Source organism: Gossypium hirsutum, chromosome A06 (assembly GCF_007990345.1).
Source record: "Gossypium hirsutum isolate 1008001.06 chromosome A06, Gossypium_hirsutum_v2.1, whole genome shotgun sequence".
Classification (NCBI taxonomy): Eukaryota; Viridiplantae; Streptophyta; class Magnoliopsida; order Malvales; family Malvaceae; genus Gossypium; species Gossypium hirsutum.
The window spans coordinates 124,678,626-124,749,541 of record NC_053429.1 but is presented as its reverse complement, the minus strand read 5'-3'; the positions used below and the strand labels follow the sequence as shown (position 1 = coordinate 124,749,541).

General features: G+C 32.4%; 6 protein-coding genes and 3 long non-coding RNA genes across 14 annotated transcripts; 4 read left to right on the top strand and 5 right to left on the bottom strand.

Moving 5' to 3' along the window:
- Positions 1-1,016: 1,016 nt before the first annotated feature.
- Positions 1,017-1,631, top strand: LOC121230794 (uncharacterized). Its single transcript, XR_005928931.1, has 2 exons — positions 1,017-1,246; positions 1,562-1,631. It is a non-coding gene; the product is annotated as an uncharacterized lncRNA (long non-coding RNA).
- A 712-nt stretch (positions 1,632-2,343) lies between these two features.
- On the top strand, positions 2,344-5,193 carry LOC121230793 (uncharacterized). Its single transcript, XM_041116218.1, has 3 exons — positions 2,344-2,731; positions 3,100-3,286; positions 4,247-5,193. The coding sequence occupies exons 1-3, from the start codon at positions 2,631-2,633 to the stop codon at positions 4,460-4,462; spliced, it is 504 nt and encodes a 167-aa protein (XP_040972152.1). The 5' UTR covers positions 2,344-2,630; the 3' UTR covers positions 4,463-5,193.
- Positions 5,194-9,224: 4,031 nt separating this feature from the next.
- LOC107962384 (chaperone protein dnaJ 10) lies at positions 9,225-17,745 on the bottom strand. Of its 2 annotated transcripts, none has more exons than XM_041116215.1 (10): positions 17,361-17,745; positions 17,064-17,123; positions 15,428-15,510; positions 15,143-15,302; positions 12,277-12,406; positions 11,927-12,085; positions 11,172-11,350; positions 10,687-10,767; positions 10,417-10,578; positions 9,225-9,593 (listed from the first exon to the last, which is right to left on the bottom strand). In XM_041116215.1, exons 1-10 carry the CDS (start codon positions 17,445-17,447, stop codon positions 9,510-9,512), a joined length of 1,185 nt encoding a protein of 394 aa, XP_040972149.1. In that variant the 5' UTR covers positions 17,448-17,745; the 3' UTR covers positions 9,225-9,509. The 2 variants fall into 2 exon arrangements, with proteins under 2 accessions (XP_040972149.1, XP_040972150.1); XM_041116216.1 differs by having other exon boundaries at positions 15,428-15,520; positions 17,361-17,605.
- A 7,625-nt stretch (positions 17,746-25,370) lies between these two features.
- Positions 25,371-28,319, top strand: LOC107937694 (probable inactive receptor kinase At5g58300). The gene is made up of 3 exons (XM_016870637.2): positions 25,371-25,692; positions 26,145-27,400; positions 27,497-28,319. Exons 2-3 carry the CDS (start codon positions 26,188-26,190, stop codon positions 28,111-28,113), a joined length of 1,830 nt encoding a protein of 609 aa, XP_016726126.2. The 5' UTR covers positions 25,371-25,692; positions 26,145-26,187; the 3' UTR covers positions 28,114-28,319.
- Positions 28,320-29,380: 1,061 nt separating this feature from the next.
- On the top strand, positions 29,381-33,331 carry LOC107937687 (thioredoxin H4-1). The gene is made up of 5 exons (XM_016870625.2): positions 29,381-29,510; positions 29,950-30,010; positions 30,768-30,914; positions 31,434-31,556; positions 32,910-33,331. The coding sequence occupies exons 2-5, from the start codon at positions 29,990-29,992 to the stop codon at positions 33,051-33,053; spliced, it is 435 nt and encodes a 144-aa protein (XP_016726114.1). The 5' UTR covers positions 29,381-29,510; positions 29,950-29,989; the 3' UTR covers positions 33,054-33,331.
- A 14,711-nt stretch (positions 33,332-48,042) lies between these two features.
- Positions 48,043-49,082, bottom strand: LOC107937686 (uncharacterized). The gene is made up of 3 exons (XR_001694740.2): positions 48,886-49,082; positions 48,243-48,350; positions 48,043-48,137 (listed from the first exon to the last, which is right to left on the bottom strand). It is a non-coding gene; the product is annotated as an uncharacterized lncRNA (long non-coding RNA).
- Positions 49,083-50,292: 1,210 nt separating this feature from the next.
- Positions 50,293-53,638, bottom strand: LOC107937673 (probable U3 small nucleolar RNA-associated protein 11). Of its 2 annotated transcripts, none has more exons than XM_016870615.2 (9): positions 53,281-53,638; positions 52,705-52,808; positions 52,508-52,598; positions 52,308-52,399; positions 52,109-52,202; positions 51,918-52,015; positions 51,217-51,300; positions 50,977-51,076; positions 50,293-50,562 (listed from the first exon to the last, which is right to left on the bottom strand). In XM_016870615.2, the coding sequence occupies exons 2-9, from the start codon at positions 52,758-52,760 to the stop codon at positions 50,470-50,472; spliced, it is 708 nt and encodes a 235-aa protein (XP_016726104.2). In that variant the 5' UTR covers positions 52,761-52,808; positions 53,281-53,638; the 3' UTR covers positions 50,293-50,469. The 2 variants fall into 2 exon arrangements, with proteins under 2 accessions (XP_016726104.2, XP_016726105.2); XM_016870616.2 differs by having other exon boundaries at positions 51,918-51,997.
- A 540-nt stretch (positions 53,639-54,178) lies between these two features.
- On the bottom strand, positions 54,179-58,575 carry LOC107937691 (serine/threonine-protein kinase AtPK2/AtPK19). Of its 4 annotated transcripts, none has more exons than XM_041116213.1 (8): positions 58,425-58,481; positions 56,804-56,969; positions 56,035-56,707; positions 55,780-55,862; positions 55,556-55,676; positions 55,121-55,294; positions 54,922-55,029; positions 54,179-54,724 (listed from the first exon to the last, which is right to left on the bottom strand). In XM_041116213.1, the coding sequence occupies exons 3-8, from the start codon at positions 56,704-56,706 to the stop codon at positions 54,431-54,433; spliced, it is 1,452 nt and encodes a 483-aa protein (XP_040972147.1). In that variant the 5' UTR covers position 56,707; positions 56,804-56,969; positions 58,425-58,481; the 3' UTR covers positions 54,179-54,430. The 4 variants fall into 4 exon arrangements, with proteins under 4 accessions (XP_040972147.1, XP_016726121.1, XP_016726122.1 ...); XM_016870632.2 differs by having other exon boundaries at positions 54,895-55,029; positions 58,425-58,456; XM_016870633.2 differs by having other exon boundaries at positions 56,035-56,969; positions 58,425-58,575.
- A 6,159-nt stretch (positions 58,576-64,734) lies between these two features.
- On the bottom strand, positions 64,735-66,555 carry LOC107937668 (uncharacterized). Its single transcript, XR_001694735.2, has 2 exons — positions 66,190-66,555; positions 64,735-64,961 (listed from the first exon to the last, which is right to left on the bottom strand). It is a non-coding gene; the product is annotated as an uncharacterized lncRNA (long non-coding RNA).
- Positions 66,556-70,916: the final 4,361 nt, after the last annotated feature.

The window sequence follows — 70,916 nt, the reverse complement described above, 5'->3', positions numbered from 1 at the left end:
TAATAAAATGAAATAAATAGTGAACACAAATAAAACGTAAAGGAATATATATATGTATAGAAATGTAAATTAAAATATGTGTGTATACGTAAGTTACAAAATATATGAAATATATATAAAGTATGTTTTAAAATATAAAGAAAAAATAAATATGTATGAAGTGTATGTAAGTATATAAATATGTATATATAATAAAGGTGTATGAAAATATATTTTATATACATGTATTTATAAAAAATGCATATAGATATACATAGATGGTTTTAAGCTATGAAGTATGAAAAATATGTACATGTATGAATTATAAAATATATAAAATATGTACATATATATATGTAAAAATATGTATTTATATTTATAAAGGTTAGAAATATGTATGTGTATTATAAATATATATGCATGTATAAATAAATTATAAAATAGGTATGTTTATATGTATATATATATTACAAAAAAAATGTGTATAAGTATATGTAAAAATATATAATAATATATGTATATATCTATAAAAGCAATTATAATAATAATAATAATGCAATAACAATAATAATATAAAATTTGTAAAGAAAATAAACAAAATCACTAAAGGATCAGATTAAACATTAAACAAGATTCGGGGAGTTCAAAGCGCAAATAAACGACAGGGGAGGGATTGATCTGAACACGCATGTAACATGGAGGGTCCATCAAAGAAAATTACCCTTCCTTTAAAACGGCATAGTTCGAGTAAGGACGAAGTTGAAAATACGAAAAAATTTTGGGTAAATTTAAAAGATTAAAAGAACCTAATTTTAAAGCATTAAAAAAGCGGAAGGGCTAAACGCGCAATTAGCCCTTCCGTTAAAACACGCGGATCCCCTAAGGCAGACGGGTCGGGTCTCGGGTCAGGAGCCCAAAACGACGTCGTTTTGGGGCTGTCCTGACCCTATCCAAACGGTGCCGTTTTAGCATTTAGTATAAATACAAAAAAAACCTAAAAAACAGATTCAGATCCTTCTTTAAAAAAAATAAAAAAATCAGAGAGCTTTGGAGCTCTCTCTCAAATCTGACTGCCTCCGGTCATCGGGCCGACGTCCGTCGGCCACCGCACGCGGTGGTTGGAGGTACAAAATGGGCCATTTTTGGTCCCCTTTAGAGCCGATCGTCTCTCGGACATGGATTCGAGGCCGAATCCCATGAGATGAGCACCGTACCCGAGAAAAACGAAGGGAGGCCGTTCGTCTCCTCTCCGTCCGGCACGGCGCAGGTAAGGCCTCTTCTCCTCGTCTCTTTTTTATTTTCGTTACAAATGAGTAAAAATAATAAATAAAAATAAAATAAAATAAGAAGAATGCAAGAACAGGAAAAAGGAAACGCAAGAATCAACCTTTTATTTTAAATCTTTGATTTGCATTCTGTTTTTATTAAACTGTTGTCCCCTCTACAATGGTTTGCAATCGGTTTCTTTATACCGAAACAATAAAATGAAAAATCCCCCCCATCTGTTACATTCTTTGAATGGCTTTTATAGCCTATTTTTGCTACTGTTTTTGCTTGCTTCCTGTTTGCTTCCTTGTTGCAGGCAATTGATGGTGAGAACAGGGTGATGGGACGGTGCGGCGGTGGCAGTTGTGGCAGGGCAAGTGGGTGTGCGGCAGAAGCAAGTGGATACCCTAGGTGCGGCGCACCTAGGGTTAGGATTGTTGTTTTCTGCTGAAGATGGGTTCTGGTTTGGGTATTGGGCTCATTGGGATGGTTTTTGGGCTTAGGTTTTTAGTCTGGGCTATTGGGTTGTTTGGTGGGTAGTTGGGCCTTAAGCCCGGGCTAAAATTGGTCTGTACAATTAATATTACATCTTAATTCATGAAGTTGAATCAATAAGTTTTTCATGTTTTTGTCATAAATTTAACTGACATGACGAATCTACCAGACAATCTTAATATAAAATCTTCTATTCTAGTTGCCAAAAATGCCTTCATCTTAGCTTTAGCAACAATTAAAGATTTAAGGTACCCACCAAAGTACGAGAAATTTACTATGGGTAAGTGTTAATTTGATGATTTTAAATTTTTACATTTTTGGATTTTAAAATTTCTGTCTTAATCAAATGGTAAAATTAAATTCACTAAGTTTTATTATTTTCTAAAAACAGCAAATATATTATCATGTATAATGTTACGTGAACTTGTTATTTTCATATATTACTCCTAAAAAAGCTAGTTAATAGGTTTAACTAGTTATATGCGTCAAGATAAATTTCAAAATTCGAAAAATATTAAAGATTAAAAATGATTTGATTGAATATGATTCCTTCAAATTCTACTGGGTTTCAAGAGGAGCATTTATTTCATTTTATCCCCACCTTTGAGGAAGCAATTGTAATTGATGTGGCGGTAAAAGGTGTACTGGATGCAACAAATCACACAGCAGTTGTATTAAAAAGAACACCCAACCGAAACCTTTAGGCGAAGAGGTTGGAGGCAATCCAAATATTTTCGAAAATTGTATAAATATGAAGAGCAATGGGGGGAGTGTAGTTAAAGCGCCCGGCCAGAAAGGAGGGTGGAAAATAAATAAAACCTTTAAAGGGTCCAGGTAATAAATTCAGGACTTCCGGAAACTCGCGAGTTTCTTTCGTTGAATCTGTGAAGATGGCAGTGGATCTTCTTTCGTCAGAATTGGATGGATATGTTGATAATGATTTGTCGATGGCAGAAGGAGAGCGACTGGATAATTCTATCCATGATCGATAGTAAGATGAGTTTCTCCTTTCCTTCTTTTTTAATTTTTATTATGAATTTTTCTATTCTATCTTGGAATATGCATGGTGCGCAAATGTTAATCTTCCAAGAGTATTTCAAGAGTATAGCAACCAATATAAGTCGGATATAGTCAGTCTTCTTGAGCCTGGAGTTAGTGGGTCTAAAGTCGATATTATTATTGCTAAGTTGGGTCTGGAGAAATCACATCGAGTGGAAGCGATTGGCTTCTCTGGTGGTATTTAGTTAGGCTAGAAAAAATCTATTGATGATAAGGTGTTGGGTAATCATCCTCAATTCATTCTGGTTGGCATTTGCTTCTCCACTCTCAATTGATTTTTATTGCCTTTGTGTATGGTAGTCTTGATAAGCAGAAAAGGAAAGTTTTGTGGAGGGATCGGAGCCTTTCTATTCCGGTGGGGCAATGTCCATGGTTGGCCATTGGTGATTTTAATGCCATTTTTTCTTCAGAAGATAAAAAAGGTCGAAGATGCCCTTTTTTGGTGAATTTATGGATAAGGCTCAACTACATGATCTGGGATTTCAAGGTCTTCCCTTTACTTGATGTAATCTTTTTGAGATACTTGATTAAGCTTTGGATGGAGTCCTTTTCAAATTGCTTGGTAACTAACCTCTAAAGGTGTTCATGGGCCGGGCTACCCGGACCGGCCCGAAGGCTCGCTTGAAATGTGAGAGGGTTTGGGCAAAAATATAGGTCTGAAAAATGGGCTTGGACAAAAAAAAAAGACCCGTTTAAAAAATGGGCCGGCTCTCGGGTAAGGTATTTTTAGCTCAGGCCTGGCCTGACCTGAATTCACTAAAGGACAAAAAAATCTGCATTTTTATTATTATTTTTTAATGTTATTTTCTTGTTGTTTTCTCCCTATTTTGCTACCATTTTACTATTATGTTGCTACTATTTTGTTGTTATTGTTTAGATATTGTATAAAACTTATTTTATTACTAATTTTGTTATTATTTAAAAGGCATTTGTTAATTATTATTATTTTAGAGACATTTGCTTGTTAAGTTGCATTTATCTTAGTGTTATTTAAGTCTACATATTTTTTAAAATTTATTTTTAATTTGTTGAGAAATATTTATTTTGATGTTTATAGTAGTATTTGATGTATTATATATATTTAAAAATAATATAAAAATAATATAAGAAATTAATGCAAGCCGGGCTGGGCCCGAGTTTAAGTATTTTTATTCGGTTCGGGTTTAGGCAAAATTTTAGGCCCGGTTAGGCTTGGATCCAATAAATGGACATGATTTTTTAGTTGAGCCCGGCCCAGCCCATGAACACCTCTACTCACCTCTCAAAATTTTAGGCCCAACTAGGCTCGGGTCTAATAAATGGGCATGATTTTTTAGTTGAGCCCGGCCTGTCCCATGAATACCTCTACTCACCTCCCAAGAATTAAATTGGATCATACGCCGCTTTTACTTAATTTACAGTCAGCCTCTAATTTTTCTAAAGGTCACCCCTTTCGATTTTTTGCTAGATGGTTGAAGCACCGGATTTTTTAGAATGTGTAAGGGACAATTGGAGATTTGATGGAGACATGACTAGAACGTTAGCTGATTTCACCGATAAGCTCAGGAATTGGAATAAGTGCGTTTATGGTCACATTAATCATCGTAAAAGGCAGCTAATTCACAAACTCTCCAACATACAACGGGTCATGGACTCTACTAGGTATACTTTTCTAGCTCAATAGGAATTGGAGGTTTGGGAGAAGATTGATAATAACTTGCATTATTAAGAGATGCTTTGGAAACAAAAATCGAGATGTGAGTGGTTAAAGTTAGGGGATCACAACACCAAGTATTTCCACAGATGTACAATACAAAGAAGAAATTTTAATAAAATAGTTACTTTGTATAACTCAAATGGGGAGTGGGTTCGAGGCCCTCAAAACTGAAGCAGTTAGTTTCTTTCAAAGCCTCTATAGAGAGGTTCCAGGACCATTGGAAAATATGCCTCCAAGTACTTTTCCAGGACTTGATCACAAAGACATCTGTCTTTCTTGCGAAATTTGTCACAAATGAAGAAATAAAGACTACCTTGTTCAATATGGCTCAACTGAATGCATCTGGCAGTGATGGTTTCCACACTTTGTTCTTTCAGAATCAATGGGATAATTTAAGAGGAGTTATTTGTGAATGAGTCAGGAAAACTCAGAATTTAATAATACCCTTATTATCTTAGTTCCAAAAGTTTCTAATCCTGAAAACCTTACGCAATTTAAACCCATTAGCTTTTGTTCAGTGTTATATAAATTGGTTATGAAGCTCATTGCGAACAGGTTTAAGAGTACATTTTCGAAGCTTATAATGGGTTTCATAGTGGGGATAAGTTGTAACAGTCTAAATTTCAGTGGTGTCGGAACAGTGATTCGAGATCACTAAATCCGACGAGTGAGAATTGGCTCAGTTTTATAAAATCTAGGTCTCAATACCTCATTTCAACTCAATTTATTTAATAATTTCTCTTTAAATTTTAATTTCGCCTATTTAAAAATATTTCTAATACTTGTTTAGTGATCTTGAATCACTATTTCGACACTACTGAAATTTAGGCTGTTACAACTAAAAAAGACAAGAATTAACTCATTTGATGCAAAAATTATGAAAAACCAGCTTAGAAATCCCTCTTATGGCGTTTTTGGCTGATGAAAATGAAGAAAAATAAAGAGAAATCTAAATATTTCCTATTTAGTCCTATCTTTATTTAGTTAATTAAAAATATTTCAATTTTGCCCTTATTTCATCAATTTTTATGATTTTTCTCTGCTTATGCCGCCCAAAATATCTCTCTTGGGCTATTTTGCTCTTTAAGTCCTTCCTCGTTTGACAATTGAGTTATTTAATCCTTCTAGCAACTTTTACACCTTTTTCAATTTAGTTCTTTTTATTTAATTGACTACCCAAACGTTAAAATTTTCTAACGATATTTTAATACGACATTACTAACACTCCATAAATATTTATAAAAATATTTTTGGCTCGATTTTACAAAATAGAGGTCTCGATACCTCGCTTTCAACTCAATTTATTTAATAATTTCTCTTTAAATTTTAATTCCACCTATTTAAAAATATTTCTAATACCTCACTCGACTTCTAAGTATTATTTTATTTTTAATTTCCTAATCTCACTCGTTTGATTTAGAGATCTCGAATCACTATTCCGACACCACTGAAATTTAAGTTGTTACATAAGTATTATCAATCACATCGTCATTGTTCAGGAAGCCTTACATTCCATGAGGTCCAAAAAGAATCTCTAATGGTTGGTTGTCAAGATTGATTTGGAGAAAGCTTATGATAAGGTGCGTTGGGACTTCATAGAGCAGCAGGTATCCCTTCTTCTTTAATACATGTTATTATGAATGCTATTTCGACCTCTATCATGTAGGCCCTATGAAATGAAGTTCTAACTTTTAAATTCAAGCCGGTAAGGGGAATTCATCTAGGATGTCCTTTATCGTCTTATCTCTTCGTTCTATGTATGGAATGGTTGAGACATCATTTTCAATCGGCCATTTCATTTGAAGAATGGAGTCCTATCCAATTATCACGCACAGGGCCAAATCTTTCTTATTTGTTATTTGCAGATGACTTAGTGATCTTCAGTAAAGTTGAGTTGAAGCATAGTGGTCTTTTCAAAAGCTTCTTGGGTAATTTCTGTGAACTCTCGGGTCATAAGGTTAATGCTAGGAAGACCAACGTCTTTTATTCTGCTAGTGTTAAGGAGGAGTTAAGGAGAAAGATTAACAATACCCTTGGTTTTTAAGAGGTTAATAATCAAAGACATTATTTGGGGACTCCTTTTTTTCACCAAAGAGTTACAAAGAGTATTTTAGATTTTTTTGTGGAAAGAGTTCGTAATTGCCTTTTAAGTTGGGATACTAAAAAGCTCTCATTTACGGGGAGGGTCACTTTAACACAAACTGTTTTGCTTTCTATTCCGAGCTATCATGCAATCTATCCTTAAAGGTATTTATGATTCAATTGAAGAAATGGCAAGGAAATTTATTTGGGGTACTTCTTATGGGAAAAGGAAAATAGCTTTAGTTGGATGGGAAATATTTGTCAACCTAGATCAAAGGGAGGTCTCAGGATTCGTCGCCTATGCGATCAAAATAAAGCTTTTATGATGAAAATTGGGTATAGTATTGTTACTAAGACTGAAGCCTTATAGGTTCGGGCCCTCAGAGCAAAATATGGATTAACTGAAAGTATACTTGCTTGCATCATGAGGAGTAGATGTTCCATCATGTAGAAATCTGTTGCTAAGGTTTGGCCTTTGTTACGTAATAACATGATTTGGTTAGTGGGCGATGGACACACCATTCACTATTGGGAATATGCTTGGGTTCCTAACATGGGTCCTTTAATGAATCATGTCCTTGGACATGTAAATATTATTCCTGATTGTAAAGTGTCCAATATGAGAATGGAAAATGACATGTGGAACCTTGATTTGTTCCAAGTATGGTTATTAGAAGAAATAGCAACGTATCATTAGTGTCCCTCCCCTCATAGAATCATCCGAGCTGGATTATTTATCTTGGACTCGAACAAATGAAGTCTTTTCAGTCAAAAGTGCCTATGGGATGCTTAAGGAGGTGTGTTGGAGTCTAAGGGATGACAATTGATACATTGTCTGGAAAATACTAGGGCCTTAAAGAGTTAGACAGTTTATCTGGTTGGAATGGTTACTTTCAAATCTGCAAGTCCAGTCGAAGAACAGCATGAGAGAGTCAACATGGGCTTGCTTCTTCGGACTAATTCTCTATTGCATATGGAAGAATCGAAACTTGTTCACCTTCCAAGGAAAATCTATGAATCCAGAGGAAATTATTTATGTCTCTTATAGCTGGGCGAAACAATTTTATTCAGTCCACAAGAAAGATTTGGTGATGGAACCGCAATAGACTCCTATTCAACCGAGATCAGGTATGTGTTTTTCCCTCAATACTCAATACTGATAGTGTTGTTCACTCTTGTTTTGGTCTTTCTGCTGTAGGTGGAGTAATACATGATGGAAAAGAAAATTGGATCTTGGGGTATAATCATTACTTGAAGAAGTGTTCAATCTTTGTTGTTGAGTTTTGGGGCATATTAAATGGTTTAAACCTGTTCCAAAAGCAAGGATACAATGAAGTCATCATCCAATCTGACAACCTCAAGGCTAATGTTGCCTGAAGGGTCAAATTCTGCTCTGGTTAAGTGAATCTGTCGAATTCTAGCAATTGAAGAAAAGTGGTGCTTGACATATGTCCCCAGGGAAACTAACAAGGTAAGGTTTGCACATGTTTGAAGTTCCCCATATGGAGATTCAGGAGGTCCTAAAAGAGGAAAATACTAGAAACAATTTACTTATGAATATGTAATCTTTAGCTTAATTCACCAAAAAAAATGATTTGATTGAAAATATAGATTGAATTTACAACTTTACACATAGTACAGGACTAATGGCATAATTTAACTACTACCATTTAAGTTGGACTAAATTTTCAAATTTTAAAAAAAATGTATGACTTGGTTAAATTACAAAAATTAATAGTTGCATTTAACCAAAAATTATTATTGAAAGTTATATTTGAAGTAAAATGATGCCTTTCTTTAAAAGAAAAGGTAGTTCTCTTTGTTATTTTTCAAAAGAAAGTAGAAATAGTTTTTTTCAGGTTTTTGAAAGACAAGAAAAAATAGTGAATTTCTAAATAATGTTCCTTTTTTTTTTTAACATGAAATGAAATTTGAAGACATAAATATATTGTTTAATTTTTAGATTATAATTACATTGTCCTCATTTGTAATTTCATGAACTGAGTTAACATCTCTAAACTCGAAGCACTAAAATCAGTCAAACTTATGACAATTAGTATAGATTTTTTTTTAATTGCAGATGGAGTTTGCTGATAGATCATGTAGTCAATATGGTAAAAAAGAGGCTCATATGCAACGTTGTTCATTAACATTCTCATTTCTTACTTGAACACATCTAAATAATATCCATGGTTTCCATTTTCATGAAGACATCAAGTTTCAACTACACTAATATTGCTATGTAGTATTTTTAGAGTATCAACACCACAATAATAACATTTTCTATTTTAACTTCATGATTAAGGGGTATTATAAGTGGTGGGTTTATTATGATAAAAAAAGATTCATCCAATATATATACATATATATCACTAATATAAATTATTACTCGGCTAAAATATTTTAAGAGTTTCTATATTTCTCAAATAAAACACCAACTCAATCAACAACTTAAAAGTAGTGACTCAACTTATATGCGTATTTAGACATGAATGCCAAGATATATCATTTAAAATACACAAAAAAGAATCCTTTTTAAAAAAATTGAATATATCCATATCAAAACTAGGTATATATACAAATCATTAACATGTTAAACCAAAACAAAACATAAATGAAAAAAACAAACTACAATTAAAGACCAGTATGACAATGGAAAGAACTATATATACATTACCATATGATATTATAGAGATCTAATCTGTCACAAAGATCATAAAAGGCATGCTTCACTATGGGGGTGGGATATGCTCTTGAAATCTCTCAAAACACAAAAAAAGTATGCATGATTAAATGATGTAACATTTGAAAAAAAAACTAAAAACCTTTTGCCAGTTGTAGCTGCACCCACAATATTGATACAAGATGATATAGCTGTATAATACAAGCGTATACCTTTACGAATCAAAGCCTCTCCATCTCTTCAGGTAATTCATGGATGTCTTTGTGCACCAGGCGGTGCTGTTGGCCTCGGCAATTGAGCATTAACAAAGTTAGGGGCCTCCACATATGGGCTCTACAATGTCAAATGGTTTCAAACTCAGAATATACATATACATATACATATATAGCTAAACCATGCAAGAGCAGCGGCAAATACGGATGAGTAAGAAAAGTAGTAAAACTTAAGATCAATATTTGCCTGCTTCCAACATTAGAACCCAAATTCTACATTGTGCATGCTTTTAAGATTAGATTTTAGAGTCCTCTCCAATTGATGGGGTAAAAGTCCTATGGAGGTCCTTATACTACGAGTCGGATTGTATTTTGCCCCCTCTACTAAAGAAAAAGGGCAAGTAATCCTTGAACTTTAGATCAAAGAGCAAATTGATCCTTTTGTTAGAAAAACTATTCATTTCTTCTGTTAAAAACTGTTCCCTGTATGTTAGAATGAGGTACACATGACACATCACGTGTAGTAGTCTGGTTATTCTATCAACCACATCAGTTCTTGACAGTAGAAAATGATGATTTTTTTAACCGAAAGAATCAATTTGCTTTTTGATTTAATGTACAAGGACTAATTTACCTAATTTTTTAGTAAATGGGGCAAAATATAATCTGACCCCTAGTATAGAAGCATCCATGGTACTTTTACCATTATACATGACATGGTAGAACTAGTTACAGCCTTGTGAAAACCTAAAATCTATCTCAGATCCTTTAAATGCAACCCCAGTTGTCCAAATTATAGAAAGAAAAATATTTTTCAATGCATGACTATAACTCAGTTAGGTAACAGCTAGTCTTGAACAACAATACAACTAATATATCAAACCCAAAGCAAGAGCTATGGCCATCATATGGAAAGAATTTATCAATCAGCATAATAACCATACCTGTGGTGCCAATGGAGAAGGAGATAATTCATCCCGGGTTGAGGACTTTGTTGATACATTTGGAGAACCACTGTTATAACTTGGCTCAACTCCGTCCAATTTATGTCTTGCATTATTGCCTAGCACAGGATCACTCTCATTTCCATTTGTTGACTTGACACTCTATATTCATAGCATAGCATTTCGAAGAAAGCTCAGAATAATTGAAGAAAATGGTAAGATAAGAGGGAAAAAGTCAAAAAACATGAAAAACAACATGCATAGGCACACCTGGAAGATTTTACCAAGAGTTTTCAACCCTTTTGCTCGTGCTCGAAGCTCTTCCTTTTTGCATTTTTGATCTTGGAGAACCTAAAACAAAGGTTTGATAGATTACAACAAAAATATAACAAATATCAGTAAAAGTATCATGGAGGCCCCTATTCTAAAAACAGGCATATTAGTCCATGTATGTTAGATTAAAAAGCAAATTTCTGTTAAAATTTCATCCACTAAAAACTGATCCCTGTATATCAGCATGCCGTAATGTGTTATTATCTGTTTATTCCATGAGCTGCACCAGTTTTTAACAGCACAAATGGGTGAATTTTTAATAGAAAGAACCAATTTGCTATTTAATCCAATGTACAAGAACCAATTTGTCCATATTTTCAGTAGAAGGGGCAAAATGCAATCTGACTCCTAGTACAAGGGCCTCCTACCAACAAATATCCAAACCAGTGTTATTAAGAGCCATAAGAGACTGATGAACCAACCATTTGACAAACACGAGAAAGAGTAGCTTCTATGTCAGCTACATTAAGCTTCCATAATGAATCAATCATCAGTTTCTTGTGAGATTGCATGTACTCCTCAAGCTCTTCCTCACTGTAATTTCCTTCTGCACTAAGCTGCTTCTTCATGTCTTCCTGCAGCTGAAGCAAAGCAATTGCACCTACACTCACAAGGGAAGAAAAATAATTAAACAGCACAACTGATTTATTCTTGAAATGGATTGAAAAGATGACCCACCATTGAAGTTAGCAGTAGAAAATCAATCGAATTACTAATAGAGGTGAATGTACCTGGGAGATCCCTGTATTTTAGTTTGATCAAATTAGTTCCTATATTATTAAATGGATCAATTTAGTCTTTTTACTATTAAAAAGAATCAAATAAGTCCAAATTGGAATAGAATTAACATTTATTGTTTAAAAAAATTATTTACTGTTTACCAAAGTTGATATTTTTAAATTTTTATCTTTCTATAAATGAAATCTTTTGTTTGGAATTGAACTGCAATTAAAAAGAATAATTTTCAGGACATTTTTTATACAGTAAATGTTAACTATGTTACAATTTAGACTTAGTTGATTGTTTTTCATAATATAGGGATTAAATTGATCCATTTAATTGTAGAGGGACTGATTTGATCCAGTCCCTATAATACAGGGGCCTTTTAGGTACTTTAACCTACTAATAAATCAAAATTATTGTGCACAAACCATTGAAGTTCGCAGCATTTACTAACCTGTTGCTGCTGTTACTTGGGATTTAATAAAATGACCTTTGTTTCTAAACCATTCAGCAACGAAGGGTACACCCAAGTATATAGCTTTCTTTCCAAGTTCCTTTGCTGCTTGTCTTGCATAGATGTAACCAATTGTATTCAACATATCAACACCATATGCTGTAAAACATGTATGGAAAAGTCTATCACAACTCGGAATAAATTATACAAAAGAAAAAGATACTGAGAAAACAAAAAATACAAAGCAAATGTGTCTATCCAAAATTAAGAATTGCTGAATTGCTGGAAAATAGATATACAAGAAAAAATACACACACCAACATACACACCAAGAGAACAAGGCATAGTACCTGCACTAGAGAGTCTTGATACTTCAGCTTCTGCATGATTAACAAAGTCCGCTTTGTTTCCTTGCACATATTGATTTAGTCGATCTTTCAATAATTGTGCAAGCTTATCTTCTCTTTCCTTCTGAACAACCTGTAGACAAGCATTTGCATAGAAAGTGATTGGTACATTGAAAGAGAGCAAGCAACAGTAAATACTTGTACCACCCCTTAAAAGATTTTGTTTTACTTCACACTGGTGCTACAATACTAAAGAGTCAGAATAAATTTAATAGGAAGTGGTGAGGCCAAGGGATAATAATAATTATCTTTACAAAATGCCATCAAAAAAAAATTTCATCATTGCACTGAGAATAATCATCTACATTAAGTTGATCAATTTCACATTGAAAAAGAAAGAATAGAGACAAATATATCATGTTTACTCCCACGGCTTAGGATTGAACAAAAATGTGAGACAAAAATGTACTCAAACCTCTCCAATTAGGATTGAACAAGGTTTTGTTTACCATTGACTATTAGACAATTGTACTAAGTTGGAGGCCCATGTACAAGAAGTCACCTGCAATGCGAGGTCTAGAAGGGTCATATGATTTAGCCTAGTTATTTAATAAAATACTTCTTTTTCATTTAAAATTGATAAAGAATAAAGAACAAGTAACAATTACCGCTTCCTTTCTCTTCCAAAATTGGTAAAGGCGGAAAAACACTAACAGACCAAGACCTAGATCCCTTGAGCCTTTTCATAAAATAAGTACGACCACAACCCCAATCCAATGTATATATAAAACAGAAGACATGAAATGGATGTATGTGTCACCTAGAAAATATCAGGTGGTTTTGGAAAACTTGTCAAGTCAAAATTAGTTTTCCCCTATCTACAACTCTACCGTATCTATGAATTACAACAAATAAGTTGACAGAGGTGAGATACAAGGCAGACAACCATTTATCACCCTTAAAAATAATAGCAGCAATCTAACCATCTTCTTATCCTGTAACGAACATAAATCAATTAGATGGCAAATGATGGGATAGAGAATCCGTAGATGAATCCGCCCGTCTCCGAGGTATCTTTTCTTTTCTTACTATAATACCTTGTTTTGACTGTATCGCACTATGTATCATTTAATAACCAAATAAATCCCCTATATTTGGTTCAAATCGAATTTGAAATGGAGGAATTTGAACCATTTATCACCCTTAAAAATAATAGTGGCAATCTAACCATCTTCTTATCCTATAACGAACATAAATCAATTAGATGGCAAAAGATGGGATAGAGAATCCATTGATGAATCCACCTGTCTCCGACGTATCTATTCTTTTCTTACTATAATACCTTGTTTTGACTGTATCACACTATGTATCATTTAATAACCGAATAGATCCCCTATCTTTGGTTCAAATCGAATTTGAAATGGAGGAATTTCAACCATTTATCACCCTTAAAAATAATAGTGGCAATCTAACCATCTTCTTATCCTATAACGAACATAAATCAATTAGATGGCAAAAGATGGGATAGAGAATCCATTGATGAATCCGCCTGTCTCTGAGGTATCTATTCTTTTCTTACTATAATACCTTGTTTTGACTGTATCGCACTATGTATCATTTAATAACCGAATAGATCCCCTATCTTTGGTTCAAATCGAATTTGAAATGGAGGAATTTCAACCATTTATCACCCTTAAAAATAATAGTGGCAATCTAACCATCTTCTTATCCTATAACGAACATAAATCAATTAGATGGCAAAAGATGGGATAGAGAATCCATTGATGAATCCGCCTGTCTCTGAGGTATCTATTCTTTTCTTACTAAAATACCTTGTTTTGACTGTATCGCACTATGTATCATTTAATAACTGAATAGATCCCCTATCTTTGGTTCAAATCAAATTTGAATGGAGAAATTTCAAGTATATTTAGAACTAAATAGATCCCGCCGACACGATTCCCTATACCCACTAATTTTTCTGGAGTATATTTATGCACTTGCTCATAAGCATGGCTTAAATAAATCAAAGATTTTTTTTGAAAATCAGGGTTATGGTAATAAATTCAGCTCACTAATTGTGAAACGTTTAATTCTTCGAATGGATCAACAGAATCGTTTGATTAGTTCTGCTAATGATTCCAACCAAAATCCGGTTTTTCGGCACAACAATAATTTGTATTCTCAACAGTAGGATTTGCAGTCATCCTGGAAATTCCTTTTCCTTATAATTAATATCTTACTCACAAGGGGCAGAAGTCGCAAAATCTCATAATGTACGATCAATTCATTCAATATTTCCTTTTCAGAGGACAAATTCTCACATTTAAGTTATGTGTTAGAGGCACTAATACGTCATCCCAGCCATCTAGAAATTTTAGTTCAAGCCCTTCACTACTGGGTAAAAGATGCTTCATCTTTGCATTTATTACGGTGCTCTCTCTATGAGTGTCCTGCTTAGTTCACTGCAGTAAATGCTTCTGTTTGTAGTTTAATTTCTCTCCTAAAATTTCATATACCTTGTACCTTATTTCTAACAACTTATTTGTCCTCCACAGACACAGCCAAGTGTAGTCCTGCATCAGGTTTGAACCAGTTTCTCTTTGATAAAATACTTGATCCCCCGAGATTTTCATGCCTAGCCTAGGTGAAAGTACTATGAGTCAATTCTGAAAACTATCTTGCATTAGAAAAACCTATTCCAATTCTATATTCAACAATTGGGGAATTACAACTAATGCAAAAGACAATTCACTGTTTATTGACATAAACCTCTCTTTGCCTATTACTTCCTTCAATCGCTCACCCTGTCACAATTGAAATTCTTAGTAAAAGTCTATAATCTACATGCTTAGATTAGTATTTTTACCTTCATTTTCTCCTGCACCTTTTTAGCATCAAACTGCTCCCCCTCTGTGAAAATGTCTAGTGAGGCCATTGATGCCATAGCAAGTTGTCCTATATATTCCTCAAAAAGCTCACTACCAAAGAGCATTGCAAATATTGCTGCAGGATCAATAATTGCTTCACTGCAAGCAAACAAAACCATCAAACAAATAGAATGGAAGAATATTATATTTCTTTCAATTTTCTGATAAAAATGTGTATGAGCCTTGAAATTCATATATTCATAGAATAAGAATAGGGAACTGACGTTGAGATTCCTGCTTTCCCATGAGCATCATATGCTTGTCGTTGTGCCGGATCACTTAATACTTGGTAAGCCTCTCCCAACACCTGAATAGAACTTAAGAAAATAAAAATTCTCAAAAAAAAATAAAAAATATCAAGGCCATTATTAGACTCAATGAAAATAGTACAGACAGAGTAGAGCAGTTAGCACCTAAGACTTATAATGTTCAAAAGGCTGCCCATATAATTGTACATTTAAACAGTTTCCATCTTCCCTCTTTGGGTCCTTTTTAGGATATGATGATATGGTTTTAATTAAAGTTAACCTCAAATAATCAGAAATAATCAGAAATGGCTTATGTTTGCTGTTGTTCTTCTTCTACAAGAACACTAGGATTAAGATACATGATCACTATTCTTTAGCCAAGCAGCTTTAAGGTAGTGTCCGGTATGATTTGCAATATTACCATGGTAACCTAATCACTATTACAAGAGTGATCTCGTCCCTAGAGATTTAAATCACCATGTTTGGATAACAATCATTAATTAAACAACTAGGAGTTAAAGATCATTGTGGTTGGTTTTATAATAATTAAATATTATATTGTTGAAAGCACCAAACCAGCAATGAATATCGTAATAATTACACAAGTTAATGGTTTTAATATTATTCAAATAAAAATTAGTAATAATTTATTTATTTTATAAATTATAATGAAGTACCATTAAATTATTAAGTTAACAAATATATTTATTGATAAGTAAATTAATATTTATAATTATATAATGTAAGAAAACATTAGAAAATAAAACTATATCTATTAAAATCATACAAAAAGAAAACAAAAAAATATGTTATATATAATAATAATAAAGTTAAAAGAAAACACTACATTCAGTTTGGAAATAGGTAAAATGGATATTGGTTTGAAAATACAATAATTATTTAAATATATATATAATTTTGAGAGAAAGTAAATTTTCAATTTAAATATTAAATGGTTAATTTTGGCTATAGTAAATTTAACATAACACTTCACTTCGGTGATAAAATTTTCCCACCCTATTAGATGGGAAATAGATTACCCTCCAAGACAATAATCAGATCACTCTCAGTGATCTAAGACCATTGCCACGTAAGATAATTGAGCACTTACCAAACATGATGATCTATCCCTATGCGTAGATCACCATGGTTTTTGGAGTAATCACCCCATACCAAACACCACCTAAGTGATTTAATAACAATCGCACACAACTAAGAATTTCACGGCAGGATGATGAAAATGGTTAATTCAGGTTCAATCAAGATAATAAAATCTGTAACAGGTCAAAGTCGAAAAAAGAAGTTGTGCAGAAATTGAACTTCGTTTTGATGTTTAAAGCAGAATTTTCTATCTTGAAGGCCACAAGCACACAACTTAAGCAGAAAACAGATAAAAGGAACCACAGTTTACACAAGAGTATAGTATTCAATTTCACTCTCCAAGCAGAGGCCTGACTAGTTATGCTCTAAAAGAAAAGGTATTAAACAAGTGATGTAAACTTTGCCAAGGTTAAACAACAAAGAAAACAATAAAGCATTATTTAAACTATCATTTTCTTTCTCCATTTCTTTCCTGTTTAGGTGTTGAACATTTAAAAATGTAAGGACTTGCCTGAAAATTCTGAGCTGCTTGAGGATCATTAGGATTTTTATCTGGATGGACCTGCCGTGCCTACATACAAAAAAGAAAGTGAAGAGTAATCATCTGAAGAGCGTCATACTGTCTCATCCCAAAAAAAGGGGAAAATACTAGAACTGAATAAAAAATGTAGCATGAACAGGGAAACTTGGGAACCTCTGAATTTACAACCAGATAGAACCCGAAACGGATCTACCAACATAAAATCATTTAAAAAAAGCCTGAAAAAGATGATCCAATCTAATAAAATACAAAAAACAAAAAAAAAACCTTCATATAATAAGCTTTCTTGATTTCAGACTCTGTCGCAGAAGGGCTGACCCCTAAAATGTCGTAGAAATCAGTTTCTTTCACCATTGCCGATCAAGAACTCAACTTCGCAACAGTTAATCAATCAATTAAAATTTTCAAAAGAGTGAAAAGGAAATAAAAAAGGATTTTGGTGTTCGATCGGAATAAAAATTTGAAATGGAAGAAAGAAAAATGAAAAATGAAAATGAAAAAACAATGCGAAATCGTTGGAAAAAGAAAAGGGGAAAAATTGGAGAAGAAATATTCCAAAATAAAATGAAATCGCGTATTTGGCGTAACTCCACGCGCAGGCTCACACCTCTCATCGTTGACTATTGCCGATTCTGCCCGCGGCAGCCTAGTCACTTTCATTTTTATTATATTTTATTTTTATTTCCTTTTCTTTTATTCTTGGGTTAATTCCATCAGAGCCCCTCCAATTACGAATTGAATTTCAAATTGGTATCTGAACTTTAAATGTTACAATTGAACCCTCAAACTAAAGGATTATTTTCATTTAACCACTTCAGTCAGTTTAATTTTCAGATTTTTTTTAAAAAAATTGAGAAATTAGCTTTTTATTTAATTTTATTTTGTCTTAATTTAGTCTTTGTAGTTTACAGACACATGAACTTCAGCTCTTGATATTGTTAATTTATTTCATATAATGTATTGCGCTCATGATTTTTTTCTAATTTAATGCATATAAGTTGTTGAATTGTTTATTCTCAAGTCATTGATTTAACAATGTTATCCAACTAGATTAATTTTTAATTTTTTTATATTTTGACAAATTAATCCATATGTGCTTGACACGTCAAATTCAATTTGGTATTTAACATCAAAGTTGATGGCTAGATTGGCAAAAATAGGGATAAATCTCAAAATTATACATTAACTTTGATTTAATGTGCAATTATACACTTGGAACTCTAATTGTAGTTCAAATGAATACTTGAAACTTTAATTTTGATTTAATCATACACATTTAAAGGGATAAATGCATCAATTTTTTTATATTAGAAAAATATAATTATTGACGTATGTAATATATAAACATAAAATGATATTAACAATTTACGAGAATTGGATCAAATCAAAATTTCATGCATACAATTGCACATTAAACTATAGTTCATGTATAATTTTGGCATTTTAAAAATTAGGGGCTAATCTAAAAGTAGTCCATAGTTTGAGGGTATTTATTGCAAATCACCCTTTGCTATTAAAATATAAAAATAAATAAAAATTCGGGTGACCTTCTTAGATCCACAGGCCTGGTCCGACTCAGCCATGACTCTGCCTTGGGGATATCTTCAATGAGAAAATAGAAATTTAAGTTTAAACTGGTCCAAGTTCTTTTAAAAAAATAATAATAATAGAATTAATATAATAAAAAAATTCGATTAAATAAAAAAAGTAGAATAATGTTGAAATTATTGCAAGGAAATAAAAAATAAAGTACAATAATGGAATTTAATCGCAGCGTGCAGGCATTGATTCAACAAAGATAAAGACAAATAGACCAATACAGAAATGTGTTTGTTGTGTTTTCATCGGAGAGATCAAAGGATAGAAAAGTAAAAAAATATATATATTTAATTCACTTTATCTCGAGCCTTCTAGTACATCCACCTTAATTAAGGTGGATTTGGATGAGCAATACATTTACCCGTGATTAATATAAAAATAACGGTGACGATGAAATTAGATACTATAATGGGAGATAAAAAATAAATTAAACACATCGCATTTAATCGCCTATTCAACACAAGAGTACCAAGTGCTCATTAACAATGATTAAATCTTTATTTTTTTTGAAAAATGATTAAATTTTTAAATAAAACAAATAAGAGTTAGAATTTTAAAAGGTTTAATATATAATTTGATACTTGAATTTGGTATATATTTTTTTAATGTGACACTTGTGCTGGCCCAGCCCTGAGGGTAGTTTGGGAGTGCTACTGCATAGGATTCCAAATTTTTTTTCAATTTTTAATGTGGAAAAAAACTCTTCAATCTTTTAAGGCTTCTGATCGATACTTCATTGCAGGTAGAAAAAAATAAAAGGAGCTCCAATTTTTTTATTACTAGTATATGTTTTTATTTTATTGTATTACATTTTATAATTTTTTTCAAAAGGGACCCTAATTTATCATTTCATCTAGGACTCCAAAAATGTCAAGAACGGGCTGCATTTGTTTTTTTTTGTCCAATATGGTATATGTATTAAAGATAATAGGATTTTTTAGAATTGAAGAGAACATTAAAAGTTAGCACTGTTATTTTTTTGTATAACTTTTGTCAAATACAAATTCTTTATTGGACAAAAAATAGAGGTACCACGTTACAAAAAAAAAGTGTTAAACTCAGTTATCAAATGATATATTAAGCATTTTTTAAACTAAAAATAAAAAGATTAAATTTTAGAAGTCTGAAGCGTACAGGGACCAAGAGCATAATTAAACCAAGTCCTTTTTCATGGTGCAATTGTATTCTGTTTTACATTTTCATTCCCAACATATTGCTTGGCTTCTCTGAAGGAATGGCAAAGTATGGTTTCTTTGTCCTTTTCACTGTAAGTATCCTTTTTGCATTGGCTTTTAAATGCTTTACCATGAAAGAACTGGTACTGATCACATTGTATATATTTTGCATCCACGAACTGTTTGAATAAATGACTTAAAGAATGAGTTTTACAACTGCTGATAAGATACACACTGCATTTAGAGCTGCTACTTGGTGGTATATAATACCAATAACAAATTGGTATTGTCCTCTTTGGACGCGGTTAAAGAACCGAAACATTTTTATGATTTTATCTTCCAACTCTAAGGATGCCTGTTAAAACTACAATGGAGCAAAACCATGGCCGCCGATGAGCGAGAGTGCACAGCTGAGGAGCACATGCGGTTATGATTTTCGCTTTTCAATGGTTTTATGATCTTTCTAAAGTTTGGAGATGAAATCTTAAAAACATATAGATTCTTTAATCACGAGGAAACCTCTATTCTTCGAGAGATATCTAATTTCTTAAAATATAATATGAATCATCATCATTACTTACCCATTTGAGAAACTTTTACTTTGTTAAACTTAGGAGTATGCAAACTTCGCTTAAAATCGAATTACCCGATCGAATTGAATTAGTTTAGTTAATTGATTGATCATCGAATTTAATTCGGTCGGAAGTTGACTAGAGTTTTTTTTTTAAGTTTCAATCATCGATTAATTTAGTTCGAAATTGGATAGTTAACTGAAATTAATAATAATATATTATGTATCTACGAGACTATGACTATAATCACAATATATTATAGATAAGTCTAATATATATTAGGAATAATATATAATTTGGTCATTGAACTTATCCATTGTACCTAGTTGGTATCTAATTTTTTTTTTTGGACTTAATTGGTCATTGAACTTGTATTACGTCAATCAAGTTAGTTTTTCCACACAAACATTGTTAGTTGGTGTTAACATGACATTTTTAGCCAATTTAGTGGTGTCATATGGCAGTCTCTCAAAACATCTAGTGGTAAACATAGTTTATATTTATGTTATTTTCATTTATGTTTACCATGTGACACTACCGGATTAGCTAGCAATGTTAGGTACCATCTCGGTTGATGGAATACAAGTTCAAGAATTAACTAAGTAAAAGAAAAATAAAAAACCAATTAAGTAAAAATGGATAAATTTAGAGGCTAAATTATATATTAACCCTAATTTCAGTTAATTCAATTAATTTTTTTATTTACTTCTTTTCATATGAGTGTAGCATTACAATTCTTAATTTTTGTTTTTTTTATACAATATCTAGAACTATTCATAACCCCTTCCAACACTTAAATAAGAGAATAATATACCTCAATACATTCGAACCCATGTACTATTGCCAATGCCAATTGAACTAAGATTTAATTGATTTAATTAACTGTTATTAGATTTGAGTATTAATCAAATCAATCATTATTAAACTTAAACCCAAACCCTTTTCCTCAATTGGGTTTTCCTTCAAAAGTATTTTTCAGAGCCCAAAGTCCACTTTGTCGAGGTACAACGAGGCTGTTGGTTTTGCATCGTTTCTGCTGTGGAGGTTTATGTTCGGCATTCCCAACACTTTTCTTGGCTTCTCTGATGGGTTTCTTGCCCTTTTCATTGCTTCGAATGTCGCCTTAAGTTATTGGTAGGATAATATTGTCATATTATGAACATGATGTTGGAACACAACTTAACAATAATAGCATGAGTTAAAATGTTTAGTGCTGGATTAATTCATGAATATGGGTGTTTTGTTGTGTTAATTGAGCTATTTCGGTGTTTTAGAAAAAAAATGATGTCATCTTAGTTTAATTTCCTTCAAAGATGATATATTCTTTCAAAATTAAGTATAAATCTTGACAAAGTTTAAAGAAAGTCATGAACAGATTTAATACAGTTATGTTACTCAAACTCGGGTTTAAGTGTTGAAGAGATTTAATATAGTTATGTTACTCAAACTCGGGTTTAAGTGTAAGATATCAGTATAATTAATTTATTGTTCAATCTAATTGTCAATAATAGTTGTAAAAACTCTGATCTAACTAGTCAATTCAATTGGTTGAACCAAGATCAATTGATTTGGTAGTTCAATCATATAAATTAAACTGAAAAAAAATAATGGATCTGTCTCGGAAGAACATTTCCTTGTCTTCTGCCCTTGATGTATTCATTGTATTCAACCTCTACGTCAAGGGTCTCTTAACACACCACAATAAAAAGAACCACCGTTTTCTTCCTTTAGGTCATAACTGGGTCCTAACTCAATTTTTAAATTACCAAAAAGCCCTTATTTTAACAAAGTAATAAATATTAATTTAAAGGTATTTTTGTCTTAACCGTTTTATTTAGTAACATTTAGTTTTCATATCAATTCTTAATTATATAATTATTTTTACCCACATTGTGTGTATGCCATAATTTTATTGACAATGCTAGAAATAATTGGAATGTATTTAATAATCTTAATATAATATACTTACCTATTTAAATTTCTTTTTATTTATAATTTAAACTATTATTTTATTTTAATTCCGTATATATTGTATATGTTTTATTATTAATCTTAAATATATTTCAAACGCACATTAAACAATGATTATGGTTTTATAAAAAAATTGAATTGAATGTTCATTGAAACGTATATTATAAGTTATTATCATATCTGTTCTTTTTGATAAATGTCTAGAACTATCCATAGCAACTTCTCAACTCTTAAATAGGAGAATAATGCGCTTCAGCGCACTCAAATCTACGTCCTCTTACACTGACAATAATACTAATACCAATCAAGTTAAGACTCAATTGACAATTTATGAACAATCTTAGAATAGATACATAATAGCCAAGAAAATTAATTTGTGAAGCGTGGGTCGATTGTCCATGGGCCAAGTCTTTTACATGATTGGCCAATTACAACATTTGCAAAGACATTTAACCGACAATATCAAATAGAGCTATCGTAGTCAGTCATTGGATAAGTTTGTTTCAACAAATGTCAACTCAAGTAGATACATTACTTAGTTCATAAGAATAACTTAACATATGCTACTCTATATTCATTTTCAATATCTCGTTTAGAGGTGTTTATGGGACTAATTAAGTAAGATTAATGTTCGAAAAATTTATGTTTTTTTAACATAAAAATAAAAATAAATTATATTTAAGGTTATTAAATTATTAGTAAATTTATGTTTTAATCATTCAACTTCAAAAAGTTACAAAATAATCACTAAATTATTTGAGTTTTCATTTAAGTCACTGGACTGTTTAAAATCTTAGTTGTATTGAAATCTCTCCTCCCCTTTTTTCTTTTATAGTTCAGTTTTTTTTTTAATGAAAAAGTTTTGAATGTTAGAATTTACGAACCAAAATCTAAATAATTTTTTCTTCGATCTTTGACATTAACTGTCAAATCGCCTTGGATCTAAAGTATGTCTTTCTACTCGTCGATGGATATTGATTCACTGTACAAATTGTCAAATTGTCACTTGGAACTTGCTAGTTGGATTTAAAAAAAACACTCAACAATGCAGTGATTTAAATAAATACTTTTGAATAATTCAGTGATTGTTTTATAATTTTTTTTAAAATTAAATAATTAAAACACAAATTTACTAATAATTTAATAACTTTGAATATAATTTACTCTAAAAATAAATAAATTTGAATTTGTTGTGATTTGACCCAAACCATGAAAAACAAAACATATGGAATCCATATTTTGGTATCACATACACCTAAGCAATCAATCAACCATAAATTAAGGCAGATAAAGTGAGGAACAACCAGCACAGCCTATGGCTATGGATGCCAATAATTTACATTTGATGTTAACAGTAAGATGGACATGGCACATTAAAAACTGGGTGTTAACCCTTAACGACCCCCTCTCTGCCTCTCACTCAAATGGATCATGCACGCAAAATATATTTGTATTGGAAAATGACTCTTAACCACATCCAACTGCCCCCTTAACCAAGCAACTGAAGAAGATAATTTGGTATATCGGTTTGAATAAAATTATTATTGCTGAATAGATGATCAAATAAAATTTGATAGTATGATTGATTCGTTAAAACATTGGTTTTGTCCCTTCTTTATATAAGGCTTAGAGTAAATCTACTAAATTTAGCAGGTTGGGTTTGTTCCAGGTTCAGCCAATTCAATTTAAGTCTTGGAATTTTTGAATCATTTTATATTTTTTTGGATAGGGATATTCTAGGTTTTGATAGTCAAATTCGGATCATTTTAAGTTTGAATCAAACAAATTTAGATTATAAATATTTTATTCTATTTGTGATCGGTTATATAGTTAAATCAAGGTCTAAAGCTTTAATTATAGTAAAATTTTTAATTCCATCATTATGTTTTTAAATGACATTTAAATTCAAGGACATTAATGAAAACATGGTTTACCCATAGAGACAGTGAAAATGGGGCATACCCCCCACACATTTATATTTCAAATTCAAATGTCATAGTACCTAATAATAATAATTCAAAATGTCATGAATGATTGGTTAACTTTAAATCCATAAAAAGAAAAGAAAAAGAAAATCGCTTTAGCTTTCATACATTTAAAAGCAAAAAAAAGATGTAGTGATAAGGAAAGCAAGCATAACTTTTATTTTTATGGATAGTGGTCCATTTGTAATGCCCTTTAAACTCTTCATCCCTTTTCCTTAGAGTATGAAAAATATTTTTAAAATTAAATCGAATCAATTAAAATATTATTTTTAATTTAATTTTTTATTTTATTTTAATTAAATAAATTATTAAAATTTATATAAATTAAAAAAATTAAAAATTTATAAAGTTGATTAAATTATTTTTGGCTTAATATATACAAAAGTGCTTGAACTTAGCAACTTGTACTTATTTAGTACTTATATTTTTTTTGGGCTTAACTAGTACCTAAACTTGAAAATCGTAAGTCTAAACTTGAAAATGGTAAGTTAACTTGGTATCTTTTTTAGGTACCTAACTAACACTGTTAAAATACACTGGTGTTGCATTGACGACCAATAGCATGATAACATGTGGTAGCTTTATATTTTGATATGTGACAAAAAAAATTTTAAAAATATTTTTTTTAAAATTTTTGTGTCAAAATATTAGACTACCACATGTCACTATACTATTAGTTGTTAGTGCCACATCAGCATGTTTTATCGGTGTTAGTAAGATACATAAGTTGCTTTCCAAGTTTTAGTATTGGTTACATCCAAAAAAAAAATTCTTATCAAATAGGTACAAATTGTCAAGTTTAAGTGTCTCCATACATATTATCCCTTTAATATAATATTTCGGATGAATCAACTTTGGAGTTAACATTGCCATCCCTTTTCTTTGGACTCTGCCTATCAGTATCAACAAAAAAAACAAAACTAGCTTAGTGAAAGGGATATATATATATGTGTATATTGCATGTAGAGAGGTTATTTCATATTTGACCACCATATTTTTCAAGGCAAAAACCTATTATTGTTCAAAATTCTTTTTAATGAATTCGCTATGCAGTCCACTCCATGTACCAACCTGGATATCATCTCAAAAGCTAGTAATGGACACAACAGCTAACTTAGATCTTGAGCTCTTAGCTAAACACCTAATCTTTCTTCCATTAATACCTTTTTTTTGGAACCAAAATTAGTATCCATCTCCAAAAATACATTCACAATATATATACACATATATTTACATATAAATTACTATTAGGGGTAACTGATCTCCTCCACAAGTGGTGGTCATTATATTTCCTCAGGTAAATATACATTCAGATCAAGCTATTTACTTTTGCAAGAGAAGGGTATTAACAGCTAAAGCAATGGTTTGTCTCTTTAATGTTCTAGCCCTCAGCTTACATACAAAAGTCAAGGAAATTAATTATATGTATACCATAAGTTGGTGACACCTATATTGCCAAAGAGCTAAAGAGATTTACTTTTTGAGTACAGTGTAACAAAGCCTTTCTCTTTAGTGAACAAAAGAATATAATGCTTTGAAAAACTTTTGCTTTTTCTTTATGATGATGCTTTTTTTTTTCTTTTTTGGCCATTGGATTCTTTTTTTTTTTTTGCTTTTTTTTTTAAAAAAAATATGAAAGACCCTATTTTTAAAACTTGTAAAATGCTTTAAATTTTGTATCTTTTATGTTAATGTGTTGTAGTTTATGAGCTAGCCCACATTATGTTGTATCTTTTTCTCTGAAACCAGGAAAAAAGCTGAAGAAGAAAAAAAAAACTAGTCGAGTCTTCCAATGAAGTTCAATCCTTTCATTGCCTTCTTTGTGTTTGTGTTATTGCCTCAACAAAAATTTGTTCAAGTTGTGGCAGATTTGGACTCTGATAAGCAAGCTTTACTTGAGTTTGCTAATGGAGTCCCACATGTGAAGAAACTGAATTGGAATTTAGCAACACCAGTTTGTACATCTTGGGTGGGGATAACTTGTAATACTAATGGAACCGATGTGATCGCTGTTCGGCTTCCCGGTGTCGGACTTTACGGTACAATTCCAAGCAACACCATTGGTAAACTTAAAGCTTTGAAGGTACTTAGCCTTAGGTCTAATAACATTAATGGTAGTCTTCCTTCTGATATACCTTCTATTCCTTCTTTACAATGCTTGTTCCTTCAACATAACAACTTGTCTAGTAAGTTCCCTGTTACTTTTTCTCCAAGGTTGAGAATTGTGGATTTTTCTTACAACTCCATATCTGGTACTATACCAAATGTTGATCTTCCTAGTGTTAAAGTTTTGAACTTTAGTTTCAATAACTTGAGTGGTTCTATTCCAAGTTCTTTTAAAAGGTTTCCTTCTTCATTCATTGGGAATCCGTTGTTATGTGGTTCGGAACATTTAAAGCCTTGTTCCGAGTCCGTGATCTCCCCTTCACCTTCCCCTTTAACTGATTTTCCGAGCCCGAAAACGGGTTCTCAAAACCAACATGCTACATCAAAGAACAAACTAGGTGTTGGGCCTATCATTGCTATTGTAGGAGGGGGGTTAGCATTTGTGTTCTTATTGTTAGCAGTGATCTTTATAAGTTGTTTGAAGAGGAAACATAGTGGGAGTAATGGTATGTTGAAGAGTAAAATCTCTCAAAATGACAAGCCAAATGATTTTGGAAGTGGGGTTCAAGAAGCCGAAAAAAATAAACTGTTCTTCTTCGAAGGGTGTTCATATAACTTTGATCTCGAGGATTTGTTGAAGGCTTCGGCCGAAGTTCTCGGTAAAGGAAGTTACGGAACAACGTATAAAGCTGCTTTAGAGGAAGGGACACAAGTAGTGGTGAAAAGATTGAAGGAAGTTGCTGTCGGTAAAAAGGAGTTTGAACAACAAATGGAAGTCGTCAATAGGGTCGGTCGACACCCAAATGTGGTACCGCTTCGTGCTTATTACTATTCAAAGGACGAGAAGCTGTTGGTCTACAATTACATGCCGGCCGGTAGCTTGTTCGCACTCTTGCATGGTATGTGAATTTATTTACCTTTATGTACAAGTAAACTTGTTGTTTGTGAATTTGTTTATGTTTTTAGGCTTATTTATGTGTTTCCAACTATGGCAGGGAATAGGACTTCGGAGAGAACTCCATTGGATTGGGATACAAGAATGAAGATTGCTCTCGGAACTGCTAGAGGGATTGCGAACATTCATACGGAAGGTGGCGGTAAATTCACCCATGGTAACATTAAGTCCTCAAATGTCCTCCTCAGCGATGAACTCGAGGCTTGTGTTTCTGATGTTGGCTTGACCCCTCTAATGAATGCTCCTTTAAGCACGTCTCGTATAGTTGGATACAGAGCTCCAGAGGTGATTGAAACACGCAAAATAACTCAAAAGTCTGACGTGTACAGCTTCGGTGTCCTCCTTTTAGAAATGCTGACTGCAAAAGCTCCCCTCCAACCTTCGGGGCAAGACGACGTGGTTGATCTTCCAAGATGGGTCCGTTCTGTCGTGCGGGAAGAATGGACCGCCGAAGTATTCGACGTGGAGTTGTTACGGTTCCAAACTTTCCAAGAGGAAATGGTGCAAATGCTACAGATTGCACTAACATGCGTGGCGAAAACACCGGACATGCGTCCGACAATGGACGAAGCCATTAGAATGATAGAAGACGTTCGACAATCCGAATCCAAAAACCGTACGTCCTCGGAGGCTGAATCAAACATCCAAGCACCATGATTTGCAACAAAGCAAAAAACATGTTCTCTTTTGGATTAAATTGTTCAAATTCTCTAGTCTTTAATGTTGTTTGTCTAAAAAGAAAAAAAAAATCTTTGGGAGAATAAGTTTTTTTTTTCCCTTCATTTTCTGGGAAAATTTCATGAACTTTTGACTTACAAGCTGTTCATCAATGCTATCAATCAAGTATAAAAAGTTCATATTCATTGCAATTAAGTACATAACAATATACACTCGGCAACTATAGTAAGAACTTTTAAAATGAGAATCATGACAACTAAAATGATTGTAGCTATAAGCCTTTGATTTTGTATTCATCTTACCTTATAAAAATAAAACCAATAATACACATTTTTTCCTTTCACTGTGTAATAAAGTATTAGGGTTTCAGATTTAAGACAAACAAATACCTGATTCCCAAATTGATTAATCTTAATAACTTTAATCTCTTGCTTTCCATTTTAATTATTTTCTCAAAAAAAAATTGAAAGTAAAGATTATCCAAAATATTTTCACCCTAAGACTTCAATTATACAGTGAAAATAATTGGGTGTTATTAGTTTTATTTTAATAAGGTAAAAAAATACAAAATCTAAGGTTTAAAAACATCTATTTTGATTGAATGGCTAAAATTATTTTGAATAAAGTTAAAATCATCCTTTTAGTTTATTTCTTTATTTCTATATATGAGTATTCTGGTCTTTTGATTATTTTTACATGTCAGGGAAAGCGCGTTCAGTTGGACGCGTTTTTTTGGAATTTTCAGAAAACGCTTTCAACTGAGCGAGCTTGACGAGCTGTTACACATTATCTCCAAAAATGATTTATTTTCCTAAATTTTCAAAAGAATCGACTTATTTAAACAATTAACAAATTTTTTTTGGCATATATAACCCATTTAACCCAATTCAAAATATATTCATAATTTATATATATAGCTACAATTTTTTTTGAACAATCTACTTATAAATTTTGATTATATCTGGATTTTTTTACATAATATTTAAAACTATCCATGATCCCTTCTTAATCCATAAATAAGAGGATAATGCACTTCAACGCACCTGAACTTGCGTCTTTCCACATTAACAACAATGCCTAGAGCAACTCTATCTATATATAACTACAGATTTTATTTCAATGGACTAAGTGATGAAAAATAGACATAATTATTTAACACAATGCTAAATTTAGGTGTTAGTTATTTCCTTAAAATGAACTCAAAATCCTATATTCTCGCTTCACATCCATTGTTTTTATTTCTATTTCTCGTTATTTGCTCCAATTTTCTTTCTTTTTTTTCTTTTCTTTTTTTCTCACTTTTCCCGGTTGTAATCACATGATTTTATTCAAAATGCTTTGATTACAAAGAACATCAAATCCGAAAGGATCCCAAGGTAAATGCTCGCTTTCTTTTGTTTTTTTTTATTCATAAATGTAATCAATTTCAATCATGTTCATGTTGATTTTTCATCCTTAAATTCTCCATTGGAGAATGAAAAAAACAGCTCCCATTTTCATTAGGTGGCATATTGAATGAGAATGGGTTTTTTTGGACAATTTTCTATGAAGAGAGGGAACTCTAAATCAAATGTTCTCTAGTAAAAAAAAATGATAGGCTATATCAAGAGATTTGCAGGGTTCATAGCAGAGTTCTTTTTTTTTTGTTCATAGGATAGTGATGGAACAGGACGGATATTACTAAATCCATCATCCGCCTCGTCTCATCCTTTGTATGAGTTTTTACTCGTATATTTTTACATTAAATGGATCAGGGCAAACAATTACCATAATCACATTTCAAGAAAAATCGAGTAATCTTTATCGTATTTGCAGGGGCCTGCTGTAACTTCATAAATAAGGTTCAGTTGGGCAAATGGGACATTGTTGGAGCAAGGTGAGTCCTTTAAAAAAACAGTCTACAATCAAATAAATAGAGAATGCTTCTGGTGTAAAATTCTGGTGCCTTTTTTTCCCCACATTTTTACAGGCTTCAGCCACTTCTGAAAAGCTTCTAAACATGAAATGTCCTTTGAAAAAGAGTGTTGCTTTTCTCTCCTCTTATTTGTTTCATTCATTTTAATCAATCAATTTTTACCTGGATAATGTAGCAAAGATAAACCTTCATTAAGTGCATGTAAGTTGAACAATCCCGAGTTCCGAAACAGCAACGATCCCATCGAGTGCACCCTGCAATGGTATATCGATGAAGATGTTAAGACAAAAGTCATTGCTAAATAGGCCTGCAGTTCATAGTAATGCCTTTGATTTCTTAGAGGCATTGTTTTAATTAGTGTACCAACCTATACATGTTTCTTCTCCCATACGGTACTCTCATTGTTAGGTGTTCTTGCTGATGGAAAATATGGTGTGTATACATACATACATGCATACCTACATATATATATATACATGCTGGTGGTAAATATGTTAGAAGAAAAGTCATGGCTAAATAGGCCTGCAGTTGATAGCATATGCCTTTGATTTCTTATAGGCATTGTTTCAAATAGTGTACCAACCTATATATGTTTCTTCTCCTATATGTTACTCATTTGTTAGGTGTTCTTGTTGATGGTAAATATGGTGTGTATATACATACATATGCATATATATATATGGTCCATGATCCTTGTTGAATTGATTGTGGCACGCAGTTCTTGCGAATCTTCAAGTGTCTGTACGGAGACTCGAAGGACGATGAGGAATTGTATTCGGAGCTTACCAGCAAAAACGTTCACATTATAACTACCATACAGAGCTGGGAGGAAAAACTAACAGAGGCAACCAGAGATGGAAAGATAGTAAGTTCCATAATGCCATTTACAAGCAAAAGTACCAAGGAGGCCTTTATACTAGGAGTCATATTACATTTTGCCCCTTTTACTAAAAAAATTGATAATTTAATCCCTGTACGTTCAAAGGGCAAACTGATCATTCTATTGAGAATTTCATTCATTTCTAGTGTTAAAAATTGGTCCTTATACGTTATTAACAATAGAAATGGATGGAATTTTCAACAGAATGATCAGCTTGCTCTTTGAATCTAATTTGTCCATTTTTTTAGTAGAGAAAGCAAAATGCAATCCATCTCTTAGTACAAGGGCCTCAATGATACTTTTACCTTCATTTACGTCATTTGATCCACCATGTCTAAAATTATGCCATGCATACATACTTGAATTGATGGATCCATTGATATGTGCATGCTAATGGTGAACTTGGAAAGTACTATTGATAATGCAATGATTTACCATTTAGAGCCACTTGAATTTCTACTCACTTTTATCATGGTCTAATTTTTCTCTTGAATTTTCCAACAGCTAGTTGCAAATTTCAGTACACCATGGTCAGGTCCTTGTAGATCGATAGCACCAACCTACGGTGAACTTGCAGATAAATATCCTTCTCTCATGTTCCTTACTGTGGATGTCGATACACTTGCAGTAAGTGAAAATCACTTTTTTTTCCCTTTCTTTAGAGGTCTAATTATGGTTTTAGTCCCACTACTATTAATCCTGTTTAATTTTATAAGATAATTATTTTACTTTAATTTAACATAATTTGATCCTCTACATTTATACAATTAGAATCAATCATTATAAGCATTAAATTGATTAATTCTCTGAATGTGGACGTTAAGAGAAGATTCGGGAGGAAAGGAGAGAGTTGGAGTCTAGTTAGGTGAGAGGGAGTCTTGACCCCTTTTCTTGGTGCTTGAAATCCTTTATTGGGTTCTCTCTAATAGTTCCCAAGGTACCATGTGTCGCTCACGTATTGATTCCAAACCCCCTTGTAAGCTAATTGGTCTATTAATATCTTGTCGTCGTAGATTGTTTTAGGTAGGTCTTAATGTTTGGCCTATCATGATTGGGGAATAAATATATCTGACATGTGAATGACAAATGTCCTATCTATTTCAAATATGTGGTCTCGATAGTTTGGGCTCACAAGATCTTGAGTCATAGGCATGTGAAATAGGCTGAGGTTTAAGTATAACAAACTCACACATAGTTTTTTATAAGGTGAAACTTGAATTTAGACAGTCAATGTCCTTAGACTTCAACCTTATTAGCACAATTAAGGCTTTATTCGAAAAAAATACCATGGAGGTCCCTGCAATAAGTCTCAAATTGCATTTTGCCTCCTACTTAAAAAATGAGTAAATTAATTTCGTATATTAGATTAAAGAGCAAAATGATCTTTTTTGTTAAAAAGTTCATTCATTTTTACTATTAAAAATTGACATGCTGACAAAATAACCAAACAATGACATTAATGTGTCATGTGTACCTCACGCTGACATATAGGGATTAGTTTTTAAGAGTAAAAATGGATAAATTTTTTAACAGAATAATTAATTTACTCTTTAATCTAACGTATAAGGGCTAATTTACTTATTTTTTGAGTAGAGGAAGCAAAATATAATTCAACTCTTAATATAAGGGTCTCTATAATATACTTTATTGGCTTTTATTGACCCTGCTTTTATATAGTAAATTCAAATTGTTAACGGTGTTAACTACGACTTGCTGATAGTAATGACATAGAGCTTTCTTGGACCTACTAATAACATAATTAGGTAAACATATCGAATTATGCCAAATTATGTTAATGACAACAATCAACCGTGTTATCAATTTACACCAAATTATATAATGAGATTAAATCTCAAATTTCAACACTGCTAAAACATGATTATAACTTTTCAAAATCTTTCATAATTTTGTACGATGAAACCCCATTTTTATTCCTCAAATCTTGATAACTATGATTAGCTATTTGTTGCCATAATGCAGGAGTTCAGTACATCATGGGAGATAAGTGCTACACCAACATTCTTTTTCATAAAAGAGGGAAGGCAAGTGGACAAATTTGTGGGTGCTGACAAGGTACAACTCCCAAAGAAGATAGCAGCAGTGGCTAATGCCACCAGGGTTTGACTGTTGGCATCATTTTCCCGTAAACCACAATCATGGAGTTCTTTTTATTTTATTCTATTTTTTATTTTTTATTTTTTTGACCAGCTCTCAGCCTAATCCTTTCTTCCATAGTTCTTAACCCTTTGGATAGCTTTGTTAGTAGAAAAGAAAAGGAAAAAGGAAATGAAACGAAACTATATCTCTTGAATATTTATATTACTTCTTTGTTCTTTTATATATGTGTGTTCAAGAGTAGTAAGAACTTTCATATTATAAATTTTGTTTGAATTTTTAGATAATACTTAGGTATAAATACCATGAAAGTCTTTGTATTAATTGTCTGATTGTATTTTACTTCTTGTACTCGGAGGTGAAGTCAGAAATGAAATTTTAATTTTTTATAGTTTATATCTTTATAATTTGTAAAGGATTAAATCGAATTTTTATAATTTTAAGGGGGCAAAGTGAAATTTTACCTTTACTAATTTAAATTTTTTAAAAATTTAAGGGTCTAAAATATAATTTTACATTTTAGGGGGGCTAGGGCCCATGCCAGCCCCCCTTAGCTACGTCCCTGCTTGTACTAAACAAACGAATAATTTAATCTTTACTTAGATAAAAAAATAAAGTGGTTCTTTCTATTAAAATTTTCATCATTTCTACTATTAAAAAATTGATAAGGCTAACAGAATAAGTAAACAATGACACGTGATATGCCACGTATAACCCATAGTGCCATATAGGGACCATTTTTTAGTAGTATGAAATTTTTAATCGAATAACCAATTTACTCTTTGATCTAACGTACAAGAATTAATTTATCTATTTTTTAAATAAAAAATAAAATGTAATCTAACTTTTAATATAAAATCCTTTATGATAATTTTACTATAATATTTACTGTTTCTAGCTTTTTTTTTAAATAAAGGGGATATATGTTTATGTTTTGAAGTAGGGTCTTTTTGTTACAATTTCAACTTCAAAACATGGACATAAATCACATGCAAATATGTATGCATAGTTAAAACATGCCATAGCTCCATGTATTTTTTATTATTATATAAATTTGGAATTTAAATTTCATATTTTTAGTTTTAAGAATTTAATTAAAACATTTTAGATTTTATAATTTAGATTCAACTGTTAACGCTGTTAAATTCTTTTATTAAATTTGCTAGTGTAATGTTTTGAAATAAAAGAAATATTTATTTAGTGGCCATGTAATTTACAAAAAAAAATACTAAACCTATTTAACAAAATAAATTTAACACTGTTAATATTTGGACCTGAATTTTAAAATTTGAAAGTAAAGGGATTAAATTTCTAAAAATAAAAGCATAAAGATTAAATCTCAAATTTATGAAGAATACAAGAATTTATGACATATTTTAACGATGTATATATAGGGAAATTTATGGTTTTGGTCCCTCTATGCTCAAATTGAAATTTGATCTCTATTTTTTTTATCAAGGGAAGAGATTATCCAAATTTAAATCGAAAATTTGATGTTAACAAATATTTCAATTTAGCATAATTTAATTTCATTGTATTATTAATTAACTCAAATAATTAACAGCGATTAAAATACTAACACGAGCTTTTCTTAAAAACACAAAAAAAGAAAAACCATGTCTTACTTTTTAGGAAAATGCTTCCATGAATTTTTGAAAACTACTAACCATTAGAGGTGTGCATGGGTCGGGTTCGGGCCCGGCCCAACTAAAAATTTAGGCCTATTTACTAGGCTCAGGCCCTGCCTGACCCAAAAAATAGGCTTAAAATTTTGCCCAAGCCCGACCCGAATAAAAATGTTAAAACCTAAGCCTGACTTGGCCCGCCCATATTAATTTTTATATTATTTTAAAATATGTATAAACCATCAAAAATACTAAAAATATCAAAATATATATTTCTCAACGAATTAAAAATAAATTTTAAAAAATATGTACACTTAAATAGCACTAAAATAGATGTAACTTAACAAGCAAATACCTCTAAAATAATAATAAAATTAAAAAATGTCTTTAAAGTAATAAAAAAATTAACAATAAAATAAGTTTTATACAATATCCAAACAATAACAACAAAATAGTAACAACATAATAGTAAAATAGTAGCAAAATAGGAAAAAAATAATAAGAAAATAATATTAAAAAAATAGTTTTTTTGTCATTTAATGAATTTGGGCCGGGCTCGGGCCAAAAATGTCTTACCCGAGGCTCAGCCATTTTTTTAAACGGGCCTTTTTTTTGTCCAAGCCCATTTTTTGGGCCTATATTTTTGCCCAAACCCTCCCACATTTGGGGCGGGCCTTCGGGTTAGACCGATCACACCCATCAAGGCCTCTTCTGGAAAAGGAAACCATGATGCTTTTCATCAATACTCTGGAAGCCCCGTTCATTAACCATATGTTGGGAAGCATTACTCTGAGCTTTTCAGATATGGTAATGTCCGGTGAAATAATTGAAAATACGGTAAGAAGTGAGAAGATAGATGCAGGAGAAAGCGCTAAAAGGTCAACCTTGAAAAATAAGGAAAATGAAGTGAACATTGTGAGCATGCCCTCCAAATTGGTAAACGTAGGCCAGCCGAGGGCTGTAACCACTAGCTATCAAGGCATTTCAAGGCAAGAATCCAACTCGAGGCCAAATACAGAAAGGCTCCAGTTCACACTCATCCCAATAACATATAGAGAGTTGTATCAAAATCTGTTTGACGCACATGTGGTATCCCCGTTCTACTCAGAACCCGTGCAACCTCCATTCCCGAAATGGTATGATGCAAATGCTCAATGCGAGTACCATGCGGGAATAATGAGACACTCAACCGAAAACTGCACTACATTTAAAAAGTTGGTTGAAAGGTTCATTGAAATAAGAATTGTGAAGTTCGACGATTCCTCAGAACCTAATAGCTTTGACAATACAGTAAATACAGTCAAAAGCCTGGAAGGAATATCGAGGAATCTGAATGACATATTCGAAGAGGGAACCGGGGAATAAAAATTTTCAAACCCTTGCATACTTGAGAGTGTTTTGAACAATGGGACCGTGGAAGAGATCCCTGTATTTTTAGAGCTAATTCGGAGTAATGTTCAAAATACGTTTATTGCTCTAAGCCTAGGAGCGATAAGAAGCCTTTTGTGAAATAGACTTATGTCCAACGTCTTTATCTCAAATAAAGTGCATTTTTTTACCTCATTCTGAACAAATGTTCTTTTCTCTTTCATTTCATTCGTGATCATACCATACAAATAATTATTCTTAGATTCTTTTGTTCTTTAGATCTTTCCTTCATCTCTGCAACAGGTCTCCAGATATCAATGTTATGAACGACACTGTTATTAACTCAGAACCTCCTTTTGAGCAAGTTATGTGGCCAGAGGAACCTTAGGACTTTAAAGATGATCAAGACTGTAGTTTATCTCCTGATTTATTAAGGATGGTAGAACAAGTTGAGAAATAGATCTTACCTTACAGGGAATCGGTGGAATTCGTGGCTTTTCTCTATGTGGGGCATGGATGCCACTGGGCCGATTTCGCTAAAAGTTTCTAACATGTATTGATTCATCTTTGTGGTCATCGATTACTTCACCAAGCGGGTGGTAGCTGCTTCATATGCTAATGTCACAAAGTTGGCAATCAGCAAGTTCTTAAAAAGATGAAATCATATGTCAGTATGGAATGCCACAAAGAATCATATTTGACGATGCACTAAATTTGGACAATAGCACGATATCAAAAGTCTGCAGTCTGTTGAAGATTCAACGCCATATCACCCCAAAACGAATAGTACATTAAAAGCAACTAAAAAAAGATTGTGGGGAAAATAATCAAGACTCATAAAGATTGGTATGAGAAATTACTGTCAATGCTTATCAAATGTCTGTCAAGACCCTCATCGGGGCATCGCCTTTCTCATTGATTCATGGAATGGGGTGGTTTTGCCCATTAAATTCGAAATTTTTTCTCACCGAGTGTCAGCTGAGCTAAAGATAGATGAAGCAAAATAGATCAAATCTCGATGTGATTAACTTAAAAGCTATACATGGTGCGAGCTTTTGACAAGAAGGGTTGCCCTAAAGAATTCCATGAAGGAGATCTCGTATTGAAAAATATCATCCCCATATAAAAGCATTTCAGAGGGAAATGGACGCCAAATTGGAAAGGACCTTACGTGGTAAAGAAGGCCTTTTCCAGAGGAGCGCTGATTTTGACCGAGAGGGATGTTAAAATTTTTTGTCTAATCCTGTAAATTCAAATTCAGTCAAGAAATACTTCACCTAAAAAAGGGAGGAGAGGCCAATGCGAAAACCCGTAAAAGGCGCTTTGAAAAAAAAAAGAAAATGAGAGGCCAAGGTGAAAACCCGCAAATGGCACCTAGAGACCAAAAAGGTTTTGAGTTGAAAACCCAAAAAACAGCACCTCAAATTTTGATCAAAGGTGGGGCATGCGGTAGTCTTGTCTTCATTGAATTGACAAGAAGGGAGGATGCTACATCTTGGGACATCAACAAAGTACTTTAGGTCTTCTAAGCACATAACGAATTCAAATGGTCCTCGAGAAGTTTTGTGCAGAGAAGCTTATACTGCGATATCTGGGGCACCTGTTTTCATCTTATTCATTTTGTACCTTAGTAAAATTTGCTATCTTGATTAATTTTCCATTTCGAGCTTTGCTCTCAATAAAATTTCATCTTGTCCATTTTGATAATCTTTTTCAAGCATTTTTCATTAAAATAATGATTAATGGACTAATAATACTTTCACAAAAGAAGTTATGCATATTACTCTAAAAAAGTTTCTAAATAGCACAATAACCTAAAACAAGATTGTTGTTTAGAACTCACCAAACCTAAGGGTTGGAAATGTTTGAGAAAGAATAGCCTAAATTGTGACTATCTATTCAGATTTTTTGTCAAAGATATCAGTTGAACGAAGAGACAAGATATTGCGTCGGTGATACAACCTCAACGAATAATTAAAATGGGATCATTCTCGAACAAATGACATTCTACATTCCTGCATACACATCTGGTCATGTTACCCAGATCAATTGAGTGAAGGTGGTACAAATCCTATACCCCTGAGTTGCAGTGGGATGGATAGAGGAAACCACAAATTTTATCTCCTTGAAGATGCAGTAGAGTAAACCAGCTGAGCAAATGGTGATTATTTCTTCGAATTTTCTGTCAAAGATACCAAGCTGAGTAAAGAAGGCAAAGTAACACATCAATGACAGAACCTTGGAATAATGAGCAATGATAACCCAAACGTTTAAAAAGGTATTCTCATGACATTCTACATTCATACAAATATCATTCATAGAAGCATTTGACTCATTCTGATCATGGCATCCTAATCATTAGGCATAAGCATAGGCCCATGAAATCGATTCTACAAGTATGTGCCCTAGAGGATGATGTAGCAAGATCGGTTGAAGTTATAAATTTAGATGAGCCTTATCTCCTTAAGCAGTAGTGGAGTAGGCTAAAGATTGTAGATCTTATCTCCCTAAGCAGTAGTGGAGCAGATCGAAGACGGTGAGCCTTATCTCCCTAAGCAGTAGGGGAACAGGGTGAAAATTACAGATCTTATCTCCCTAACCAGTAGTGGAGAAAATCGAAGATGGTGAGCCTTACCTCCCTAAGAAGTAGTAGAGTAGGCTAAAGATTGTAGATCTTATCTCCCTAAGTAGTAGTGGAGCAAATCGAAGACGGTGAGCCTTATCTCCCTAAGCAATAGGGGAACAAACTAAAAATTCCAGATCTTATCTCCCTAAGCAGTAGTGGAGCAAATCGAAGACTACAAGCCTTATCTCCCTAAGCAGTAGTGGAACAGGCTAAAAAATTATAGATCTTATATCCCTAAGCAATAGTGGAGCAGATCGAAAATGGTGAGCCTTATCTCCCTAAGCAGTAGAGGAACAGGCTGAAAATTACAAATCTTATCTCCCTAAGCAGTAGTGGAGCAGATCGAAGATGGTGAGCCTAATCTCCCTAAGTAGTAGGGGAACGGCTAAAAATTACAGATCTTATCTCCCTAAGCAGTAATGGAGCAGATTGAAGACGGTGAGCCTTATCTTCCTAAGTAGTAAGGGAACAGGCTAAAAATTACAGATCTTATCTCCCTAAGCAGTAGTGGAGCAGATTGAAGACGGTGAGCCTTATCTCCCTAAGCAGTAGGGGAATAGGCTGAAAATTACAGATCTTATCTCCCTAAGCAATAGTGGAGCAGATCGAAGACGGTGAGTTTTATCTCCCTAAGCAGTAGGGGAACAGACTGAAAATTACAGATCTTATCTCTCTAAGCAGTAGGGGAATAGGCTGAAAATTTCAGATCTTATCTCCCTAAGCAGTAATGGAGCAGATCGAAGACGGCGAGCCTTATCTCCCTAAGTAGTAGTGGAACAGGCTGGAAAATTATAGATCTTATATCCCTAAACAGTAGTGGAGCGGATCAAAATACACAAACCTTATCATCCTGAAGTTGCAGTGGAGCAGGTCGAAGTAGCAAGTTTTATCTCCTTGAAGTTGCAGTGGAGCAGACTAAAGATTACCAAATTTTATCCCCTTTAAGTTCCAGTGGAGCAAATCGAAGCTAAAAATCTCTTCTCCTTGAAACTTTAGCAGAGTCAATCGAAGATATAAGTCTCACCTTCCTGAAGTTGCAACCGAGGCTACTTGAAAAAGAGGAGCACCAAAGAAGTTGACTTGGCAAGACTGGGCAAAATTGTCCCCCTTAGAGTCCTGCTTTATTCTCGTTACACGACAATGAGCAAAGAGGAACAGTTGTAGGGCCCAATTTTAGCTCGAGACTCAATAAACAAACAGTCCAATTTTAAGTCCAAATACAACAAAACCCAAACAGGCCCAAAAACTTAAATCCTAGCCCAAAATTACAAGCCCAAAAACTTAAAAAATTTTCAGCAAAAAAAAAGAAGGGAAAATCCTAGAAGCCGCCGCTCGTGCTCACGCCTGCTGCCTATGCCTCCATCGCGCACCGGACACCACCCTTCCGCGTCGTGCGCCTCTCCACCACGCCACGTCAGTGGCATGTACACACACGTACCTGCAAACTTGCAAAAATCAGTTGTAAAAAAAAGGCTATAAAAAACCTTCAAAAATTTATTGTAAGTTTACAATATGAAATATGAAGCCACTACCAATCCTTTTTTATTTTAGGTGTGATCGGATTACCTTGTAAAATATTTTGCTTTATTAAAATATAGATTTTGTTCTACAAAATTCAAGTAAACGGGTTCGGGAGTCGGTTGCATACGAGGAAGGATTAGCACCATCGTAACGCCCAAAATTGGTACCTAATTGGTTAATTAATGTCCTAATGTCAAAAATTTGAAAATATTTTGAAATACAACTCCTAAAAATATTTGAATAACTCGAATTGAATATTAAGATTCTCTTATCCCGAAGGAATAAAATGTTATATCCAGCACGTTAGGATACAACATTTCAAATCCTTGATACCATGATCATCTTAAAACTCATGCATTGAAATTTAAGAAGATATTTGGTTATTTGGTCAACGGAAAATTGAAACTCAGCACGTTAGAGCACAATTTCTCGAATTCCCAAACATAAAATGTTGCCTTGTTTTGAAAATCCTTACCTCGAGATAACAAAATGTCACATCTAGTGAGTTAGGACACAACATCTCGAATTCCCGAGAATAAGCTTTATTTGAAATTTACAAAACTCATGCATTTTAATTTTAAAACGATATTCGGTCATTTGAGTCAAATGAAAAATTAGAACCCAGTAAGTTAGGACATAATTTCTCAAATTTTCAAACACGGAATATTGCCTTTTTTCAAAATTATTTGTTGTGATAATGACATAATATGATTGATAACATAAAACGGTAATAATAAATCACAGTGCTAACATGTGTAACAAAATAATAATAATGAATGCGATAATATAAACAATGACAATAAGGGCAAAGGTAAAAACAACATAAATAAAAAATAAAACAAACCAATTAAATAAAAAGCAATAATAAATAAGCAAATAGAAACTAAAAGAGGTTCAATTTAAAAAAATGAGAGTAAGCAAATAAATAAATAAATATATATATTAGGTAAAACAATTTTAAAAAAATTATAAAAATAAAAATGATAATAATAATAATGAATATAAATAATAGTAAAATAAAAATGATAATAATAATAGTAATAATGATAATGATAATAATAGTAAAAAAATAATAATAATAGTAATAATAATGATAATAAATAATAGTAAAAATAATAATAATAAAATTAATTAATTTAAATAAATAGTCGAAACAACAAAAAGACTTAATTGAACTTAAAACAAAAGTTTGGGGCAAATCTAAAATAAAAAGAAAAGTGGCGGCTCCATATTTCATTTTAAAGTGTCGATCCCCGTTTTTCAAAATGAAAAAAATAGTTTCGACAGCTTGGCGACTCCGCTGGGGACACTAGAGAGTCAAGCCACAAATTGGTTAATTTTTGTCCTTTTGTTGAAAATTGAAAATCTCGATTTGAAAAATTACGATCCTTTTATTGCATTTGTTTGTGTTATCTCGTATGATTTCTGTGGTTTGAGTCTAGTAGAGTATTCTTGCATCATATTGCATAAGGACCGCTTGGTCTTACCCCTTTTAAGTAGGAGCGAAAAGCTATTCCTTCGTGAGATTTTCACCTTCGTGTAGGATAGTGGATCGCTTTCAGGATACATCCGTACCTATGTCTTCCTGAGATTTTCATCGCCGTGCATCCATAGGGAAATGTATTCCCCTGAACTGAACTCGATCCGTATGAGCCTATAATGGGTAAGATCGAGGAATCTGTCGGTTCGGGTACCTCTACTTTAGAACCAAACCACATGTAGAAAATCCTAAGAGCCCACCCTAGGTAGAGCCACGCCAAACCATAGTGGTCACCTGGATAGGTGCCCTGTTTTGTTTATTTCTTCTGTGCTGGCGCATTTGCTTTTGTTTCGATCACATTGCATTTTCATCATAGAGATCTTTTCTTTGTATTTCACCGTCTTTGTTATGATCCTCATCATTATGATTTATATTTGTTGTGTAGGTTTGAGTGTCGGTATTTTTATTCATATTGCATTGCATGATCGGTCAATTTTACCTCTCTTAAATGGAAGTGAGAAACTACGCCTTCGTGAGATTTTCACCTCCGCATGGGCTAGTGGACTGCTTCCGGGATACATCTGTACTTATGTCTTCGTGAGATTTTCATTTTCGCATGGCCATAGGGAAATGTATTCCCCTGAACTGAACTCGGTCCATATGAGCCTATAATGGGTAAAGATCGAGGAATCTGAACTCGGTCCTAGAAGCCTACCCTAGGTAAAATCGAACCAAACCCTAGTGGTCACCCAATTAGGTGTTTTATTCTGTTGTTTATTTCTCTTGTGCTAACGTGCTTTGTTTTGTTTATGATTGCATTGCATTGTATCATCATAAAAAAGAGGTATTAATTCATATTCGATTGCTAAATAGAACAGCTGTCATGGAAAAATGGATTTCTTGATAAAATGAAATATAATACAGCCGTTCGGATATGGTCTAAGTAGACACAACGAAGGAAGGATGATAGTCCGCGGAGGAAAACAAGATTTTGTTTTATTGCCCGAGGATTCAAGCCAACAAGGATTATTTAAGAGCCATCACGCCTCAACTTTCTTAAAGAAGCTAATGAGCATCACGGGGATAAGTGAACAATGAACTGCGGCCAAGATCAAGTAAAAAGGAAATAATAGAGACATTTTTTTGGAATATTCGCAAGTTTCAACCATAACATCTGGACATGAAGAAAAAAATCGATGTCTTCACTTGGACTATGACGGTAATGTCGCATATGTAATCCATTTTATGTAACGAAATTCATTTTCTAGAAAAGTTTTCTAATGAAATTAAATTCAAAATCAACGCCTCTCTTTTTTTTTTTTGCATTCATCCTATGCATTTGCATTACATCGCATCATATGCATTAGAGTTCATAAAAGACCCTTAATTAATTAAAATTATTCCAGTTAATATGGAAACCAACAAAAACTTACCAACCAAGCATCGTTACGGTACCCGTGTTAAGACAAAAGATATGGACCAAAGATTAGAAAGACTTGAACAACTTCAAAGAGAGATGCAAGACTAGTTACAAATGCAAATGCAGGAGCAACTAGCAAAGATCCAGCAAGATATGATGGACCAAGTGTTAGAGTCCCAAAGGAATATGATGAATCAGTTGTCTCAATTGCTGACTAACGGGCTAGAAAAAGGAAAAAGCTCCATGATCAATGCTAGGGAGGACAATAAGGAGGCTCTCTACCTTCTGGGTTTCACCCCGACAAATACTCAGACATGTCCGCAAGGTGTACCTATTGCAATCAAATCCCAGCAATATCAGGCCGGTACCTCACCAGTGGATTACCCGATAGGCTTAGGCTCCAATCCGAGAGGCAATCCAACCACTCATGTAGTTCTTGATTTGGACGAAATGGAAAAAGCGAAGATGGAACTGCCAAAACAACTCGAGGATCAGTATAGGTGGTTGGAGGAAAAATTTAAGGCAATGGAGAATGTTGACTACTATTGTGGGATTGACGCCAAATATCTGAGTTTGGTCCCTGATCTAGTACTCTCGCCAAAATTTAAAACTCCAGAGTTTGAAAAGTACAATGGACTAGTTGTCCTGAAGCTCACATCATAATGTTTCGTCAAAGGATGACAGGATATGTTAATAACGACCGAATGTTAATCCACTACTTCTAAGACAGTCTGATCGGGTCAGCAGCTAAATGGTACAATCAATTGAGCCGTGCTAAAATCAATTCATGAAAGGACTTAGCACAAGCTTTTATGAAGCAGTATAGCCATGTAACAGACACGACACCCAACAGAATCACCCTACAGAATATGGAAAAAAAGCAAAATGAGAACTTCAGGAAATATGCCCAAAGATGGAGAGAGGTAGCAACACAAGTCTAGCCGCCTCTTCTGGAAAAGAAGACCACGATACTTTTCATCAATACTCTGGAAGCCCCGTTCATTAACCATATGTTGGGAAGCACTACTCTGAGCTTTTCAGATATGGTAATGTCCAGTGAAATGATTGAAATACGGTAAGAAGTGGGAAGATAAATGCGGGAGAAATCGCTAAAAGGTCAACCCCGAGAAATAAGGAAAATAAAGTGAACTTCGTGAGCATGCCCTCCAAATTGGTAAACGTAGGTCAGCTGAGAGCTGTAACCACTAGCTATCAAGGCCTTTCAAGGCAAGAATCCAACTCGAGGCCAAATACAGAAAGGCTCCAGTTCACACCCATCCTAATAACATATAGAGAGTTGTGTCAGAATCTGTTTGATGCACATGTGGTATCCCCGTTCTACTCGGAACCCGTGCAACCTTCATTCCCAAAATGGTATGATACGAATGCTCAATACGAGTACCATGCAGGAATAACGGGACACTCAATCGAAAACTACACTACATTTAAAAAGTTGGTCAAAAGGTTAATTGAAATGAGAATTATGAAGTTCGACGATTCCTCAGAGTCTAATAGCTCTAACAATACAATAAATACGATATTTGAAAGTAAGGGCAAAAGAGTTGTGATGCCTCGAACAAGTCAAAATCTTGGAAAGAATATCGGGGAATCTGAATGACATATCCGAAGAAGGAACCGGGGAAGAAAAGTTTCCAAACCTTTGCATACTTGGGAATGTTTTGAACAATGAGACTATGGAAGAGATCCTTGTATTTTTAGAGCTAATTTGGAGTAATGTTCAAAACACGCTTATTGCTTTAAGCCTAGGAGCGATAAGAATCCTCTTGTGCAATAGACTTATGTCCAATATCTTCATTTCAATAAAATGCATCTTTTTGCCTCATTCTGAGCAAATATTCTTTCATTTCATTCATAATCATACCAATAATTATTCTTAGATTATTTCGTTCTTTGGATCTTTCCTTCATATCTGCAACAGGTCTCCAGATATCAATGTTATAAGCGACATTGTTATTAACTCAGAACCTCCTTTTGAGCAAGTTATGTGGCCAAAGGAACCTTAGGATTTTAAAGATGATCAAGACTATAATTTATCACTTGATTTATTAAGGATGGTAGAACAAGATGAGAAGCAGATCTTACCTTACAAGGAATCGGTGGAATTCGTGGCCTTTCTCTATGTGGGCATGGATGCCACTAGGCCGATTTCGCTAAAAGCTTCTAACATGTATTGATTCATCTTTGTGGTCGTCGATTACTTCACCAAGTGGGTGGTAGCTGCTTCATATGCTAATGTCACAAAGTCAACAATCAGCAAGTTCTTGAAAAGATGAAATCATATGTCAGTATGGAATGCCACAAAGAATCATATTTGATAGTGCACTAAATTTGGACAATAGCACGATATCAGAAGTTTGCAGTCTGTTGAAGATTCAACGCCATATCACCCCAGAACGAATGATGCAGTAGAGGCAACTAAAAAAGGATCGTGGGGAAAATAATCGAGACTCATAAAGATTGGCATGAGAAATTATAGTCAATGCTTATCAAATGTCTGACATGACCCTCACCGGGGCAACGCCTTTCTCATTGATTTATGGAATTGGGCGGTTTTGCCCATTGAAGTTGAAATTCTTTCTCACCGAGTGTCAGATGAGTTGAAGATGGAGGAAGAAAAATGGATCAAATCTCGATTTAATCCTTTTTTTTCGCTATTTTATTATCAAATTAACTAATTTAACATATTATTGCTATTATTATTATGTTTCTATTTATATTTATTTTGTTATTCTAATACTATTATTATTTATCTAATTTTTATTTATCTATTTATATTTCTACTATTATTATATTTCTATTTCTATTTATATACTAATTTTATTTTCATTATTATTTTTCTTATATATGTTTTTTTACTCTTGTTATTAAAAATCTATTTATTTATTTATTTTTTACATTTTTTGTTATTATCTATTTTAACTTTTTATATAACGCTCATTTCAATTTTTTATACATTATTTACTTTAATATTTTCATATATTATGTATTTTAAATTTTTTTTACACATTATATATTTTGAATTGTTTATATATTATTTTTAAAAAGTTTAATATATTATTTTATCTTGAATGATACTAATCTTTTTTAAATTATTTTATATACTTTAGATCGTTTTCATAACATCCATCTTAAATCCTTTTTATGTATTATTTGCTTAGAACTGTTTTATATTTTTTTTAGATTTTCTTACTTTGTATTTATTTATTATTTGTGATTCATTATTATAACATTTTGTTTATGAATTATTACTTTGTGTTGTACATTATTATTCAATCGCATTTTATTCGCTTAAAAGGTCGTGTTTTAATATCGTTTAAGTTTTAAAATCATTTTATTCAAAAGTTTTCAAAATAAGGCAATCGGTAATGGCATCTTCGAGAAGATTGTGCCCTAACTTACTGGGTTCTAATTTTCTTCATTGAATCTAAGTAACCGAGTACCCTTTTTCAATCAAAACGTATAAGTTTCAAATAAAAGCTTATTCTCAGGAATTCGAGGTGTTGTGTCTTAACTCACTGGATATGACATTTTGTATCTCGAGATAAGGATTTCTAAAAAAAATAAAGGCAATATTCTATGTTTAGAATTTTGTGAAATCGTACCCTAACTTACTGGGTTCCGATTTTTCATTTGACCCAAATAATTGAATATCATTTTTAAACTTAACTGCATGAGTTCTAAAAATCAAAAGACAAGCTCAGTTTCGAAAATATAAAATCTCGTATCCTAACTCACTCGGTATGACATTTTATTTCTTCAAAATACGAGGATTTTAGCATCCAATTTAATTTATTCAAGTGTTCTTTTTAAATAAAAGGATCATATTCTAAATATTTTTAAGTTTTCGACATTAAGACATTAATTAATCAATTAGGTACCAATTTTAGGCGCTACGAGGGTGCTAACCCTTCCTCGTGCGTAACCAACTACTGAACCATTTTTTCTTGAATTTCGTAGACCCAAAATTATTGTTTTAATAAATCAAAATGTGTTATTAAAATGATCAATCTCAAGGTGATCCGATCACACCTCGAAAAAAGATAGGTGGCCACTCCATTTTTGTTTTTAAGTCGACTCCTGTTTTTCAAATGAAAAAATGATTTCGACAGCTTGGCGACTCCACTGGGGAATTGAGGAAATAAAATAATAATTGGTATAATAATGTACACAAATAATAAAATAAAAGAGCCAAAATAGAGGAAAAAATAATAATTTAAAAAAACTAAAAAAGGTAAATAAATGAACAAATAAAAAATTTAAAATAAAAAAAGCAAATAAATAAGGTATTAAATAAAACAAATTAAAAAGATGATAATAATAATAATAATAATAGTAATAAAAAATAATACTAATAGTAATAATAATGATAATAATAATGAAATTAATTAATTGAATAACAAAATAGAAAAAAATGACAAAAAATGATTAAAATTGAACTTTAAAACAGATGTTTGAGACAAATCAAAAATAAAATAAAAAGGGAAGGACCAATCCGAAGGTGCGAATAATAAGGAGGGACTAAATGAGATATTTTCCCTTCTCCGAAACGCATAGCATTAGGGAGGATCGAATTGAAATTGAAATAAATTAATGGGTCAAAATTAAAATGAAAAAAAAAACTTGATTGTAAAACAATAGAAAAGTAGAAGGACTTGCAACGCAATTAACCCCAAATGCCAAAACACGCGGATCCTCCCTGGCGGGTCGGGTCAACACGCGGATTCTAAGGGCAAAATGACATCGTTTTGGGGTTTATGCACACTCACCCAAATGGCGCCGTTTCAAGCTTCTATATAAACCAAAAATTTTTTACAAAAATTTCTCCTTGAGTTTCTGTAGAACAAATCAACAAAAAGAGCACAAAAAAAGAGGAAGAAATTCGTGAGCATATACTATAATATAAATAGCAAGAAATTGAATGCACTAAACAAATAAACTTGCCTGTAACATTTCTTCCTTCTTGTGGAATACTTTCGGATGGACGACATAATCTTTGTGTTTCTCAAGAAGCCCAAATTTTTTCCTTGATGACCTAAAATATAACCAAGTATTGAATAACACGAAAGCAAATGCACAATAAGAAAAAGTTATGTAGAATGCATGGCTATAATAAAGGGAAAAAAAAGCTGAGACTCACGGTTGAGCTCGTTCCTTGTGAGCACGTCTGCTGATAGCATTCCTTAATGATGACATTTTCAAGTAAGGAAAAACAAACAATCACCAAAACTTCACGGTTAAAACCTAACTGCAGATGAAGCAACTTATGAATATGGTGCAATGCTACAAAATCAAAATAGCCAGCAAAATAAATGGAAAAGATTGTAGTCTAAATTTAACCCTAAAACCCTAATTCCATCGAGAAACTAATAACAACCAAATTCATTAATTCAAATTAAAAGCAGAAAAAAATCCAAAAAAAATTAATCAACTACAAATAAATAATAGTAACATAAACATGATAAAATTTGCTACCAGCCAATGACGAAAGAGGGTTTTTTTTTTAATTCTATTTAAAGACCTAAGTTATTGATTACATATATTCCCAGCACAATTGGACTTAATTTTTTTTAATTCTTTCTTTTCCTGTACAATGATTTTTTTTAACGTAAAAAAATCAATTTTAACACCAACTACAGAGCATTAAGTTAAACAGTCACAATTCAACTGAATAAGAAAAAGGTAAATTTTGAAGCCTCATACGCCTACTGCCAAATACACAAAAAACTCAAAATTTAAATACAGAGTAAACAATTAATCCAAATTTGAAAACTTCAACCGACCTTTGAAAAAAAATTAGCTAGCCACTAAGTGAAAAGTGAAGCAAGCAATTGATGGAGACGATGAAGAAAGCGGCGTGAAGGGAAGCAATCGACGACGTGAATGGAAGTACTCGGTGGGAAGAGGGGTGGGTTTGGGATTTTGGGTAGGAAAGAGCTAGGGTTTGGTATCTGCAAACAGATATGAGCTTGGGAGCAACCGATTGTTTTTAATTGGGCTTGGGTTGAATTATTAAAGGGTAAACTACACTCAAGGTCACTAAACTCTTACTAAGTTTTCATTTTGGTTACTTAACTTTAAAAAGTTGCAAATTTGTTATTGAACTATTGTAAAGTTTTCATTTAAGTCACAGAGCTAATTAAGTTTTTTTCAAAAGTTCAGCTAGCAAGCTCCAAGCTGATTTGATGGTCAGTGTTGAAGATCAAAAAAGGAAATTGTGTAGATTTTGGTTTGCAGATCCATGATGTTCAAGAGAAAGGGAAGGAAGGAGACTTTTCGATTAGTATAGGTAGTGCAAATAAATAAGGCCGTACAACAGTGATTTTAATAGTCCAATGACTTAAATGAAAAGTTTTAAATAGTTTAGTGATTATTTTATAATTTTTTAAAATTCAGCGATAAAAATATAAATTTGCTAATTGTTTAATGAGTTTATCTTTAATTAAATCCATTGGGTAATTGGGTTTGTGTTTAAGTAAAAATAAATAAATCTTGGGCTAGTATTAATGGATTGTTGGTTGGGTTGGGTAGGGTAGTTAAATTTTGGGTTTAGGTAATTAAAATTATATATTATATTATATTATAAATATATTTGAAATAAATTAAAAATAATAATTGTGAGTCAATTAAGTCAGTTGGTTCGGCTTTGTATATTTTAATAATCGATAATCCATAGATTAAGTTGATTAAATTTTAAAAAATATGATTATAATAAATTATTTTTTTAATAATCTCATTATAAGTTCTGATCATATCTGCTCTTTTTAACACAATGCATAAAACTACCCATAACATAGAGGTGCTCATGAGCCGAGTTTAAGTATGATATTAACATAATTTATACTTACCCAAGCTTGGCTCAACTTCAAATCTGAGCCTAAAAATTTTCCCAAATTTGTTCATATTTACAAAAAAACTAACCCAAGCCCATTTTAGGCCCTTCCTGATTATTTTTTAATTTTTAAGAAAATATTTTTATTATATTATTTTAATATTTAATAATTTTATATATTTTTTATTTATTGAAATTTTTTATATAATCATCTTAACATTATTTTAATGTTTACATTAAAGTAATATTATATATTTAGTATAGATTTATTTTTTAATGTGTTTTAAATTATATAATATATAAAAATAATGTAATATAAAGTATTTAGGATTAAATTGAATTCAATAGAGTTCAGACATAATAAATAAATAACTCATTTAAGTAATAATAATTCTCACATCATATATAATTGGTCCCATGCCCCTGAAAATCATAACAATGCAAAACTTTCAATATTTATGGCTTAGATCTCTCTCAAAACATGGGGAAAGCTGCTAAAGCCAAATTGCCTCCTTCACCAACACAACCATCTTTGTCACCTCTTTCTTTCTGATCTCCATTTATACGCTAGCTTGGAGGTTGGACATACTAACTCGTCTTCACGGAGTTTCCGCTTCCGACCCTTTTTCTGTACCATGAAATCGATTTTAAAATTTAAATGCATTGTCCACATTATATTGAAATTTTCTTAAAATGTTGGATTGATTGCACTAGATTTGACATAAAGCATATTTAAAACACGTGCTCAAATTTTATCGTAAGAACAGCATGGATTTAAAGTGAGTTCCATTTTTTGAACACTTTAAATCCAAACTATCAATCCAACAAGTACACATGTATTTAAAATTTGTTTTTTCGTGTTTTAAACATGCTCAACATCAAAATGAAAGCTAATATTTAACGCCTCTGCTGATGCTTAAGTTGACAAGTCCATAAGAGCTCAATTACTATGATTTGAAGTTTGGATTTGGATAATAGTTTAGACTCTGGACTATAGTTTGAGGACATCTGATGCAATTAAACCCTAAAATATTACCCGTACCTGTAATTCCTTCTTCAGTGACATTTCCATATATAGCTTCTCCAGCTGATTCACTCTACTCTTCCTGGCTTCTAATTCCCTGTAAGAAGCAGCTGTCTTCCTACATGTGAAAGGTCAAAAATGTGTAAAGATGGGAAATCAAGATCAAGATGAAGACAACTTATGGCAGTGAACATATTGTCAATGGCCATTCCAGTTATTTATCAAACACACCATGTAAAATGTTGTCAATTAACTAACCTTTTAATAAGATCAGGGATATCACCAGAAGGGGGAGTAACTCTGCTTTCTGAAGCTTGTGACTGTAATTCTCTAGCTTCTTCCCTGTAAGATAATATATGAATACATATTTCTTATATTTCAAAACAATACATAATATCAATAAGTATAAAATTTACTTTGATTCATCAAAAGGTCTCCTTTTTTTTTTCCCAGTTTGTGAAGATAATGAGAACATATACCGCTAAACTGTTCTATATCTTAGGGCTCAAGAACTATATTTCAACTAATTTTACCGGTCCAACAACCATACCAATGAAAGCAACCACGGATGCAAAATCAGAGTATTTTTTCTAATCAATGAAAACAAAAGCAAGCAATTTCAACTATATTTCTTTTTTGTTTTTCTCTTTTGGCCAATCACGGATGCATTTCTGACACTAAATTAATATGATAAATGTTACTAAAACTTCCAAAGAGCTTAAAAAATCAAATTTCATGATGGATATTATTTAAAGAATCTGGTAGAACAATAGAAGATAAGTAGGTACTTTTCGGTTGAATTTCAAAGAAGGCAAACTAAAGGTAAATCACTTTTGACTTGAAAGGTTATCACCCTATACTAGTCTTGTACAACAACAGCTCACAATTTCTGTTTCTAGCTAACAACCAGAGACAAGGAATAAAAAAAAGGGTGATATACTGATATTAAGAAATCAAACCTATCCTCGGCATAGTAAATGTGTCTGTTAGATGGATGATTATCAACAGAATGCAACACTGCAGTTAGCTTCTCAATTTTCTGCAGCAGAATAAAATACTAGCGATGATTAGTTGCACATAGTTTTCATCACCATGACCATGTAGGAAATATCATATACCCCTTGATAAACCAAAAATCATTCATTGGTACCTTCCTTTCACTTTGCAATTTCTGTAGTATATATCCTATGTCTTGAGTTTTCATTAGCATGAGTTCTTCTTGAGTGTATTTGTTAGCCTGACTCCTATACAAATAAAGAATTCGGAAAACAAGAAAAGAAGACCAAATAAGCTTTCTACATTTACAAGCCTGAATAGAAAACAGTATAAACAAGAAAGCTGTATTTTACTCAGGTTTATGAACTCCATCCACAGTTCTCGTTTTTATCATCTGAAAGTAAAATTCATCTGGGTTTCTGAATGCAGCTTTCTCCTTGAGTTTCTGTAGAGCAAATCAACAAAAAGAGCACAAAAAAAGAGGAAGAAATTAGTGAGCACATATTATAATATAAACAGCAAGAAATTGAATGCACTAAACAAATAAACTTGCCCGTAACGTTTCTTCCTTCTTGTGGAATGCTTTCGCACGGACGACATAATCCTTGTGTTTCTCAAGAAGCCCAAATTTTTTCCTCGATGACCTAAAATATAACCAAGTATTGAACAACACGAAAGCAAATGCACAATAAGGAAAAGTTATGTAGAATGCATGGCTATAATAAAGGGAAAAAAAAAGCTGAGACTCACGGTTGAGCTCGTTCCTTGTGAGCACGTCCGTTGATAGCATTCCTTAATGATGACATTTTCAGGTAAGGAAAAGCAAATAATCACCAGAACTTCACGGTTAAAACCTAATTGCAGATGAAGCAACTTATGAATATGGTGCAATGCTACAAAATCAAAATAGCCAGCAAAATAAATGGAAAAGACTGCAGTCTAAATTTAACCCTAAAACCCTAATTCCATCGAGAAACTAATAACAACCAAATTCATTAATTCAAATTAAAAGCAGAAAAAAAATATAAAAAAATTAATCAACTACAAATAAATAATAGTAACATAAACATGATAAAATTTGCTACCAGCTAGGAAGCACCGACACGGGGAAAATCCCCTCGTACCAGTGTCGTACGGGTGTCCGACATGAACACGCCGTCGACACGGCCGGATAAGTACCGGACACACATTGAAGCGTGTCAAAACAGGACACTTCCGAACTTTACTTTGCCCAGAATCAGAAACAGAAAAAAAAACCATAACAAGAATAGAACTTTAGTAAACAGATAAAAAGAACCGTGATAATTTATGAGATTTTTAACATACCTGATTTGCTTTTATGAAGATGATGATGCTGGGCTGGGGTTTTTTTTGCAGAGATTGAAATACAGAGGCAAAGGTAAGGATGGTAAATGAGAGGAAAAAGGGCGAAGAAAATAAAGGGGATATAGTGTTTACGTAAGAAAGAAAAAAAATAGTTAATATATTATATAATTATAAATTTATAATGGGCTAAGAAAGTAAAAACAAATTATAGAAGTATAAAAATAGAGAGAATAAGTATAATAAAAATTGTTAAACCCAAGCCCAACCCCATATTAATTTTGACTGGTGAGCAGTGCTGCCGGTGGAGGTGGTGGTGAGTTAGGAATTTTGATTCCGGAATTGAGAATAAGGGCAGGAAGGCACGAAAGTGAAAGTGAAAGTAAAGTTAAAAATTTAAAATAAATTAAAATATTCATTATATAATTCGGGCCGGGCCCGGACAAAAAATATTCACATAAAACTCGGCTCTTTTTTTAAAGAGGCCTCATTTTTATCTAAGCCTATTTTTCGGGTTTATATTTTCACCCAAATCCTCTTATTTTTTGAACGAACCTTCAGACTGAGCCGAGTGACCCGACCCATGATCAGGTCTAATAACTATCCCCATCATAATACTTACATGAATTTTTAAAAACACCCTTTCACTAGTTTAATATGTTAATGGCGTTAGCTATTGAAATTAACTATTATAAAAATTGAAGACTAAATTATGTGTAATTAAGGAATAAGTACTAGATTCCAAATTCGAGCATTAAAAAAAAAAACCAAAATCATAATTTGCCTTTATATATACACACATGAGAAGTAAAATCTTTAATTGGGTTTTTGCTATATATTTCTGTCTTACTATCATTAACCATGTAATTAAGTAAATAGGAAATAATCTAAATAATCTAGGTGAAACTAAAAATATTTGCTTTTCATATCAGGAAACATTAAAACAACATCAAGTCATGTTTTAAGAGCAGACAGCAATGTTTTAACTAGAGAAACAAACATGACAAGATAAAAATACGAAAGTTCATAATTGACAATTTGGACAAACATCAAACTTAAATGATAGAACAGATGCCTGCTGCCAGTGGAACAGCCATCTGCAGTCACTTGGGAATAGGAATAGTAGGTGAACAGGGAACCTCCGAAGTCGATATCAAGCATTTCTGTTAAGAAATGAGGCTGCAGGCCTCACATACGTGAACCCTTTGAATGGATTCTCCCCGAACGTTGGGCTAGCAACCGGAGAATCATGAACTGGCATGTTAGTCCAGCACTCCTCGAAATTCGCAATACATTGGCTCCCGGCAACTTCAGGGAGAAAACTTGGCCTTATCTGTCTAGCTTCTAATTTCTTCCAGTTAATGGACTTGAACCACTTATGCCGTTTGATCTCCTCACTACCACCTTGTCCACTGCCGAGCCGCTTGCTTGCATCTTTCTGCAGCAGCTGTAGGAAATAACAAAATTCATTTATATCTAAAATTCCACATTAATTATTTGAAGAATCAACCTATACCATGATTTGTCATCTAGAGGCAAGAAAAATTCAAACCGAATCACCAGGCGGAGTGATTACAGCTAGATAAGTATTGGACTTTTCAGAGCATGGAAACGTACATTAAAGGCGTAAGAAACTGAAATTACCCCCTTGAGGATTGAGTGTGCTTCACTAGACAAAAATGCCGGCAGCTTTATCTTTTCCTTTATTATCTTATCCTGTATCTTCTGTCTGTTTCCACCACTAAAGGGTGGCTGCAAAACAGTAAACAATAAACAAAAATAAGCTAAGAATGACAAAGCGATGAATGACACGCACTCAAGATCATAAATCAAGAATACCAACCTTCCCAGTAAGCATTTCATACAATAGAATTCCCACACTCCACCAATCAGCTGCCTTGTCATGGCCTTTGCCAAGTACAATTTCTGGGGACATATATTCCAAAGTTCCACACATGGAATTGGATCTTGTATTTTCATTAAATTCCTTTGCCAGGCCGAAATCAGTCAGCATAACCTGGTAAAATAGAGGTAGCACGAACCACCATGAAAGTAGTTTAGAAATCAATCAATGCAATCAATGTTAAAAATGAGTCGGCAATGCACAGAGTCGAACAATCATATGCAATCACATAGGTTGTGACCACCACAGAAACCGACCATCAGGTCACATGCAAATATATACAGAACACTATTTTGGAGTTTGAGAACCTCAAATTCTGGTATAAGCATGAAAAACAACATTTGCACCTACACACAGCATTTTGCAAATGCTTACATGTCCCTCTGCGTCTAGAAGAATATTCTCAGGTTTGAGATCCCTGTGCATTATACCATTAGAATGGAGATGAGAAACAGCTGATACTATCTCTGCAGTATATATGCGAGCCAAATCTTCCCTGAAGAAGAAAATGAAAAATGTTGGTCCACTCCAAAAATTTAAATTATAAATACAAATACAAATACAAATAGAAAAAATTGTCACAGCTTACAATGCCGTACCTGAATAAGCCCTGGCGATAAAGCTGGAAGAAAAGATGCCCCCCGTTAACAAAGTCAAGCACAAGGTACAGTCTATATTTGGTCTGCAGGAAATGTTAAATGAATAAATTAGCATATATACTAAATATGGGAGTACAAAAAGTTTGGACTGCCAAAATATACAACTATAGCATGGCAGCATCTAAACTTGTGAATACCATAAGAGAATAAAGCAACCAGAAATATCAAAACATTATTCTGCTGGAACATCATTACCTGGAAGGAGTATCTGAGCTGCACAATGAAGGGATGATCCACTTTTGTTAATATATCCCTCTCAGATTTCATGTACTCAGCGTGATTTTTCTCCATAATCTTATCCTTGCGCATGACCTTCATTGCATATATGTCTGAGGTATCATTCCTCCTTACTTGATAAACCCTTCCAAAAGCACCTTGGCCAACAACCTTCAAAACTTCAAAATCTTTAAGTCCTACAGACTGGTGTTGGCTCTCTACGAGACCATGAGGGTTCTCCGGAATAACATCATCAATTGATGGTTTCCTAATCTCTTCTTGAGCCTCTTCCCTAGCTCCTTCTACAAGTTCCAAGGAATCCCCTATTTCACGTAATGTAAGCTTGCTATGTTTCAATGACTGGCTAACATAAGTTGAGGGGCCAACCAAGGAGTGGGAGCGGCTACAGATGACAGCTGGATCATCATAAAGCAGTTCATTTGATTCAGTTGCCACAATCAGATTTTTGGGATTCTCTGTGCTGATTTCAGTTGAGGCTTGAACTGAAGCAGGTCCAAACACATCAGAGAAATCAAACTCAAGATGATCAGAGGTCGGTGTATCAGGTTGTCCGGTGGAAAAAAGCAACTGATTCTGGAAGCCTTTGTGCAAGCGGGACCCATTTAAACTAGATAAGTGTGAGGAAACCATGCTGCTTTTAAGAAATGACGCAGATTACTTTAAAAAGCCTTTGAGGCTATAGTTGTAAAGATTCCAAGATGCGAATAGATGAAGAGGGGCACCGTACAATGGCCTTAAACAACTGAAAGTTAACGTATGCAACAAGGGTTCCGAGGAAACTTGGAAGCAAGCAAGCCAAAATCCAGAAGAGAAAGTCGTTCTTGTTTCCCGATTGGCAGGAAACTGTGGATGCAACAGTGCTTCTTGAATTCATTAAGATCTGGTTCGCAAATCTGTAGCCCAAGGCGACACAGAGTCAGTTCCAGCTATAAATGGTAGTCCTATTAATCACCTTAACGTAGTATGAATGTCGGGGAAAGAAAAGCATTAATGCAGAAGAGGCAGATAAATTCTTTAAAAAAGGAAAGAAAGAAAGAGAACATTCAACTGTGTCTTAGAACATGCAAAGAAGTGGTGAACACTGGAATTTAAGTAGCTAAAATGTATACTATGTTGCAACATTCAAACACTGTAACAAGCCAAATGAGCTTAAAACTAATGCATTACCACATCTTTATTTGACAGACACCACCTCTTTAGTTTCACTGTTTTAAAACTGAAAATAAACCTCACCAACTAAAATAATCAAAAATTTCTACTTAATGACAATATTCAACTTCATGTTACAAGTGCAAAAATAAAGCAAAATTTACTTCAATAATTGCTATATGTTCAAACCATCTTCCTAAATATTCACTTCATCATTTATAATACTCAGTTTTTATCTGATTCATAAGATACATTTTTATCTAACAATTAGGATACACACTAAGGCAAGTTTTGTTCCTATTTTTATTTATAGCTCAAAATTCATGTCAACACAATGCTTTACCTTAACCCAAAAGTTAAAGCAGAAGAAAACTCTGCTTCACACATAGTATTACGTAATTCAGTAACATTTATGTTGAGGGGGGATCAGCTCCTCCAGGAGAAGTCTTCGAAATATTGTCCTTGAGGATCCGGCCCCGTTCCCGAGGCACTCCCCTCCATGAACCATACACGGCTCTCGGTGGAGGGGGGACAAAACCCTTCCCCAGAGACAATACTTTCTATTATTGAGGGACAGGGTCGGCCTCCCCGACACTTCGAGGACTTCTCGCAGAGGAGCCGATCCCCCTCAACAATTTATAATTTAATGTCAATTTTGACCCTAATCAAAACCCAACCCAATTAACCGAATCCAAACCAAGCCAACCTGACAAAAAGGCAAAAAGCGGAACTAGCACAACCCAATCCCAAAATTACCCGAATCTGAAATCATCCTAACATTAAAAAAATAATTAAACTCAAATAACCCAAATCCAAAATGAACCGAAAAAGTAAGCCTAAGATTCCTAAAGATAACCCAACCAGAAAAAAAATGAGAACCCAAAATGATTCAAAAATTTTAATATCTGAATTAACCCCCAAATTGACCTATCAAAACCTATTCAATTTGACAGTCTATATAATTCAACATGAAAAATATAAAATTTAAAGGAAAAAAACAAAAGCAGAACGAGATCTGTGCAGCTCAAAGGGCAATCATAAACGGAGATCCCAATGACGAATCGGAAAAGCAATTCAAAGTTCAATATTAGATTTTCGAACAAAAAAATAAAAAGAAACACCACTAACCAAAGAAATAACAACAATACGAAGAATTTTATAAAAAAAACTGTAAATAAAGGGAAAGGAAAAGGAGAAACCTTTAGTGGACTGCAGAGGCAACGCGGAGAAGAAGGCGTTCTGTGAAAAAATGAAAAAGAATATAAAATAGGAGAGGTGGCTCGAATTAAAACTGCTTCGATTCCATGCGAATACACGTTTCCATCTGCAATTACGTGGCAGTTTTTGAATGGTCCATAGAGAAAAATTTTAATTCTAATATATGCGGCTATACTTTTTTGGGAAAAGCACTGATTAGACTTTCTAAAATGACATTAATAAAAGTAATATTGTCTTAGCTCAATTAATATTCGTATTGTTGTCAATACAGGTAGATGTAAGTCTGAATGTGTTGGAGCACATTAATATAGTTATTAAAAATTAATAATATTATTTGATTTTTTAATTTATAAAAAATATACAAAATAGTCACTAAATAATTTAAAAATTTTTAAATTATTGAATTATTTGAAAGTTTTTATTTAAGTTACTGATTATAATGGGTCTTGTTAGTGAGCTCTAAGTGATGATTCAATGATGGGTAAAGTGGATTCGTATTCATCGACGAGCAGAAAAATATACCTTAGATTCAAGTTAATTTAAAGGTCAATGTTAGATATTGGAGAATAAAGTTTTTTGAATTTTGATTTGTAAATTCGTAATATTTAAAGTTGTTCTATAAAAAAATGAATTATAAAAGATAAAAAGAATGAGAGCTTTCAATTGGTGTAAGCAGTGTGAACGAAAAAAAACCAATTTTAACAGCCCGATGATTTAAATGAAAATTTTTGAATAATTCAATACTCGTATTGTAACTTTTTGAAGTTGAATAATACGAAACCTATAATGTGCAAGAAAAGAAAAGTCAAATGTTCTGTTAACTTCTAAATAGAAGAATAAAAAGTTGAATGAAGTTGGTGTTCCCTCTATGACAAACGAGGCTACTAACAAGGCTAGAGAAAAAAAAAGTGAGAAGGTTTTCAAAAGGAAAAGTTAAACATTCCTTACAATATGTGTCAACAAATATTTGGAGTTTACCAAGAAAGATTTCATTGAGGAGAAGTATTGAAGAACAAAACTTCTATGATCATTGCATAGATCAGAGGCTATATTGCAATATATTGAAGTTGGTAACCAAAAGTTAGAACAGGGTAGGCTATATTATTATTATGAGATATTATAGTTTAGTAATTTGATTTTTAATGGGATATTGTAAAAGTTGAACGTTGATAATGATAATATATAACGATCGCAAAATAAAAGAAAGAAAAATAAGAACATACAGATTGTATGTGGAAACCCTTTCAAGAAAAAGCCACGAGCAGAAGAGAAGAAAACTTACTAATGTCGAATTCAAATGATACAAGAGGAATTTAGACTACATTCTATTTATAGGTTGAAAAACTTTATTCTAATCAATGTCAAATAGAAGCAGTGTAATAAAGTTAAAACACCTTATTATAATCAATATCAAATAGAAAAAAGTGTACTTCTATATGGATTCCACTTGTACAGCTTATATCGTATCCATAAATCCCCCTATTTTGCCACAGTTTTTTTAACAATAATTTAGATCACATAACTCTAACAGATATTATAGGATATTATTATGGGATATTAACTCTTAACAATTTGATTCCTAATGGGATATTATAGGATATTATTATGGGATATTATATTTTATCAATTTTTTTCTTTCATAGTTCTAAATGACTGGTAGCGAGTCTTCTCCTCCTCCACCATTAGGGAGATGACACTTCCTAGTTTTAACGCTGAGCAATGGCAGTCTCTTTTGGTGTTGTTCGATAAGTCCAAGAATAATTAGATTATTGATATGGGGTGTTCAAATCATGTTACGGATGATCTTATATGTTTGACAAATGTGAGAGATGTTGTAGCATGTTCCGTAGGACTCCTTGATGGCCAAACAGTGGTGGCTACCCAAGAATGAATGTTTAAATTGACGAATAGAATTAACTTAAATCACGTTTTTTACGTTCCTAAATTAAACTGCAATTTAATTTCGGTTTTCCAGTTAAATGATAATATGAACTATTTTGTCTAATTTTCTATTAACATATGTGCTATTTAGGACATTTATTCGAGGAAGTTGATTGGAGCGGGTGAGAGACGAGATGAATTTTACTACTTCTAGTAGGTTTCAACGGTCAAAGCTGTTTCGATTGTAGTTTCATCCTCTTTGGAACTTTGGAATAGAAGATTGGGTCATCCTTCCGAGAAAATAGTAAAATTACTTCCTTATGTTAGTAACTCTGAAGATCATTTGAATAAAACATTTGAAATTCGTCATAGTGCTAAGTAAACTAAAAATAGCTTTCCAATTAGTGAACAGAAAGCCATTCATATTATTGAGTTAGTTCATTGTGATTTATGGGGCTTTTGTGACATTCTCTCATATTGTGGATTTCGTTATTTTTTACATTGGTTGATGATTTCTTTTGGGTTGTTTGGGTATATCCATTGGCTAATAAAAGGAGGTTTTCAAAGTTTTCATGTCATTCATTGTTATGGTTGATCGTCAATTTTCTCAACAAGTAAAATGTGTTAGAAGTGATAATGGGACGGAATTTAATTGTCTCCAGGATTATTTTCTTGCAAATAGCATTATTTTTCAAACATCTTATGTCGATACTCCTCAACAAAATAGGAGAGTGGAGAGGAAACATCAACATATTTTAACTGTAGCTTGTGCTTTTTGTTTCCAGAGAAATTTGCCTATATCTTTTTAGAAGGAATGTGTGTTGGTTGCTTCTCATCTCATTAATCCAACTCCTTCACCTCTACTTTACAATAAAACACCCTATGAAATGTTATTTGGTAGCCCTATGAAATGTTATTTGGTAGCCCTCCTTTGTTTGATGATCTTTGTGTGTTTTGTTTCTTATGTTTTGTTCATAATCAACATTCTAAGGGTGGTCTAGATCTTGTGTAATAGTGAGGTTGCTATATAAGGGTATGATAAGACTTAAATTACATATTGTACAAGGTTAAATGATAATGGATTATCTCTCTAGATAAGACCTTGCAATTATAAGGAATTTGAATTGCGTAAACAAGTACTTTTTGTTGATTGTTGTTATTACACAATGCCACTCACAGTTGCCACTGCTATTAACAAAACTCCTCTATTTTTGCAATTATTGACTTTGTTGCTTCAAAAGCTATAGAAACTAAGAGAAAACTTTGAAAGATATGGAAGATGATAAAGGATTATTATCTTGTCAACTATCAATGAAATAAAAAAAAATCTACAAATAGAGTCAATGCATTGACATGTATTTTTTTTTACATATAATAAATACATATGTTAGTGACTTAACTTTTAATCTAGTTTGTGGAGTTTTTTAATCATTTTATATGAATGGAATAAAAATTTTGGATAGAATAATTTTAAATAAATAAATTGTGAAGCTTATGAATTATTTATTCAGCTTAAAGCATCATTTGGTCCTTAAAGTATATTATTTTTCTTACTTTGGTACTTCAATTATTTTTTACTTAGATTGATACTTGAAATTTTATTTTGCTTTCAGTTCATTCCATTACCATTTAAAAAAACTCATTGCTGTTAAAAAAAACTCATTACCGTTAAAAAAAGTGATTGAAATGTGGCCCAATTACAATGTGCCACATGACACTTCAATCCAATTAAAAAATGTCACATGGCATCCATATGTAATAAAAACAAAAATAGATTAAAAATTCTAAAAAATAAAAATAATTTAACTAATAAAAATATAATAGATAGAAATTACCCTTTGACTTTGACTAGTATTGATGAACCATTGATCAATATTGACCAAATGTTGAGCGGGTGTTGAACGACCGTTGACCGGTAATTGACCTAGTAATGTTTTTATATTTTTATTTTGTAAGTTATTTTAGAATTTTCTATAATTTTATTTTTTTAAATCTATTTTTACTGTTAATACATATAAATGTCACGTTACACTTCTTAGGTTGAAGTGTCATCTAACACATTCTAATTGAGCGACGTTTTTAAGCCTATTTTTTTTCTTTCCATAGTTTTATAATTGACTATTATATTTCTTCTTTATGTCGCTAAACTTGAACGGATTTCAACATTAAACACAAAAAGAAAAAGCCTCCAAATATAAAGCTTAGATGTTTCTTATTTCACCTTCACCTTGCAATGAACAAGCTGTGAGAATGTCCACCGACTGATCCATTATCTAAAACTAAAAATGGACAAAGCCCCATCGAGTATAGACAAAGGGATGCCTTGCCTTTGAATCGTGTGCCTTTGTGCGAGGAATTTAGGACCATCTTGAGCAGTAAAATAAGACAACACATCTATTAGTGAAAGATTATCCTTTGAATTGTGTGCCTTCTGTACATATATTCATGAAATTATCATAAAAAATTATGTATTAGGAATTAGGTTATATTTTATCTTTTTATTTGAAAAATAAATAAATAAATTTTTATATATTAAATCAAAGAGTAAATTAATTTTTTCTATTAATTGGTTAACATGTACCTCGTGTTTATGTACATAAACGAATTTTTTATAGTAGAAATGAGTAAAATTTTAATAGAATGATCTTTTTATTATTTGTTTAATATAGATGAACTAATTTACCTATTTTATAATAAAAAGAGCAAAATACAGTAGACTTATGTTATTTATATATATATACACATATATATCCCAACTCTACAACCACGACTAGAATAGTGGTTCATTGTGGATACGTGGACCGGCCCTTATTTTCAGCTCCCAATCTCTTTCTATATAAAAACCACACCCAAGTAATCTCATAAGCTCAATTTAGAGCCACACAAAATGGAATTTACTTGTCTTTGTCACACTAGAACACACCCCATCAACACCATCACCAAAAAGTTCCCAAAATCAAGCCAAATGAGCTACTGCCGTCGTCTGTTAAGGATACCATCGTCAGCTCTTAGAGGTGTGCAAAGCCATGGAGTAATAGTTGGGTGTATGGGTTGGGATTCAGGGTTATTGGCTGAGAAGAAAAAGAAGAGTGGATGAGAGATGAGAGGGTGAGTGAAAGGTGCAAAGGAAGGAAGAGACTGGTGGAGCTGTTGAAATGTTTGGAAACTGAAGCAATTATGGGGGAAGATCAGGGAAGGGACCCTATGGATTACAATAGAAGAGCTCAGATATTTGATACCAGTTCCAAGGTTTTTCAGGCTCTCAAGTCTCATCAACGACAGTCTTGATGTTTTTCTAATGTATTAAAAAATAATAATGTTTCATTCATGATTTAACCCCTGAATTTTCCGTTCATCGTTCTTGCATCAACGGTTCAAGATCACTCCGCTTGGTACTTCTCCCATTTTCATTTGGAAGTAGCTCAACATGGTTTAGCTTATTGGTAGGATCGAATGCACGTTTTAGGCCTAGCCAATCAAAGCTATTAATTAGCTGATTCATATTGCGAGTCACACCAAACTTAAGCAACCATTTAGTGTTGATAGGATTAATGAGTCCAACCCTACTCGATTCATGAACAACAACCCACATTGGAACTTTTGAATAAGTTTTCAAACTATCGACCATCGATAGCCAAAATGTGGCACTAGCATACTGGCTACTGGCAAGTAAGTTCACCTATTAAAAAAAGGTTAATATACTATTTAGTATTTGAGTTTAGCTTCAATATTCAATTTAGTACCTAATAAATATTATGACACATATGCCCTAGTAAAAAACCAAAGTACTTGATTGGGATAAAAAAGAGAAGCTCAAATTCCAAATTGAACATTGAAGTCAAATTCAAATACACAGAGAAAATTTCAAGTATCAAAACAAAAAAACTTAGGTACCGAAATGAACATTGTAGCCAAATTCATGTACCAAATTGGGACAAAAAGAATTTAGGTGCCAAATTGAAGATTGAAGCCAAACTCAACTCAGGTACCAAAATGAACATTGTGGCCAAACTCATGTACCAAATTGGAAAAAAAAAATTCAAGTACCAATTTGAAAATTGAAGCCAAACTTAACTGCCAAATAGTATATTAACTCCCCACAAAACCAAAGCTTCCGCAACATTCATCCAACAACTTGCTCTTTCAATGCAAAAAAATATATTTTGTAGTTTTCTCATTACTAGATAGAGAACATGAACTCTAACTTACTACCTAGAAAAACATTAACTCCATTCAAACATCATGAGTTGCTAAAATAAGCATCTGAATTTCAATAATGTTTAATTCAATTATTTATACCATTCATTTCCCTTTTGATTTGCATTCCAATCAGAATCTCAACTAAACCTCTTTATGAATGCATGAATTCATAAACTCAAGTAGAAATGAGACAACAGTTCAAACTGAAGGTGAAAGGTTCAAAACTTCCCAGTAATTGATACCAAAAGCAAAGAGGCTTGTTCTCTTAACAATAAACCACAAAAAATTACACTTACTACATTATTATTTTTATTCTTTCCATGATTTGTTCATCAGCAAACCCGATAAACAAAACCGCAATGAGTTGCAAGATGTCCCATTTGCTTCTAATCCGACTCTGGTTTCTCCAGAAAGGTCTTCTTCAACCAATCAAAAGGCTGCCGAAATTGGAATGAAAAGTTTTCAAACATTAGCTAATGATTCACAAACTTGTAAAACAACTGCAATCTCTAATCACAGCTTCAATGACAGGCACAACTCTGCACACCAAGTTCTCCCCCTCATAAAACAACCAACCACTTAATTAATCAACCAAATATCACATCTCAATGAGTTTCATTTAATTGACCGATTGTTTAAATCAAGCTCAAACTACAACCTTTATAGAACATACATTCACAAATGTAAACCAATCATATATAACCCTTTTTAAGTATTTATAGATCAGATGTTTACAAGTGTTTTAGAGGGGAAGCTGTGTGTTGTGGTCCACAGAAACCTACAAAGTATTGTCCACTTCAACTCAGTGGGCCTCAATTTTTCCACAAAAGGTGCCTCACAAGTTAAACTGCTGTAAACACTTAAATCCCAAGACCAATTCTAGTATACAACCATTGTGAGATTTATGACCTCTCCCTAGGACCATGACACTATGCATACAAAAAACCTAAACAAACAGATTAACATCTAATCGGAACCATGATATCATAGATGATGCTTTTGGAGAGACAATGGTGTTGCATGAAAAAGGACAACAAAAAGTAGGCACAAGAGACTTCCATGAGGAGAAAAAAACTGAGCATTAGTTAAAAGTATAAAAAGCGAGAACGGGCAGAAGTATATAATGACATTAAACAGTTCTGAACCAATTCAAAATTCAAAAAGGAAAAAAATTGAACTACAAAAGTGTTTTAAAGCAATCTATGTTCAATCACAAACCCATTAAACTAAAACATACCTAGATTTAAAAGCCTAAAATTAAACTTTTATGTTATTTGTTAAGGGGGGAAATGTTTCTATTATTCCAAAAATACAAGATGATTGAGCAAACATTATCAATTCATTAAAAAAAAGGCCATATTTGGAACATATTGAACCGAGGCTCTTTAAAGCTGGAGTTTTGAATCTTCTAAGGTCCAGTTTCTCATTTTACACTAGTATGGGCGAAAAATGGATTTTTTTTTAATCATACTTCTACTATTTAGCTTCAATAGAAGCAAAGATTTATTCCAAGGTCTAAATTTCAAGGTAAGCGAAACACGGAGACAGATCCAAAAAAATAATTTAAAACATATAGAAGGGGAAATCCGATGATAAACAATGAAATCGATTTTTCTATGGATCTAATAGCAATAAAGAAAAAATTATTGAAAAAAAAAAAGAAACCTGAATGAGCCAAAGAGCGCCGGTAGTGGCAGCGACGCCCCACATGGCGGCAGCTTGAACGTCGGCGGGCTGTAGACGTTGCCCAGGCTTAAGGAACTTGAACAAGGCCCTTTCTCCAGCCATTGCTTAATCTCTACCGAATCCGATTTCAAATTAAAACCCTAACTTTTTTTTCTTTGAAGTAAATAATGATCCGTATCTGAGCTAATGTCAAATGTTGGAAGTTCAACATTTCAAGGCTTGCTCGCTTTCAATCTTTGTCTAGGGATTGTTTTGGACCCTACGATTGATTCTCTGATTTTCTTATCAACGGTGGATATCAGCTTGACACCGGAGTCCAATCTCTTTTTTCCATGTCACCTCCCCTCTTTTACTTTTTCTTTAGGGTTAATATAACTTTTAGTCCCTAAACTTGACAATTATGTCCACTTTGGTACTTGAACTTGGCAACTAAGTCCACCGGCAAGAGTATCTCTTAACTTCCTTAACCAGCGGCTGAGGGTTCGATCCTCGTCCTAGTATGGAGTAGTTTTAAAACTTGTGGCTAATGTCTACCACCTTAATGGGCCTACCAAATATGAAAGATTACATTGGGCTCACTTCAGTAGATACGGCAACAAAAAATAATAATACAAATGCAAAATTTACATAATTGTCAAATTTAAGGACTAAAAATCATGTTAACTCATTTTTGTCCTATTAAGAGTAATTAATATCTCTATTTTGTTACTTATTTTTATTTTACATAATCTCCGTAATCTCCGTAATCTCCATAATCTCCTTTTTGTATCAATCCCACGTATGAAACTACTCATCTTGACTTAAAAAAACAAAACTTTATTTTACATTTAACATCGCTTTTGGTTTCACATAGGTTTGATAATGGGTCGGGTCAGATTACTGTAAAATTTTAGGTTTATTTTCTAGTCTCAGGTCCGACTTAAAAATGGGTCTAAAATTTTATCTAAATCTAGTCCATATTAAAAATATTAAACTCAAGCTCGGTCCATTTGTATTAATTCTTTTGAGTTATTTTTTATTTAAAAACAAGTTTAAAAATATAATACATCAAATATAATAAAAACATTAAAATAAATGTTTCCCATAAATTAGAAATACATTAAAAAAAAAGTCTATACATAAATAACACTAAGATAGTTGCAACTTAACAAGTAAATGTCTCTAAAATAATAACAAAATTAACAATAAAATAACAATTATGCAATATCCGAATAATAACAACAAAACAATAGTAATATAATAGCGAAATAATAGCAAAACAACAACAAAAGAATTGATTCCAGTCGATTGGACAAAAAATCCTACCTGAGGCTCGGCCCATTTGAAAAATGAGTCTTATTTTTTTTTATTCAAGTTCATTTATCACGCTTATATTTTAGCCCAAACCTTCCTACTTTTCAGATGAGCCTTCTGATCTGGACAAATAATTCGATACATAATCCGATTTAGTTTCACGTTGTTTTGAAATCTAAAAATTAAGCTTTTTTAGTTTAGTTTACTTTATTTGATTTGATTTGATTTTGTTTATTTTTTTTACAATTAAAATTTTCAAAAATTTCTTTTTTAAAATAATTATTATATTTTATAATTTAATTGGTTTTCAATTCGCTTTTAATTGTTTATTTATTTATTTTAATTTTGCTTGAAATTTTGCCATGAGATTATTTTTATATGATTTTTAATTGTATGTTTATTTTATTTATTTTTTTGATTTTGTAATTATCTTTGTTACTATTTTTGATTGATTTTTATTGTCGAAATTTAGTTAATTGTTGATATTTTGATATTTATTTAAATTTATAATTATTTTGACATCACTTTAGATTGAGGTAATCTTCCTCATAATCGGTAGAATAATGAGCCATCAAATCTAGAATAATTTAGGTTAATTAGAAGCAGCTGCAGAGGCCAGGGCCCCATGCCCGGGCTCGGAAATTTTTTATTTACACTATTTATAATTTATAAAATTTTAAATTAATAATAGTAAAATTATATTTTAACCTATAAAAATAATAAATTTTAATTTAATTATTTAAAAATAATAAAGATATAGACTATTAAATAGTAAAATTATATTTTTATTATCATAAAAAATACAATTTAATTTCGATCCTCAAAAAGAATTTCTGACTCTATACTAATTAGACACTAAAAAAATTTAATAAAAATATTAAAAGTTAAGGTGATACTATTTTAGAACGAACGTTATAAAGGTTTTAATCTTTCTTCACATGTAATTATACTCTCAAACGTAAATCTATTACGTAAATCGAGTCTACTCTTTGAAGATTTTTCTTAAATCCTTTTTAAATTAATTTTAAAGCGGTGATTAACCATGACTAATCATGCTAACTTCGAATTAGTTAGCGATGACTCATCTTTGACCAAAAAAAGAAAACATTTTAAGCCTTTTTTTGCATTTGATACTGCTTTTGGCATAATTTTTAGGTCAAAAAGTTGTGTTTTATAGTAAAAAATAATGTTAAAAAGGTGAAACATTCTGATGTGAAAATCATATTAAAAGAGTATTTAACTTTTCTTTTTTCTTTTTTTTTTTACTTTTGAAAATTACTTTTTTAACGACAAAAACATATAAGTCAATAAAGAGCTTTTATCATCCAAAACTTAAGAAAAAAAAACGCTTTTAGCTGCTTTCAAAAAGCATTTTTTAACACTTTTTAAATATAATTCTTTTTTTTTGCTTTTGATAATGTCGGGGATAAACCCTTGTAAGCAACAAAAAATAAAAGTAACAAAAAAATTGAAAAGATAGAACATACAATTTTTTTGTAATGAAACCCTTACGAAGAAGATAAAAAATTACGAGTAAAAATTATTTCACTAAATTGACAAAAGCAAATAGTACAAAGATGGAGATAAAAACTAAACCTGTAAATAAAAATGCTTAAAACTTAAACACAAAATTCTTTAAAAGTTTGTAAAAGCTAATACCTAAACGTGTTATGGGTTAAATCTTTCTAGAGTAGAAAAGTGTATTTGTAAGCTAAATTTCATGTACAAATTTGACTATAACATCCCTAGAATAATCAGAGTTTAATTAGGGAAAGAAATCATAGTTTAACCGTAAGAACAAAATCAAGAAGCTTTGGGAATACGTCACCACATCGGGACATCCTTCATCGCGTCGTTAGGACATGGCGAATCTTCTGGTCGTGCGTGGTGGTCGCATCATCGAGAGGACGCTTCTTCCTCGCTGTGACATCACACACTATTTATGCTGAAATACAACATATACTCCACATAACACAGATAAAATTATTAAATTATCCCTTAGACTCCTTTCTACTAACATATATATATTTAATATATAATGAGATATGTTTGAAAGAAAAAAGAAAGAAAAAAAATTAATGTTTGGTAATTACATTTTTATAATATTTCTTTAAAGGAAAAAAAAGTTCATCTTCGATGAATAATATATATTCATGTTGAAACCTTAATTGAGTTAGTGTTATTGATCAATCGATTATGAAATTAGTTAATAAAATTACGAAAATACCCTTATATGTATAAATAAATTATATTAGTATGAGGACATTTTTGTCTTTTACAATTTTAAATGGACCTAAATGAAAATTTTTCTATTTTAAGGGATCGGAGATCCTGCTAGCCCCCTGACTTCGCCACTAAAATTAGTCACTGCACTCTTTTGATTTAATACTTGAATTTGAACAATATAGTCGAAGGACTTCTAATAAATTGGATTATGTACTACTTTAAAATAAAAAAATTTACTCAAATATTACACATGTGGAATGTCAAATAAGCAAATAAAAATGTTGAATTTAGGGTCGTAAGGTTTCTAATTAGATTTTGGAGTTGTAAGATTTTTTAGCACTATTCAGAAAAACGGAGTGAACATCACTTTTTTTTTTTACTTACATGACTTCTATGTGGCTTCAAACAAGTTGATCCCGTGAGTAATATTCTTTTTAAATGCTACGTAATCTAATTTACCTAAAGTTTTTTCATGAAGTTATCGATTGGACTTCAACCATTAAAATTAAAAAGAGAGTAAATTGGTTTTTGAAATTAAAAGTAGAAGGATTAAATTTTTAGTACCAGACTATCTACTTTATATAACGTATTTTTTAACTCATGATGTCATAATAATCGATGTCTTGAGGAGTTAGCAATAAAATTTGACCTCTTATTAAAAAATAAATAGATTAAATTTCAAACACGTAAAGAATATAGGGACTGAGAACGAAATTAGACCTTTTTGTCATTCCTAGCTTTTCTTCCTTCCTCTTTTATCTCTAGTCTTTTCTTTAGTGACCTCATGTCCCCCCAAAAAAGCAAAAGCTACGTGTCATACAATTAAGACCAAACATCTACTGATCTCTCATGTATTTTAAATATATATATCTATTTATAATCATGTATGACATCATCTGTTTTATTATTTAAAATTAATTTTATTCAAATTTAATATTTTTACCTAAATTCACTCAAATTTGAGTGGAATCTTCAAAGATTTTTTTTTTGACAAATCAATCTAACAAAGATATGTTTAAGTATTGTTGAAGGCATGGCTCATTCTTCATTATTTTAAAGTATATTATTTAATTCCATTGAACCAATAAACCATTTACATCTATCTTGGGAAACCATTATCCTAATATAATATTTTAAAATTCCTTTGTATAAAGTTCTTTTACCTTGAATTTTTTATGGTTTTTGTA

Bases quoted from the DNA above. Each gene is read 5' to 3' on its own strand.
- LOC107937673 (XM_016870615.2), bottom strand. From the start codon at position 52,760: ATGTCATCATTAAGGAATGCTATCAACGGACGTGCTCACAAGGAACGA. The intron at 52,599-52,704 runs GTGAGTCTCAGC...GTTATATTTTAG, and splicing joins CACAAGGAACGAGCTCAACC to GTCATCGAGGAAAAAATTTG. The intron at 52,203-52,307 runs GTAAAATACAGC...TTATTTGTATAG, and splicing joins GATGGAGTTCATAAACCTGA to GAGTCAGGCTAACAAATACA.
- LOC107937691 (XM_016870630.2), bottom strand. From the start codon at position 56,706: ATGGTTTCCTCACACTTATCTAGTTTAAATGGGTCCCGCTTGCACAAA. The intron at 55,863-56,034 runs GTAATGATGTTC...CATTTCCTGCAG, and splicing joins AGCTCAGATACTCCTTCCAG to ACCAAATATAGACTGTACCT. The intron at 55,677-55,779 runs GTACGGCATTGT...TTTCTTCTTCAG, and splicing joins TATCGCCAGGGCTTATTCAG to GGAAGATTTGGCTCGCATAT.
- LOC121230793 (XM_041116218.1), top strand. From the start codon at position 2,631: ATGGCAGTGGATCTTCTTTCGTCAGAATTGGATGGATATGTTGATAAT. The intron at 2,732-3,099 runs GTAAGATGAGTT...TGTGTATGGTAG, and splicing joins AATTCTATCCATGATCGATA to TCTTGATAAGCAGAAAAGGA. The intron at 3,287-4,246 runs GTCTTCCCTTTA...ATTTTTTGCTAG, and splicing joins ACATGATCTGGGATTTCAAG to ATGGTTGAAGCACCGGATTT.
- LOC107962384 (XM_041116215.1), bottom strand. From the start codon at position 17,447: ATGGTGAAAGAAACTGATTTCTACGACATTTTAGGGGTCAGCCCTTCT. The intron at 10,768-11,171 runs GTTGGTTCATCA...CCTTTGTTTTAG, and splicing joins TTTCTCGTGTTTGTCAAATG to GTTCTCCAAGATCAAAAATG. The intron at 10,579-10,686 runs GTGTGCCTATGC...CTATGAATATAG, and splicing joins CTCTTGGTAAAATCTTCCAG to AGTGTCAAGTCAACAAATGG.
- LOC107937687 (XM_016870625.2), top strand. From the start codon at position 29,990: ATGGGACATTGTTGGAGCAAG. The intron at 30,011-30,767 runs GTGAGTCCTTTA...TGTGGCACGCAG, and splicing joins TGGGACATTGTTGGAGCAAG to TTCTTGCGAATCTTCAAGTG. The intron at 30,915-31,433 runs GTAAGTTCCATA...ATTTTCCAACAG, and splicing joins CAACCAGAGATGGAAAGATA to CTAGTTGCAAATTTCAGTAC.
- LOC107937694 (XM_016870637.2), top strand. From the start codon at position 26,188: ATGAAGTTCAATCCTTTCATTGCCTTCTTTGTGTTTGTGTTATTGCCT. The intron at 27,401-27,496 runs GTATGTGAATTT...CAACTATGGCAG, and splicing joins CTTGTTCGCACTCTTGCATG to GGAATAGGACTTCGGAGAGA.